The 71864-nt window shown below is 37.0% G+C and overlaps 6 protein-coding genes, 1 long non-coding RNA gene and 1 pseudogene across 10 annotated transcripts in view; 5 read left to right on the top strand and 3 right to left on the bottom strand.

The window, feature by feature from the left end:
- Positions 1-10287, top strand: part of LOC111209109 — a 15627-nt gene extending 5340 nt beyond the window's left edge. Inside the window, exons 2-3 of one of the 3 annotated variants that reach the window (XR_007327578.1) lie at positions 8442-9115; positions 9186-10287. Coding sequence is in view for 1 of the 3 variants with exons in the window: in XM_022708915.2 (XP_022564636.2) it covers positions 5117-6028 (912 nt within the window). In the remaining 2 variants the exon portion in view is untranslated. Of the gene's footprint in view, positions 1-4720; positions 6069-8441 lie in introns of those variants that run through there. The other 2 variants (XR_007327577.1, XM_022708915.2) reach the window with 2 other exon arrangements.
- A 10370-nt stretch (positions 10288-20657) lies between these two features.
- LOC111213069 lies at positions 20658-21543 on the bottom strand. The gene is made up of 5 exons (XM_022714726.2): positions 21523-21543; positions 21215-21317; positions 21030-21100; positions 20853-20904; positions 20658-20758 (listed from the first exon to the last, which is right to left on the bottom strand). Exons 1-5 carry the CDS (start codon positions 21523-21525, stop codon positions 20658-20660), a joined length of 330 nt encoding a protein of 109 aa, XP_022570447.2. The 5' UTR covers positions 21526-21543.
- Positions 21544-32350: 10807 nt separating this feature from the next.
- On the top strand, positions 32351-34733 carry LOC106403043 (cyclin-A3-2). The gene is made up of 7 exons (XM_013843886.3): positions 32351-32955; positions 33210-33442; positions 33535-33687; positions 33787-33820; positions 33914-34063; positions 34141-34275; positions 34361-34733. Exons 1-7 carry the CDS (start codon positions 32641-32643, stop codon positions 34430-34432), a joined length of 1092 nt encoding a protein of 363 aa, XP_013699340.1. The 5' UTR covers positions 32351-32640; the 3' UTR covers positions 34433-34733.
- A 5169-nt stretch (positions 34734-39902) lies between these two features.
- LOC106403959 (cyclin-A3-4-like) lies at positions 39903-41941 on the top strand. Of its 2 annotated transcripts, none has more exons than XM_048765592.1 (7): positions 39903-40417; positions 40524-40756; positions 40851-41006; positions 41093-41126; positions 41215-41364; positions 41441-41575; positions 41676-41941. In XM_048765592.1, the coding sequence occupies exons 1-7, from the start codon at positions 40082-40084 to the stop codon at positions 41748-41750; spliced, it is 1119 nt and encodes a 372-aa protein (XP_048621549.1). In that variant the 5' UTR covers positions 39903-40081; the 3' UTR covers positions 41751-41941. The 2 variants fall into 2 exon arrangements, with proteins under 2 accessions (XP_048621549.1, XP_048621550.1); XM_048765593.1 differs by having other exon boundaries at positions 39905-40417; positions 40854-41006.
- LOC106406611 (metal transporter Nramp2) lies at positions 41921-44315 on the bottom strand. The gene is made up of 4 exons (XM_013847306.3): positions 43530-44315; positions 43216-43352; positions 42488-43140; positions 41921-42350 (listed from the first exon to the last, which is right to left on the bottom strand). The coding sequence occupies exons 1-4, from the start codon at positions 44090-44092 to the stop codon at positions 42120-42122; spliced, it is 1584 nt and encodes a 527-aa protein (XP_013702760.2). The 5' UTR covers positions 44093-44315; the 3' UTR covers positions 41921-42119.
- A 3145-nt stretch (positions 44316-47460) lies between these two features.
- LOC125591101 lies at positions 47461-48320 on the bottom strand (annotated as a pseudogene).
- Positions 48321-48430: 110 nt separating this feature from the next.
- On the top strand, positions 48431-49535 carry LOC111208474. Its single transcript, XR_002660365.2, has 2 exons — positions 48431-48878; positions 49122-49535. It is a non-coding gene; the product is annotated as an uncharacterized LOC111208474 (long non-coding RNA).
- A 10823-nt stretch (positions 49536-60358) lies between these two features.
- Positions 60359-63171, top strand: LOC125591812. The gene is made up of 2 exons (XM_048766674.1): positions 60359-61174; positions 61312-63171. Exons 1-2 carry the CDS (start codon positions 60359-60361, stop codon positions 63169-63171), a joined length of 2676 nt encoding a protein of 891 aa, XP_048622631.1.
- The last annotated feature ends 8693 nt before the right edge of the window (positions 63172-71864 follow it).

Raw genomic sequence — 71864 nt, 5'->3', positions numbered from 1 at the left:
AGATGATAAAGGACAAACAACTATATTATCTGTACATAGCAAAGATACATCTGTATCTACTTATGCACCTAAGCAACTAAATTGGAATGAAATTACTATCTCAGAACAATGGAAAATAAGCGATTCTCAACCACTTAGAAATTTTGAACAAAGAAATATTCAAAAAATAATTGAACAACGAGATGGTAAAATATTATTACAATTTGGATCATATAAAGAACCTATTCCACCTAGAATAAGTTCATACCATTCAAGAAGTTCATTTTCTGAATTTAGACCAACATATTCTGAATTCCAGGCTAGACAATCTAGTGCTGATTCAGAAGTTGAAAGTTCAAAACCCAATCAAGAAAATTTAGTAAAATTCGAAACACCTATTGCGGAACCTGAAAGAAAATCTTATCCAACGTCCCCAACTCCATCCGACTTCCAATCAATAAATGTCATCAATAAAGAATTTAAAATAAATAAAAATTTCCTAAAAGAAGAATTTTATTCAATAACAAATGAAGAAAAACGAAACTGGTATTTTAATAAATATAATAAAGAACAGACAATAGAATTTAGAGAAAAATGGTACGAATTTATACAAGAAAAAGAAATTAATATACCATTCTTTACATGACTAGAATTATATTTAACCAACAAAAAAAATAAATTATCCATTTAAAGAATTTAATACAAATATTAGTCTATTAAAAGTATGGGAAAAAACAGATGGCAATAAAACAAAATCAATTCATCCGCCGTTAACAGATATAAAAATAGAAACTTCTCAAAGGAGAATAATAGCAACCCCTTTCAAAACATGAGCCAATTTAAACAACAATGAGACAGCATCTAAAGCAGAAATAAAAGAAATTTATCAACAAAATAATTATTAGTCCCAAATATTACATACGATAGCAAAACAATTAGACCACATAGATAATAAAATAGAAGTTAAAGAACCACAAAACCCCTTCTCTTCAACATCAAAACCATTCATAACAATCCCGAAAACGGATATTAAATTTCAAAACAATGAAGTATTAAAATCAATAGCTAATAGACTAGACAATCTAGACAAAGAAAAAGGAATTAACATCATTGAAGAAGAAGGAGAAAGTAATCAAGATTCAGAATCTGATATTCAAGAAATAAATAAAATAAGAAATAATTTTAGATCAAAGAAACCTTACTACAAAAAATATACTCCACCTGATTTATTATTTGAAGAAAATCAATATAAAACCAGTAATTATACCGGCGACGGTATAAATACTTGAGACTTAGATGGTTTATTAGAATACGAAACATTAAAACTAGTACAAGAAATGACTATGGCTGCTGCAGTCTACAAAGGTAGAGAATTCACAGATAAGCAAGCCTGTGGATTATTAATAACATGATTTAATGGAGCATTAAGATATTAGTGTGATAATTCACTAAGTGAATACGAAAGACAAGCAATAGTAAATCACAAAGAAACAATTATAAAACAAGAAGATGATTTTTATGAAGAAGTAGAAAAAGAAAACGCTGTAGAAGTATTAATCCGTAGTATAACCATGCACTTTATAGGAAATCCAGCAGAAGAACTAGAAAGCAAAAAACTAATATTAACCAACTTAAGATGTCCAACTTTAGGAGACTTCAAATGATATAAAGACGTATTTTTAGCAAATATATTCTTAAGAAACGACTATAATCAACCATTTTGGAAAGAAAGGTTCGTCATGGGACTACCTTCTTTCTTTGCGGAACGAGTAATCAACAAATTAAAGGATTACGCAGGCGGCAAACAATTCGACTGGAATTCTATAACGTACGGTCAACTATTTGCATTTATCAAAAAAGAAGGATTAACAATTTGCCAAGAGCAAAAAGATAAAAAAAAAGAAAGAAATGAAAAATTCAAAATTAAACAAAATATGGGAGAATTTTGTAAGCAATATGGTTACGAAAAACTAAATCCACCTTCTAGACAAAAACATAGACGTAACAAATCTCATAAATATTTTTCAAAAAGAAAACATTATCACAAAGATAAGCAGTTTAATAAAAGAGAACAATATTATTCAAAAAATAAAAAATATAATAAAAAAATACTAATAAACAAAATATAGTTTGTTGGAATTGTAAAAGACCCGGTCACAGGTCTACCGAATGCAAAATGAAGAAAACAATTAATGAAATTTTCTAAGATCAACAAGATATGCAAGAAAAATTTACTAAATTATTAATATCCGAAACATAAACATCTTCTGACAATGAAAGCATTTACTCAATAAACGAAATCGAAGACTCTAATGATTTATCCTCAGAATCTCAAGAGTACTCCGATAATCTATGCATGTGTAAACAAATAAATGTTATAACTAAAAATGATAAACAAATTTTACTAGAAATCATAGATAAAATATAAGACCCAGAGATCAAAAAAGAATATCTATTAAAATTAAAAGAAATTGTTACAAAAGAAGAAAAATTCACTAACCCTGAGACTTATAATCTAAACAGAATACTTGAAAATATCCAACACAAAGTCTATTTAAACAAATTACTACTGGAGAACTACAAACATAAATTAAACAAATAAAGACCCAAATTAGAGAATTACAAACAATTGTTAATCAACAAGCTTTAAAACAATTAGAATTCGATGCTAAATTAGCACTCATCCAAAGCAACAAACCTTCATCCAGTACACCAAACGAAACTCCATTCCAAGAACCATTAAACGTATCTCAAGAAGATTATATTCAAAATATTGAAAAAATCAACTACCAAAAATGGTATATAAAGATAACTCTGCATGTAGGAAAATATTTTAAAACAAACATAATCGCATTCCTAGACACTGGTGCAGACCAAAATTGTATAAGAGAAGGAATTATACCCTCTAAGTATTGTGAAAAAACCTCCGAACGATTAAGCGGAGCTGGAGGAAACAATCTTATAATAAAATATAAACTACTCTGTGCAAAAGTATGCAATAATGAATATTGTTTTAAAAATCAATTTATATTAGTAAAAAATTTGTCACAAGAAGTAATTTTAGGAACCCCATTTGTTACTCAAATTTACCCATTTGAAGCACGCGAAATAGGAGTAACCACTAAAATAATGGGAACCAAATTAACATTTGAATTCTTAAATCCTATAAAACAAAAAGAAGTCCTAGAACTCCAAGAAAATACTATTCAAAAAACTATAAACTTAATAAAAAGTAAAAAAAGTCACATTCAATATTTACAAGAAGAAATTTCTTATAAAAAAATAGAAGAACAACTCCAAACACCTTATGTTCAAAATAAAATTAAAGAAATCGAGAACAAACTAATAGAGCAAGTATGTTCAGATCTTCCCAACGCTTTTTGGGAAAGAAAACAACATACGGTCGAACTACCCTATATAAAAGATTTTAATGAGAAAAATATCCCAACTAAAGCAAGACCTATTCAAATGAATAAAGAATTACTTGAAACATGTAAACAAGAAATAAATGACTTACTTAAAAAGAAATTAATAAGGCCATCAAAATCACCTTGGAGTTGTGCAGCATTTTACGTAAATAACCAAGCTGAAAAAGAACGTGGAGTACCACGATTAGTAATCAATTATAAACCATTAAATGATGTTTTACAATGGATCAGATATCCAATACCAAATAAAAGAGATCTATTAAATCGATTATATGATGCAAAAATATTCTCAAAATTTGACATGAAAAGCGGATTTTGGCAAATACAAATATCCGAAAATGATAAATACAAAACTGCATTCACAGTACCATTTGGACATTACGAATGGAACGTAATGCCCTTTGGATTAAAAAACGCACCAAGTGAATTTCAACATATTATGAATGACATATTCAATAATTATACTAAATTCACAATTGTCTATATAGACGATGTATTAGTTTATTCAAACTCGATCGAACAACATACTAAACATTTAGAAACATTTTTACATACAGTCAAAAAACACGGGTTAGTAATATCAGCAAAGAAAATATCATTATTCCAAACTAAAATAAGATTTTTAGATCATAATATATATCAAGGAACTATAGTCCCTATTGCAAGATCAATAGAATTCGCAATAGAATTCGCCGATAAATTTCCCGATGAATTAAGAGAAAAAACTCAACTTCAAAGATTCTTAGAATGCCTTAATTATGTATCAGACTTCCTTCCAAATGTTAGAAAAACTATTCAACCATTATATCAAAGATTACAAAAAAAATCCTAAACCTTGGACAGGTAAACATACTAGTTTAGTCAAACAGGTCAAACCAAATGTCAAGACCTTACCCTGTCTATCTATCCCACACCCTGAAGCAAATATGATAGTAGAAACAGACGCTTCAGAAGTAGGTTATGGAGGTATTTTTAAGCAAACACCACCCAATCAGACCAAAGAAGCGATAGTTAGGTTCCATTCCGGAGTATGGATAGGACCCCAAACTAAATACTCTACTGTTAAAAAGGAAGTTTTATCAATCGTAAATTGTATTTCAAAGTTCCAAGATGATTTAATAAATAAAAGGTTTTTACTTCGCGTAGATTGCAAATCAGCGAAAGAGATTTTACAAAAAGATGTCAAAAATTTGGTTTCAAAACAAATTTTTGCAAGATGGCAATCAATTTTATCAGTATTTGATTTCGATATTCAATATATAAAAGGAGAAAATAATTATTTACCTGATTTTTTAACTCGTGAATATTTACAGGGAAAACGTAATCAACAGAATATTCAACGTGGCAGATAAAAAGAAAAGACCAATGACAGCCCTCGACTATATCAAAAACCAACCGCGCCTTCAAGACAAACACCTTACTCAAACTACCAACACCTTCTCAGCCCTTGCGAGTTTCCTCCCTTATCATATGCAAAAGCAGCTAGTCCAAATCCTGGCCAAACCTCTTCGAAACAAGCAACTCCTACTCAAAAGTCCGACTACCATACAAAACCCTATTACCACATCCATACAACCCATTTTCCAAAACCAATAACCCTAAAAGAACTCCAAAACTATATCAATCGCGTCTTCTACGAAACAAGCCTATGGACAACACACAATGTAACCAAAAACCAAACCTTCTACGAGTACATTCTAGTAGACTCTATGTCTGCTTCAATTGTACATCATGAAAACCAAAATAACCCAGACCAAATAGACTACTCAACCTGCAAAATTATCTGTGTTGCATCCTACCGAGACCTCGGCTTCACCAACCTCCATACTCAAAAACCCTTCAATACTCCCGGCTTTTACATACTCGGATACACCTACACAGATTACCAAAACGCCTTTTTCTACACATTCTTCCGTAGACCATTCACCCATTCATGGTTTATCCAATTTCAATTCAACTGTCTCAAACTCATACCAAACTGGTTCTACGAATGGTGGTATTATTTTGGTCCAGTTGACCAAATCTACCCAGAACCTATACTCAAAACATCCTTACCATATTACCAAAAACAAACACCTCAACCATCCATTCCAATCTTATCCAAAATAGCCTTCCACATCGACATGGGAATTCCATGGATTTGCAGTTGGCACTTCCACCTTACTCAACTCCAACCCGACATGCCAATGTCTTTAGTCAAGCAATTCTGCGTCAAATGGTGGGACAAATACGACCAAGAAAGATGCTCAATCACCAGTATGCAAAAATTCTTCACCGACAACAGAAATATAGAAAGATCAATCGTTCAGCTATCAAGATCAATTCCGACTGAAGACCAACGTCAACATTCGAGAAAATTAATCCAACAATATGGCCAACATCCTCAGCAACAACGACCAACCAGTTCTACAGGATCAGGCTCTTTTTCTAAATCAAAAGGCAAAAAAGCTGCCTTACAAGAAATATTTCAAGCACTTCAGAAAATGTCAGACGTTTCTGACTCTGAATCTGACGAATTAAACCAACAAGATGAACCTATGCAAGATTCGGAGGATCCATTCGGAGGCCCTTGTGCTCAGGATCCCAACGATATAAAAAAAAAAGTTAAAAATATTGTATAAACTTCGTAAAAAAAAAAAGTTAAAAGTATTGTATAAACTTCGTTTTAGCAATTACTCTAAGGCACGAATGCAGATGTGTTCCCGGTTGTAAGTCCTGAACAAAGGCGATAAATCCGCTGGTAAGCTACTGCAGTGCCAAAGAAAAAATTGGTAAAATGAAATGTACATTCTAGTAGACTCTTTATATTATTTTAATACTTTATTATTATATAATATCTTTTATAAAAACTGTACTTATTCGTACCCTAAAATAATAAATAGAGTGTATCTAGTTGTATAAAATAAAATAAATACGCAAGAAGCTCTAGAAGCACTGACGCAAGGAGTGACGTAAGCAATGACGCAAGCAGTGACGTAAGCAATGACGCAATAACGATGTCGGCACTATTAGATGGAAGACACGTGTACTCAACCAATGAATCAACGCCACAAATCAAGCTTATCAAGCAAGCATCTTCGCCTATAAATACACAAGCTATGGAGACGAAGGAGGCATCAGAAGTTCTCTGAAGCCCTCTCGCTCTAAAAAATATTCTCACTCTAAAAATCTTTGCTCTCACCCCCTTTGTAATACTCTCTACTTATTGTAAGTTCCCAAAAATTTGTAATCAAAATCTCGATATTAATAAAACAAAAATTTTATTCAGTTTACGCTTTCAAAATACAAAGTCCAGCGAATCTTGTCCTTAGATTCTAGCAACCCGAATCCAGGAAACTCTGACTAACCGTTAATACCATAAAAAGTTAATACGGTTTGACAGCAATATCGGGGAAAACTTTGTACTTTTCTGGTATCAGACTAGATTCGCTGGACTTTGTATTTTGAAAGCGTAAACTGGGGGTTGTGGCCAGATGTTGTTACAAATGACTGTATTGGATATATGGAACAATTTATCGCCGATCAACACTAATTCACGAAGAACCAATGGCCAGGTGAAGATACTTCCGAGCCACTCATTATTCTCCCATTTGTGAATGACAAACATGTTCAGAGTAGGAAAACTCAAAAACCAAAACCCACTGTTCCAAAGAGAAAAATCAAGCTAAAAGGGGTTATCAAGAAAATCTCTTCAAGCAAAAAGTAGAGACGTTTCAATAAACATTTCAACCGAACCACTACGTCTAACTCCTCAAACGCACAACTATTGGAAATGGTTTATGATCTCTCAACCAAAGTAGCTAACCTGGAATTTGGGAAAACCAACTGCGTAAGATGCTTAGAAGGAGAAAAACATCCCACCACCAAGGGCACTCAACCTTTACGAAGCTCCTTCGCCATTAGAAGAAAAGAGGAAGATCTAAGAGTATGATTAACCCGAGGTTCTTAGGATGAGGTTCTTAACGGAAGTTAAGAAACTGTTTTTTAACTTTTAACTAAAAAAAGCTAAGAACCGGTTCTTAAATAAGGACTTTAAGAACCGGTTCTTAGCTTTTTTAGTTAAAAGTTAAGAAACAGTTTATTAACTTCCGCTAAGAACCCCACTCTAAGAACCCCGGGTTAATCATGGTCTAACAATTCGTGTCAAACCGAACCAGCCAACATTAGCACTGATCTCCCACCAACTACTGTAAGCTTTCATTCAATCTTCAACAAACACCTAGTTCTTTAAAAAATGTGTGCTAAGCCATATGAACCGTGGCAGATGCCTTCTCATGTGTAGGAAGATGACCCATCATTCCACTCACCAATCACAAGCCAATACGCCATTCAACATTATAAGTCTCTTGACCACAAGTATCCTAACCATAAATCTGTGGACCACAAATCTCATGAGCACAAATCTCCTGAACATACTACTACCCTCAACACCTCTCCTGGCCACAACTCTCCTGACCACAAATTTGTTGACCAAAACTATCCTCACTACACTTCTCTCATACTTACCTCACCTAACCACCAATCACACATCCTCAAATCACACCTCAGCACTTCTCTAGACCGCACATCAGCAGACCCACAACACCAGAGTACAAAGAACCTGTTAAACCCAAACCAGGCCCTTCAGTACACGCACCCCATTCTAGGCAACCATGCTCTGCTACCTATGACAACAGTGCTCATCCTAACAGCCCCATGCACCACCTACTGTTTCAAGGCGTTGAGATCTTCGAGCCCATTGGTCATGACCCCCCATCAAAGGTTAAACCAATATATGACTCGTCCACCCACCATGTTTCTCCTAAACCAGCCCTCTTCCCTTTCCCTCCACAACCAATTACATCGACACCTCTCCCACAAAAAATAGCGGATTTTCTAAACATGATTAATCAGTCAACGCTTCTCATCAACCACCACATCAAAGCTTAACTTAGCACCCAATATGGAGGTTGGCAACATTAAAGTACTGTAATAGACAAAGGAATTTTCATAGGAGCGTGGAATTCTCTCAGGTTGTTTAATTTTTCTTGGCAGGAACAAGAGGTAGAGTCAGGTTTTGTTGAACTCAGTGACTACTCTTCAGCAGAGGATACTCCAATGTATCGACCATCCGATGAAGAAACCCACTTAGCCTCAAAACTCTTCTGCTGCCATGATATCCCATCACTTCACTCATCACTCCCTTTCCCTAGCCCCAGTGGGACCTTTTCTTTGCTACTCTGTCAACACACAAGCAAGTGTAAGTCTTATTATGTTACAAAAATTCTTTTGAATCGTACATAACCTAATTCATGTCATTACAACAGCTTCCATATCACACCTTCAAAATTCGATTTCTCCAAAAACATTCCTATTTGAACTGGCAGAGCCCAAAAAATGGACAACAACCTATGTAAATTCTCCTCAAGTCTCTAAATCCCTGATGTTTTTCGACTAATAACATGGGTACACCTTTTCTTTCGCAGCACATGTAAATACTCATGCATATGCTAGCTGGAAGGTACAGTCCACTTCCACCAGCATAAACTAGCTTTCACTACATCTTATCTATCATCAAAAATACAAGCGAAATTTAGGAGGTTTAGAGCGTGCAAAGACAAATATCGTTTCCATTGGGATAAGTGTTTGACTGATGTGGTTCTCCAAAAAAATGGATGGAAGACGTCTTTACTGTCAACACTCCTATGATATGGGATGGCTCTCACTGGGTGGGTTTGGCCATCAATCTTGACATGTGTTTGGTATAAATACTAAACCATCTTTCCACGTTGTATGTAGATAGGAAAGTTGAGTGGTTCATGGAGTCAGTCCTCATAACACTCCCATATCTCGTCAAGAAGGTTGCTAAACACCAACAAACTCAGTTATGCGGGCTTGATCCTTTCAGTTGGTATTGTGTTCCGGATATCTACTACAACGAAAGGACTGGCGATTGTGGTCCGATCAGTATCAAGTCCTTCGAGATGAACGCACATGGGGACCTTGCACCCCCACATGTTTGGGTTAACAGACGACCTAGTTGACGACATCCATAAACAATACACCTTGGACGTCTACAAGACAATTGTGCTCCTTGCTTACCATTCACCACCTAGCTACTGATAATCCCAAATCTATCTGATCCTTATGTTTTTTTTTGGTTTTACTTTGTCTAAATTTCACTTTTGTCGACAACAATATCTTGCTATGGAATGTTATCAGGTCTTTTAGCTAAATTTAAAACGCTTAATGTGTATTTTTGGAGTAGTAGTGACTATTTTGTAGCTCACAGTCTACTTTGTTATTTATTCTAGATTTTCATCCACATTCAAAACCTGCAGACAACAAGCACATCCAAAAATTAAACTACGAACATCCACACCCACATTTTTAAGCCATTTTTATATTATTTTTTACATGCTAAATTACTAGAATGTTATGGAAAAGTTGGGATATGACTATAATAACATATATTTTTAAACAATTACTAGAATGTTTGTAGACCCCTAGTAAATTACAATTAAGACCCTTGGTTAGTTTTTTAAATTGCGATTATTTTTAAACAATAAATTCATGTCACTAATTACTATATTTACGTCATTAATAACTGTATTTATTCTGATCAAAAGAGAATGAAGACAATGAATCGTCTTTCTAACTAAACTTCATGTGTTGAAAAAAAACTCCACAAGTTTCATCATTCGCCGCTTAAACTCTAATCTTTTGAGTCGATATTGTTGTTTATCGTCCGAAATTCTCTTCTCCGATAACGTCTTCGCCGAAATCGTCTTCTCCGCAAGCGTTTCTATGAAATTGTCTTCGCTGCAATCGCCCGAAATCATCTTCTATACTGAGTTTTTCGAGTGTGTGGCTGAGTTTTAATTTATGTTGTGGCTGACTTACTTTTCTTTTACGGCTGGTTTATATATGCAGTTGTGGTTGAGTTACTTCCCGCCAATCTCAGAAAACCTAGCTATAAGAAGTTTGCATTCCGGGGAGAAAAGGCAAATACATTCCAAAAAACATCCAATTTGGCAATTGTGGGATGTATTCATTTAAGTTTGTTTGTGATTTGATACCCATATTTGGATAATCTAATTTTTGTTTCCAGATCTGAGTGAAAGAGAAGATTGAACAAGAAGAGAATGGAGGAGACGGAAAAAATTGACGGATTCAGCAGAGACGACACAGAGGAGTTCAATGAAGCTTGGAGACATGGAGTTATCACGAGAATGGTGCAGAAAACTTGTATTTTTGGTTTTCAATGTAAGAAACACAACTCACCCATATATTTTGTATTTGACTTATGCTATGTTTACACAACTCAGCCGTATCGTTTATATATCTCAATCGTGTCGTTTATATAATTCAGCCATACCTCAAATGAAGGACCCTAAGATCGGCTCACTCGAATGGATCAGATTTGGATATGAACTCCGGATGGAGAACTGAATGGATTGAAGGGTCGCACGAAGGTTGCGGAAAGGCCTTCGATATTCCCGACTCCAAATGGTGCTTGATATGACTCACAAGACCACCAAGTGAAGGATCTCTGGTCGTTGCTTGATATGACTCACAAGGCCAACGATTTGAGGAAGTGTTTACTTGGATATGACTCACCAAGAAACAAGACAAGTTCTTAAACGAAGAACAAAGAGTTTAACTCAAAAGCTTTTGACAAAATCAATTTCTGATTTATTAAAATGAAAGAGTTTCATACTTATAGAGTTTTGTAGATCTAGAAATTAAATAGAAAACTAGATCTAGATCTAGATCTAGTCAATACACGGAAATAAAGAGAGAAAGCTAGTCAAAGTGACCGTTCGGCTTCTGTCCAGATGCATCCGAACCGGCTAAGTCCAAAGCGGTAAGGATCAGCACATAGGCGGGACGATCAGCAAGGGCCGCGGGACGTTCTGATCGGACAAGTTACGTTCCAACAAAGCCCAAGTCTTCTGATAGCTTAAGGATCCTTGCCTTAGAGAAATTTCCAAAGGAAAAGTCCATGATCGGATCGAACAAGGTAGAGAGATCATCAGCACGGTCGTTGGTACATGCGGTACGAGCCAATCGAGCCAAAAGAGAGAAGTCTCGATCATTTTGTGAAACCTCATGATCCAAGTCAAGTCTGGCATGATCCAAGTCAAGTCTGGCATGATCCAAGTCAAGTCTGGCATGTTCCTTTTCAAGTCTGGCATGATCAAAGTCAAGTCTGGCATGATCCACGTCAAGTCTGGCTCGACTGTTGGCTTTGGCTTGTCGAGATGGCTGGGAAGGTCGCGTACTGGTTCGGTCAGATTGGTCTTCAGGAGGTGGACTTGGTCGAAGCTTCATTCCGGATGTAAGTGGATCGAGACGGTACACGGCCCGATTGGTCTGTCTGATTTGATCGGAAGGATGAACCTCAACTGGGACGTCTGGAGCGTTCTGATCAGTCTGGTCCATGGACTGGGGCACATCATTCCCTCCTTCTTTAAAAGGATTTGTCCACAAATGTGGATCGTCTACAAGAAAAGGAGAAAGATCAGACACATTAAAACTCGAAGAAATATCATACTTATCTTGTAAGTCAAGCTGATAAGCATTGTCATTGATCTTCCTAAGAATCTGGAAAGGACCATCAACCCGAGGCATAAGTTTCGACTTTCTTTCTTCTGGAAACCGTTCTTTCCTCAAGTGAACCCAAACAAGATCACCCTCTTTAAAGATCACCTCCTTTCTCTTCTTGTTGGCATATCTTTTGTATCCTTCGGTTTTGGCTTCAATGTTTGAACGAACCTGCTCATGTAGCTTCTTGATAGTGTTTGCTTTCCTCTTGCCATCTGTGCTAACTCTTTCACTTAAAGGCAAAGGCAAAAGATCAAGTGGAGATAAAGGATTAAAGCCATAAACGACTTCAAAAGGTGAGAACTTAGTAGCAGAATGCAGAGCATGGTTATAAGCAAACTCAACATGAGGCAAACATTCTTCCCAATGCTTGAGGTTTTTCTTAACCAATGATCTAAGCAAAGCGGACAAAGTTCTATTCACTACTTCAGTTTGGCCATCAGTTTGTGGGTGACAAGTTGTAGAGAACATCAATCTGGTTCCTAATTTAGACCACAAAGTTTTCCAAAAATAGGTAACGAACTTAGCATCACGATCAGAGACAATGGTCTTAGGCATTCCATGCAATCTAACAATTTCCCTAAAGAACAATTCAGCAACTTGCACAGCATCATCAGTTTTATGACATGGAATGAAGTGAGCCATTTTCGAAAACCTATCCACAACCACAAAGATGGAGTCTCGGCCAGTTTTAGTCCTAGGCAAACCAAGAACAAAATCCATAGAAATATATACCCAAGGATGAGAAGGAATGGGTAGAGCCGAATACAAACCGTGATTAGATGTCTTGGTTTTGGATTTCTTGCAGATCACACATCGGCTACAAATCCTCTCAACGTCCTTCATCAAGCTTGGCCAGTAGAAGTGATCAAAAACTGTCTTGTATGTCTTCTTGACTCCAAAGTGTCCCATAAGACCTCCTCCATGAGATTCCCTGAGAAACAACTCCCTCAAAGAACATTGGGGCACACACAAGCGGTTATCAAAGAACAAAAATCCAGAATTTTGATAGTATTTTCCATAAGCCACTTTGGAACATTTCTGAAATATTTCTTTGAAATCCGGATCAGTCACATACAAATATTTGATAAATTCAAAACCAAGTAGTTTAGTTTCAAGGGCTGAGAGAAGAGTATACCTTCGGGACAAAGCATCAGCCACAACATTTTCCTTACCTTGCTTGTACTTGATAACATAAGGAAATGTCTCAATGAACTCAACCCAACGTGCGTGTCTCTTGTTCAGCTTCTGTTGACGCTTAAGATGTCTCAAGGACTGGTGGTCCGTGTGGATAACAAACTCCTTAGGCCAAAGATAGTGTTGCCACGTTTGGAGAGCTCTCACCAAAGCATATAGCTCCTGGTCATAGGTGGGGTAGTTGAGTGTGGCGCCTCCAAGCTTCTCACTGAAGTAAGCAATGGGTTTCCTATCCTGCATCAAGACAGCACCAATCCCAACTCCGGAAGCATCACATTCAATCTCAAAAGTTTTAGAAAAATCAGGAAGTACAAGTAAAGGAGCATGAGTCAACTTCACTTTTAACATCTGAAAAGCTTTTTCTTGGGCTTGTTCCCATTTGAAACCGACGTTCTTCTTGATCACTTCAGTCAGCGGAGCAGCAATGGAACTGAAGTCCGGAACAAACCGTCTATAGAAACCGGCCAGACCATGAAAGCTTCTTACCTCGCCCACGGTCGAAGGACTCGGCCAGTCTCGGATAGCTTTGATTTTCTCCTCGTCCACTCTAAGTCCATCAGCACCTACAACAAAACCTAAGAACACCACGTGATCTGTTCCAAAAGAGCATTTACCAAGATTGGCAAAGAGTTTTTCTTTTCTAAGAACTTCAAGAACAGATTTTAGATGCATCTTATGATCTTCAAGGTTTTTGCTATAGACAAGAATGTCATCGAAGTAGACAACAACAAAATGACCTATGAATGATCTCAAGACATGATTCATCAAACGCATGAAAGTGCTAGGTGCATTAGTAAGACCAAATGGCATAACAAGCCATTCATACAATCCTAACTTGGTTTTAAATGCGGTTTTCCACTCATCACCTTCCTTCATCCTAATCTGGTGATAGCCACTTTTCAAATCAATTTTAGAAAAGACACATGATCCATGCAACTCATCAAGCATGTCGTCTAGCCTAGGGATGGGATGCCTATACTTTACCGTGATGTTGTTGATGGCATGGCAGTCCACACACATGCGCCAAGAACCATCCTTTTTGGGCACGAGAAGGACAGGAACGGCACAAGGACTGAGGCTTTCCCGGATGTAGCCTTTCTCAAGAAAGTCACCAATCTGTTTCTGAAGTTCCTTGGTCTCCACCGGATTGGTACGGTAAGCTGGCCGGTTTGGTAGAGACGCGCCAGGAACAAGGTCGATCTGATGCTCAATGCCTCGTACTGGTGGCAATCCCTTAGGATTCTCATCTGGAAAAACATCAGAATACTTCTGCAAAACATCTAAAAGTTCACTCGGAATCTCCGGTGCAAGATCAGAAGAAGCCATAAGAGATTCTTTGTACACAAGTAAAAGAAATGGCTTTTGAGAGTAAAGAGATCTCTTGACCTGACTTTGTTTGATATAGAAATTGGAGTTCCGTTGGGATGATTCAGGTTCATCTGGCTTGGGTTCCTTGTCACGGTTCCTCTTGAGCTGGATCTGATCTTGATGAACCTCCAACGGTGTCAAAGGAACAAGCGTGATCTTCTTCCCTTTATGATCAAAGGAGTGTCAGTTGGTGAAGCCATCATGCACGGCTCTCTTATCAAATTGCCATGGCCGGCCCAAGAGAATATGGCATGTGTCCATAGGAAGAACGTTGCAAACGACCTCGTCCTCATATCGGCCAATGGTAATAGGGACAGTGACTTGCTCTTTCACATACTGTTCTCCAGCCTCGTTTAGCCATTCCAACCTGAAAGGACGAGAGAGAGGCCGAGTAACAAGTCCTAGTTTCCTGAAAAGAGTGTCACTAGCAACATTAGTACAACTCCCTCCATCAATAATCAAAGAGCAAACCTTTTCAGAAACTAAACATCGAGAATGAAAGAGATTCTCCATTTGTTCCTTTTCATTGTTTTTGGGTTTTCTTCTTGTGACAATTAGAGGACCATGAGCTGGATAGTCGAAGCAAGGCTCCTCATCATAGATCGGGTCGGACTCATCATCAAAGGCTGGGACGGAACCATCGACCAAGCGGCCGTCCGTTTCATCGAAAATAGACTCGACCATGCTTTCCTAGCAACGAGTAGTGGCCCGTGATGCGGATATCCAAAGGACTCATCCTCTTCATCAAAGATCGGACCAAGATCTTCTTTGTTCTCCTGCTCATCCTCAGATTCAACTTCTCCATTCTCCATGAGAATCATCACTCGTTGGTTGGGACAGTTTTTGGCAAAGTGTCCTAGACCTTGACATTTGAAGCACCTAATGTCTCTTGCTCGGCCAGAAGCATCAACTGCCTTTCCTTTGTCATCACGAGCAAGGGCATCAGTTTTAAAAGCATTATGTCTTGTGGAAGAAGACTTACCATTGTCTTGGTAGCTTGGCTTAGGAGCAAAAGCCGGTTTGGCAGAGTAGGTCGGTTTAGAGGTAATGGCCGACTTTGAGAAACTCTTCCTCTTAACTTGTTGCTCAATCAAGATGGCCTTGTGTAGCATATGTTCCACACTACCATACTCTTGAAGCTCCATGCGGTCTTGGATGTCTTGGTTAAGGCCAGAGAGGAACCTAGCCATAGTTGCATCCATGGGCTCGTCTACATCAGCCTTGATCATCAAAGTTTCCATCTCCTGGTGGTAGTCTTCCACGGACTTAGTGCCTTGAAGCAAGCGTCTGAGTTTCTGGTGGAGGTCTCGGTGATAATGAGCAGGAACAAATCGTCTCCTCATCAGCATGGAAAACTCATCCCATGTCTGAATCGGTCTCTCACCTGTTCTCCTCCTGTGAGTCACAACTTGATCATACCAATTAATAGCATAGCCAGAGAATTCAGTAACAGCTAGTCTAACTTTCATAAGTTCAGAAAAGTTTTGATAATCAAAGACATGTTCAATTTTTCTTTCCCATTCAAGAAAAACATCAGGATCATTTTTACCCTCAAAAGGTGGAATTTTTAGTTTCAGTCCACTTAAGCTATCATTAGTACGTTCATTTCTAGCAAAAGGATTGACATCACCTGGATCTCGGGTTCTAGGACCTCTTCTTGGACGGTATGCTGATCTGGCCTCGTCCTCTTGATCGTCCTCCTCTCGGATCTCATCGTCGGACCGAGTGTTCCTACGCGGACGGTCTCTTCTTTCTCCGGCTCTAGAAGGAGCTTGGCTGGCCTGAATCTCATCAAGCCTCTGGTGGATCTGATCTAAACCTGCGTTCAACATGTTAGACATAGAATCATTCAAGGCACGCATTTGAAGGTTAGACAATCCAGCAACTGAGTTTTCGGGACGGTTCCGTTCATCATCACTACTCATGGTTCCTGAAATTTCTTAAACACAAAACGTTAGATAAAATCCTCACTCTCTCAAGTGTTTGATCCTCACCCACACACGTGTTTCTCTCAGAATTTTGATGGTCACACAACAAGTTTTCACTCAAAGTTCTAAGAAGAACAAATCAAAGAAACTCAATGGAGAAAATCCAAGCAAACACAAGGAAATTTTAAAAGAGAGAAAGATAAGAGATTTTTGGTTTTGGGAATCCGTTTTAACCACCTCAAAGGCTGGATTTCTCCTCAGCCAGCAGGCTTTCTCTTCCGCCACCAATCCCCAAATGAAAAACTTTTCGATTTTTTTTTTTTTTTTGATTGATCTTTTTTTTTTTTAAATTAGATTGAGGATGGTAATGAGGGGCCCGGGTTCAAGATAGATAGATGAAGAGTGTTTATGAAGAAATGGAAGATGAGAAAGATGAAATATTTAGAAGATACCAAACGAGTGGCTCTGATACCATTTGAAGGACCCTAAGATCGTCTCACTCGAATGGATCAGATTTGGATATGAACTCCGGATGGAGAACTGAATGGATTGAAGGGTCGCACGAAGGTTGCGGAAAGGCCTTCGATATTCCCGACTCCAAATGGTGCTTGATATGACTCACAAGACCACCAAGTGAAGGATCTCTGGTCGTTGCTTGATATGACTCACAAGGCCAACGATTTGAGGAAGTGTTTACTTGGATATGACTCACCAAGAAACAAGACAAGTTCTTAAACGAAGAACAAAGAGTTTAACTCAAAAGCTTTTGACAAAATCGATTTCTGATTTATTAAAATGAAAGAGTTTCATACTTATAGAGTTTTGTAGATCTAGAAATTAAATAGAAAACTAGATCTAGATCTAGATCTAGTCAATACACGGAAATAAAGAGAGAAAGCTAGTCAAAGTGACCGTTCGGCTTCTGTCCAGATGCATCCGAACCGGCTAAGTCCAAAGCGGTAAGGATCAGCACATAGGCGGGACGATCAGCAAGGGCCGCGGGACGTTCTGATCGGACAAGTTGCGTTCCAACAAAGCCCAAGTCTTCTGATAGCTTAAGGATCCTTGCCTTAGAGAAATTTCCAAAGGAAAAGTCCATGATCGGATCGAACAAGGTAGAGAGATCACCAGCACGGTCGCTGGTACATGCGGTACGAGCCAATCGAGCCAAAAGAGAGAAGTCTCGATCATTTTGTGAAACCTAATGATCCAAGTCAAGTCTGGCATGATCCAAGTCAAGTCTGGCATGTTCCTTGTCAAGTCTGGCATGATCAAAGTCAAGTCTGGCATGATCAAAGTCAAGTCTGGCATGATCCACGTCAAGTCTGGCTCGACTGTTGGCTTTGGCTTGTCGAGATGGCTGGGAAGGTCGCGTACTGGTTCGGTCAGATTGGTCTTCAGGACGTGGACTTGGTCGAAGCTTCATCCCGGATGTAAGTGGATCGAGACGGTACACGGCCCGATTGGTCCGTCTGATCTGATCGGAAGGATGAACCTCAACTGGGACGTCTGGAGCGTTCTGATCAGTCTGGTCCATGGACTGGGGCACATCATCAAACATACCCTAAAATCAGAAAATGTTAATATAACTCAGCCGTCTCGTTTAGATAACTCAGTCGTATCGTTTATATAACTCAGCCATACCTCAAACATACCCTAAAATCGGAAAACTGAATTCAAGTACTTTAAACACTTATATTGAAGATCATCTTATCAATATCAAGTGAATATAAATCAATTTAATGTGTATCGTTTCTTGAATTTTCAAGTTGAGACTTTAACTTGATCTTGAGATATATATTCTCTTACAATCACTTATACAATTCTTACTTACAAGACTTCAACTTTAATATTTTCTTAAATCTAAACATCAAATCCTAAACTATAGAAATATAAAGTTATAAAAATTATAAAGTTTATCTTTTGACATTAAATCTGATATTTATTATTATTTAAACTTTAAGGTTTAGGTTTATAGTTTAGAGTTAAACTCAAATTTTAATCATTTTTAAAAAATATTAATCTTTAATTTTTAAATTCTATTTTAAATTTTGATTTAAACATGTAACTATATTCTTTAAATAAAAGCAATTTTAAAACAAATCGAAAAGAACTAAAATTACAGTTTACATTGCTTTTTTCATGACCATTGATTGATTTTAATCTAAATGTTCAAAATTATCTTTTTGTCTATCCGCACCCTTTTTTCTTATTGTTTAATTTTTTTTTATCAAGGATCACAATTTATGGTCATTGATTAAATGAAATCTAAAGGCCAATAATCATTCTCTCATTTTCTTACAGCTGGCGGGACTTAGCCTCTTCATCTCTCTCTCTTTAAATCTTTCTTCTTCTGCAAAACGACGAATCTGATGAGAGAGGGAGCAGCACGATGTTGAATCACCATACATGACAATGGAGGAGAGAAAGCTTCTACTCTAACTGACCACGATTGAAGACGACAACCACTGCAATAGATATGTCTCATATTTTTGAGTTTTTAGATCTATGTTGTTTATGCGACTGATTTATTTCTTGATTCCTAATCTATAGACTATCTTTCTAGTTTCTCTTTTGGTTTCTAAATTCAATTTAAGTTTGGATGATGAATCTTGAGCCTGTTAGAAGCTTTTTTGGTCAACTTGGTTATGACAAAGCCGTATTGTAACCATAATTCAGCTGTAATTTGATTATAACTCCGCCGTAATGTATGCATAACTCAGCCGTAAAGTATGCATAACTCAACTGTAACGTATCTGAATGGTCTAAGTCAGTCGTAACGTTCCTATAAGTCAGCCGTCAAGTGTAGTTTGTTTCGCGACATTTAGTATTTTGGGCGGGAACATTGTTATAACAAACCTGTATTGTAACCATAACTCAGCATTTGATTATAGTAACCATAACTCAACCGTAATTTGATTATAACTCAGCCGTAACGTATGACCATTAAATCTAATATGTTTATCTTTTGAACATTAAATTTAATATTTTTTTATTATTTTAAAGTTTAAGATAGGTTTAGAGTTTAGAGTTAAACTCAGCCGTAGCGTATGAATAACTCAGCCGTAAAGTATGCATAACTCAGCTGTAATGTATTTAAATGATATAAGTCAGTCGTAACGTTTCTATAAGTCAGTCGCCAAATGTAATTTGTTTCACGATATTTCATATTTTGGACGGAAACATTGTATTCTGACTTATAGGAATGTTACAACTGACTTATAGGAACGTTACGACTGACTTCGGAAACATTGTGTTCTGACTTATAGGAACGTTACGGCTGACTTATGCATAACTCAGTCGTAACGTATATGAATGGTATAAGTCAGCCGTAACGTTTTTATAAGCCAGACGTAACTTTCCTACAAGATAAACAACAATTTACCTTCAACTCTGAATACAATATTAAAACTATAGAACTATAAAGTTATAAAAATTATAAAGTTTATATTTTGAACATTAGATCTAATACTTTATATTATTTAAAGTTTAAAGTTTAGGTTTAGATTTTAGGTTTATAGTTTAGAGGTAAACTCAGTCGTAACATATGCATAATTCAACCATAACGTATGTGTTGGAGACTCATTGTATGAACTAAAGTTATCATATTCACATGATGCACCATCTGAGTCATCAAACATATAAAATCAGCTTTCAAATTCATCATCTTCTTCGTTTTCTCCCCTTTTCTTACTTTTTTTGTTCAATTCTCTCATTTTCTTACAATTTACGGGACTTAGCTTCCACTACAAGAAAACGTCTCATATATAGCATGAGGAAAACGCTATTGCAAGATAGCGCAGCGTTACGGCGAACGGTTTATCTTCCCCCGCAATCTTTTCTCGGGCACTTTAGATAGCGTTTAGCTTGTGCTATGTTAAAATATTAGTTTGATGGCGTTTTATTAATTGTGGAATTGTATAACTTCTAATAGCAAATAATAATTGTTATTATATCATTATAAAAAAATAATAATAATAAAAAAATTATTAAAATTTTTATATATCGAAATTGGTTACATATTTATGACCGGTATATCAAACTAAACCAATTTTTTCAAAAATATTAAACCTACACCTAAAATTTTATACCTAAAGTTCTATCTTCTAGCGCCGCACCACACCACGACCAACGCCGTCACAACGAGTACTCCAACTTCACCGTCTTCCAATCACACACGAGCTTGGACCTTTTCCACTCTAAACCTAATGTCTAACGATCCCCTGCTTTTGCTACCTCCTCCTTCATCAAGCTTATCTGCTTCTTGTCCACCTTCATGTAACAAGAAAAAAAATCAAATTCAAAACACAGAGAGAGAGATCAAACACTCTTTTAGATTTAAAAACAGGTCTCAAAGAGAATATACCTTCAAAGTCTTTTTCCATGTCTTCCAACATCTTCTGTCTCTTAGCACACAGCTGAAACAAGAGTTACATAAGAACATGAAGATACAAAATATTTTTAATCAGCATCCTTGCCATTAAGTAGAAACATCAACTAGCATCCAGATCAACGAAACAAATGACAAAAGGTTAATACTTACAAGACCTTTGGATGTAAAGTTGGACCAACAACAAGAGCATTCTGTCACACCCTTTTGGGTACTCTTAGAACCTGCAGAACTCATTGAGCAATTTTTAATAAAAATTCAAATAAGAGAATAAACTAGTTTTGTTCATCTTTCATCAACATAAGCAAAACAGGTGATATGAACACAATACCTGATACCTGGGAATGCAAGAGCATTTGAGGTTCCTGTCTGCTCATTGCTACGGCCAGGTTGACGTGGTGGATGACTCACAGAATCCACACCTCCAAAAGCAACTTTCATCTGCACAAGAAAACATCTGAGAATCAATCCTAAGTTTCTTGGAAGCCTTGCACAAACTAGAAACCCAACACAAAGAAATACACTTGAACAACATTTTGAAGCTCTAACAATAGTCCCCTCCCACAACTAAAGATCTGTGGGATTGTACATCACCAATGACTGAATCACTGTTCTAAAAAAAATTAAAACATCGTTTGGTCTAAACCATATATGTGGCTCGTTCCAAGCCTCTTTGTAGGAAGTAGATTGCATCCAAGATGGGTTTGGGATGTGGATTTCATCTGTTCTTTCACTACAAGAAAACATGACCTTAACGACTACAGTATTAGTAGCTATTTGGTCGTAATATGGGCTTTACGACCAATTAACTTCGAAAACCGATTGGTCGTTACAAGCTGGTCGTAATAATTATTAGAGGCACATTGGTTGTAATATTACGACTAAATGAATTAGTCGTAAATCAGACGTACATGTACGACTCATACAATTGGTCGTAAGTTAACCGTAAAAGCATTAGTCGTAAAAGTGACACACATTTACGTCTCATATATTAGATGTACATTGGTCGTAAATTTACGACCAATTTACCTCTTATGTCGATGTTTATTCGTCGTAATGTAACGACCACCTTACATCGAGGTTAGATGTTCATTGGTCGTAATTTGACCAACTTTATTTATTTATTTTCGAATTTTTTATTTATTTACGAATTTTATATATTAATTAAAATCAAATATTTAAATTTAGTTTGATTTAAAAATTTAAAATTTGATAAAATTAAAATAAAATATCTAACATCCGGAAACATAATAATATCCATAACATAAAACATTCAAAATACAAATTAATTAAAACCGAAAAAACCAAGTGTTAAGGTATATTTCGTCGAAGAGGTCGAAACTATGCTCATCCGGACGTCGTTCTAAATCCGCCTGCTCTTCCGGAGTGCGCTCAGGGATAAAGGTCGGACATATAGACTGCCACCTAGAGGCAAGAGCCGGGTTGACGTTTGGGTTTGTCTCTATCATCATATCCAACATATTTGCCATAACCGTAAATTTTTCCCTGTGATCGGCTATGACTTCTTTGGCAGCTGTCAAATCCCTACGGAGAGAAAATTCTTCTTCCATTCTTGCAGCGTGTTCAGCTCTCGCCCTCGGGACATCGTTCACAGACCCGATCCCGACAATACATCCCCTTTTCTTCTGGGCAACCTTCAATTAATAAATAGATATTAATTAGTACATATGTAAAACTAAGTTAAAGAATAAAAATGTAAATAAACATATATTTAAAAGATCGAATTTTTTACCTGCTCAAAAAATTTGTCTTGTTCGACGGTGGACAGCTGGACCGGTGCACCTTCCAGATTTTGTTGCGACAACTGAGTCTGGACCTCCTGGATCCGAGCCTCAACAGTGTTGTAGATCCTCTCTGCTCGAGGATGCGAAAAGGTGCCATCAGAATGCTGGTGTGTCGTCTTGTAAAGTCGGGCCAGAGATGGTGGTTCTCCTTCTTGGGCAGCCTGTATAAAAAAAATTAAATTAAACTCACGCATTCAATAAATACTTAATTAATATATATTTAATAAAAATTAAGAAATATCGAAGACTTACAATTTGTAGTGCCCTCCCAGCGTGTGGAATCTGTCTGGAAGTATGAGGTACTGGCACGTTACCGTCATCATCGCGGGTCAACCGAGCCGTAGAGCAAGTGATAGACCTTTGAACTGACTTGGGCAAATTCCAATAAGCCTTCAAGTCCTTCCAAACGTCATTGCTGAGGTAGACTTCTTTTGCGTCGTCCCCCAAAACCCTCCACTTCTCCTTCCAATCACCAACAATGTTCTTTAGGCGAGCCATCGCCTTTTTGTAGAACTCTGCCTTCACCGTTTCGCTGACAGCAATGGACCAATTCCATTTTTGCTACAAAAAATCATTAATAAAAAAAATTGAATTAAAAAATTATTATTTTTTAAATAAACAATAAAAAAATTATATTTAAAACTAACCGCAAAGCACTTGAACCAAGTCCTCCGAACGTGGTCAGGTGTAAGAGACCAGTTCGGATGCGCTTCCCGGAAGTTTGCCCTGATGATATCTCCAACGCTCTGTCCCACACAATTGTCCGTCAAAAACCTACAAAATTTGAAAGAATACATATATTTAGACCAATACGTATAATTAGTATATTTAAATGCAATTAAAACTTTAATATATTAAAAAATACCAGTAAGTGTTGGGTGGTCGATCTGGATTGATGATCGGTAAACCTTCTCGTCCCGGCATCTGGAGAAGGTCTTCCACTGTATATCTTGCATATGGTGCATTCGGTGGCACCATCAAATCTGGATGAACAACTGCAGGAGCCGGAGCAGCTGCAGGAGCCGGAGCAGCTTCGGGAGCAGTGGATTGCTGCTGAGGATGGTGTGGAGGATGATGCTGCTCATACCGAGGCTGCTGTGGAGCCTCATCGTACTGGGGAAAGAATTGAGCAGGGTCATCAAACTGCGGATAGTAAGCTTCAGGGTCATATACCTGTGGAGGCACATACGGAGCAGTAGGAACTTGGCTCTCAGGGACATTCTCTTGGCCGGATACAGTGCCGGAAGTAGAAGCTGATGGATCCAGCTGTGGGAGAAAAGTACTCGCATAAGAGTTTTTAGGCGCAAGATTCCTAAGTCTCTGCCTACCACCAGCTATAGCAATATCGTCACTCTCGAAAAAAAACCCAACAAAATAGATGGTTATAAACAATTCAATTTTTTTATATAAAAATAATCTAAATCTATTCTAATTCGATCATAATCTAACTCCATCCTAATCTACTTCCATCCTAAACTAATTCCAAACCTAATCTAATCACCTAACTAACCACCTAAAACTAAAAATAAATAAATAAATAACCTAGAGAGAGATGGGAAGTCGTTGTTAGAGAGAAGGGAATGAGCAACCAAATTGCTTCGCGAGGTCTGTGTATATATAGAGTTTTGGTGTTAGTCGTAAATGAGTTGTAAATTTACGACCAATGAGAGACTAGCAGTCGTAAAGTAGTCGTAACTTTACGACTAATGGGGGACCAAGTGCTATTACGACTAATTAGGAACTAATTAAGTTTTCCATTTACGACCAATGAGAGACTAGCAATCGTAAAAGAGACGTAAATTTACCACCAATGTGGGACGAAGGAAATTTACGACCAACTAGGGACGAAGTACTTAACGACCAATTAGCTTTGTCTCATTTTAGGTTAGTCGTAAATGAGTCGTATATTACGACTAATTAGCTTCGATTCATTTTCGATTAGTCGTAACTGAGTCGTATTTTACGACTAATTAGCTTCGACGTATTTTATATTAGTCGTAACTTAGTCGTACCTAACTACTAACTAGCCTCGATAAATTTGAGATTATTCGTAACTGAGTCGTATCTTACGACTAATTAGCTTCGGTTTTTGTTTATACCCTAAAACTGAAACCCCAAACCCCAAACAACAAACATCATAAGTTTTATACACTTCGAAACCCCAAACCACAAACATCATAATTGAGCAAACATGATCGGATAAGTTATATATATATATTATTTGTAATACAAAGAGTTTAATAATACAATAGAACACAAACACTGTAACATAATCAAACTCGATCACTCATCATCAGAAACATCATCCACTTCACCATTTTCTTCAAATTCATCTTCGTGGGCTTCGTCTATTGCATCGTCTGGAAGTTCTTCATATCCCTGGTTGTATGGATCAACAAGTAAGATATCATTTGTAGCTTGCTCAGGTACTTCTACTTCATTTACGACATCTTCTTGTAAAGGCGGTTGTTGATCAGTCAATACTCGGCCCCGAGGTGTAACTTTTAGAGCGGCTAATCAAAATATTTCAGATTGTCTGATCCTCAGATATGGAATAAGACAAACTTGGTCTGCTTGAGATGCCAATATGTAGGGTTCAAATTTGTTGTACCTCCATGTAGCATTTATATCAACAACTCCAAACTTGCTATACCGAACACCTCTATTGACGGTGGGGTCAAACCAGTCACATTTGAAGAGAATGCATTTCAGCTTCACCAGGTCGGGGAACTCCACTTCGATGATCTCTTGTAAGATTCCATAGAAATCAGTTTCACCATTCACACATACTCCATAGTTCATTGTTGCTTGCCGACTTCCATATTCGTAAGTGTGAAAAGTGTAGCCTCGTGTGAAATACATAGATGTTGTGGTCACCTTAGCGACCGGACCTTGTATCATTTCGTGAAACCACTGAGGATAGAATGGATCATCATAATCAACCTGGATCATCAACATATATATATAAATATAACTTCATTAATTATATAATAATATATAACTTTAATTAATTATAATGTGATGTATACCTGCGTTTTCAACCACTTCACAAAATGTTGGTCTTTCCTTTTGTTGACATCCATACATTATGAACAGGTCCACGAAGCAATGCCTCGTACGGAAGGTGGACAACTAAATATTCAATGACATCAAAAAATGACGGAGGAAATTTTTTCTCCAAGTTGCACATCAAGATCGGGATATTCTCATCAAGTTGTCTGATGACATCTACAGTTAAGGTGCGTGCGCTAAGATCTCTGAAAAAAATTTCCGATGTCTACAAATGTACAAGTAGGGGTGGGCGTTCGGGTATCCATTCGGGTTCGGTTCGGGTTTATTCGGGTTTCGGGTTTTCGGGGTTAAAGATTTTAGCTCCATTCGGGTATTTCTAAATTTCGGTTCGGGTTCGGTTCGGATCTTTGCGGGTTTGGTTCGGGTTCGGATAACCCATTTAAATGATTTTTAAAATTTTAAAATTCAATATATAGTTTCAATTTCTCAAAATCTGTAAATAAAATACTATATAACATATAAACTTGAATAACATATGTCAAAGTACCTAAACTTAACATATAAATTGGTTTGTTTGAATATTTTGATAGACAATCAGTAGACATTTCAACTATTTTTGGTTTTTGAGTATATTTTATACTATTTTAGAAATTTACTTTTGAATATTTGTATATATTTTCAAGTATTTTAGACAACTTAAAAGTATCTTATATATTTTGAATGTTTTTAATATACATTGAATCTAAAAATAATTAATATATTTAGATATATAAATCTATTTCGGATACATTCGGGTACCCGAAATACTTCGGTTCGGGTCGGGTTCGGTTTCGGTTCTCTGGATACCAAAATTTTGAACCCGTTCGGATATTTAATCAATTTCGGTTCGGATTCGGTACTACTTTTTCGGATCGGGTTCGGTTCGGTTCTTCGGATTCGGATTTTTTGCCCAGCCCTATGTACAAGCCAACGTAAGATACTTTTTATAAGTTTTTTCCAACAAGAAGTAATAATAACTTTATTTGTTACCTGCAAGTGCCTCGTGAACATTTTTTGGAAGCAACTCCGCAAATGCAAATGGTAGAAGTCGTTGCATAAACACATGACAGTCATGACTCTTCATCCCTGAAAACTTCTGTCCCTGCTGATCAACACATCTTGATAGATTTGAAACATATCCATCAGAAAAATTCACATCTGATGCCACCCACTTGAACAACGCTGCTTTTGCTTCTGCTGACAATCTGAAAATGGGAACCGGAATTTTCCCATCGTTTCTAATATGCAGCTCAATCCTAGAACATAATGCAGGCAAATCCAACCTTGAGTTCTTGTTATCTTTTGTTTTCCTGGGGACGTTCAATAATGTATTGATGATGTTGTCAAAGAAGTTCTTCTCTATATGCATCACATCAAGATTGTGGCGTAGAAGTAGATTTTTACAATATGGAAGTTCCCAAAATATACTCTTCTTAATTGTGCCAATTATGTTGTGTCACGTAACCAACAGACATATTTGCAGTAGTATGTCAATTACCCTCTTTCTTGCTTGTGTCTTGTCCACCATAGTAATCAATATCCTTCTCGATTTCCTCTCCAGATAAATATGGTGGAGCGGTGTCTCGTACAACCCTTTTTGACCGAAACAATTTCTTGTTCCTTCGGTACAGATGGTTAATGGGAAGAAATCTCCGATAACAATCAAACCAGAACGTCTTCCTACCATTCTTCAGCTGAAATGCGTCTGTGCTTCCCATACAATAAGCACAAGATAGCCTCCCATGCGTCGTCCAACCTGACAACATCCCGTATGCAGGAAAGTCACTAATGGTCCACAAAAGAACTGCTCGCATTGTAAAGTTTGTTCTCGTTGAACAATCATATGTCTGCACGCCTGTTGACCATAATTCCTTCAATTCTTCTATCAAAGGCTGTAGAAAAACATGAAGGGACCTCTTCGGATGTTTTGGCCCAGGTATCAATATACTCATGAAAAGCAATTCTTTTTCCATACACATCTCTGGTGGAAGGTTGTATGGCGTCAAGAAGACTGGTCAAAGCGAATATTGTCTTCCAGACATTCCAAATGGACTAAAGCCATCTGTGCAGAGCCCAAGATAAACGTTGCGGGGGTTGCTTGCAAAATTAGGGTACATCGAATTCAAGTGTTTCCACGCTTTTGCATCAGAGGGATGATTGATCTCGCCTTCTTTCTGAGTATGTTGTGCATGCCATCTCATCGCTGCTGCCGTCTTTTCTGATTGATATAATCTCTTCAGTCTATCCTTAATAGGTAAGTACCACATCCGCTGGTACGGCACCCTATTCCGCCCACGTACTTGCGGTTTATATCGTGGCTTCTTGCAAAATTTACACTCTAACAATTCTGCATTTTCTCCCCAGTATATATCATATAGTTGTCTATACACACATCAATCATCTCCGAAGGTAAGCCAAGGCTATGAACCAGTTTCTGAATCTCATAATAAGATTCAGCACACATATTATCTTCAGGCAAATACTCTTTAAACAACTGAGCCCATGCATCCATACAAACTCCAGGTAAGTTTTTGATCAGTTTTGATATTCATCATCCTAGCTGCCAATGATAATTTAGAAAGACCTTCTCTACAACCTTCATAAATTGGCTCATTAGCTGATGCTAGCATTTCATAAAATCTTTTTGCATCCAAGTTAGGCCCCTCTACATTTTCTACCTCCTCTTTTACTGATCTCGTTTCACGAAATGCATCTGTAACCATATCATTCATCCTATCATGATCTACCATATGATCCTCTTGAAGGTTACAACTTTCAGAAGGCAAATGTGGTTCATCTCTGTTACGAACATTTTCAACCTGATTACTACTACTAGCTTCATTCCTATTATCACCTTCTCTGTGGTTAAACCAGATATAGTAATGTGGAGTAAATCCTCTATTTACTATATGTTTCCAAACCGTTTCACTAGCAGCAAACATTGTATTGTTGCATTTACGACAGGGACAGAACATTTTACCCGTTTCCAGTGTGAGAGACGTCTGTCCAGCCTGGTACATGAACACCTCTGCTCCGTTGAGAAATTCTTCTGTTACTCTTCCCCTTGAATCTTTATGCGCATACATCCAACTCCGAAGCTCATAGATATTTCTAGGCATTTTTTTTTACTCTTTTTCATTTTTTTTGTGCATCTTAAGAATGAGGGAGAAGATCATATTTATAGGGAAATTTCGATTTTGGTAGGTAACAATGTTACAACGAATTTACGTTTGATAATAACTTAACCACCAATGTGCAACTATGTTTCTCATAAATTGGTCGTTAATCAGATGGTAGATCTTCGATGTCATTTGTTCGCAAATTTACGGCTACATTACGACTACCTGAAAGTGTAGTCGTAAATGCGAAGTTAATTTACGACCAATTTACGACTAACCCGATTAGTAGCAAAATTACGTCTAAGTTACGACGAACTTTACTGTTGTCGTAACTTAGACGTAAAATTGAAGTTAATTTACGACTACACATTTGTAGTCGTAAATCGTAGTCGTTACTCCCACGTTCTCTTGTAGTGTTTGAAGAGGAAGCACCAGACCTACATAAAGATACAAACTTTAAGGACTTTGTTTTTCAGATCTGTTGTTTAGTGAAATTGAATAGAGAGAGAGAGAGAGAGAACCTAAGGAGCAGACATGAGAGGAGATTGAGAGTGAGACGAGTGTTGGTTTCGGATTCGGCTGCAGAGGAGAGAGGGGCGTTCTCAGGAGGAGTACAGATTACGGAAGAAAAAAGTGACGAGGAGTAGAGACAGGTCGACGGCGACGAACTCAGACGGTGACAAAGGCGACGAACTCAGGCCGGTCTCAGTCTTCTTCCCTTGCAATCTCTCATCTCTCTCTGTGTTATCTCACTTCTCTCTGTCGTCGTGTTTCGGAAGTCAAAAGAAGAGGACAAATTAAAACACAATCTCCACCTTTGGATTAAAAACAATTAAGAGTAGAGATTGCAATCCTTGTGTATTACTTTCAACCAATAGAAAATTTTCTTTTTTTATATGTAAATATTTAAAGAATAAAATGAGAGGGAAAATGAAATGAGGGTAAGAGGGAAAATCAATCATTTTTCGCCTCAGTAAAGATAGCGTTGTAATGTACAACTAGAGATTGATCCGCACGCCTGTGCGGGTGTTAATTTTTACGGTTTTATAAATTTTTATTCGTTATTTTATAATTAGTGTTATATATTTAAGATGTGTCGTCGTATAACTAATTGTATTCAAAAGATTTAGACTGAATCGAGTAATAAGATTATTTTTGGTACAAATATAGGAACCCCTTTCAGATATATTGGTTATTTAGATATTTTTATGTTTCTACACATCAGAATCAAAATCATTCAGACCCGGGAGGACCCAACTCAAACCTCATACATAAATGTATAATATCCACGTGGCGCCTAATTTCAAAATCCAAAAAAATTAATCCCGAAAGAAACAACTTGTACCTCAATGAGTATCCGAATGTCCATACTTAACTTATTCTGTAAATAAATTAAAAAGAAATATATTTCTATATATTTGGCAAAAATAAGAAAAACAGAAAGAATTTTTTATTTATTAAAATAGTTATATGAAGTGAAACATTAAGTGATAATAAATGTAATACTTTTTAATTATTTTGATTTAAATTATTATTTTGTTCACATAAAATATGCCTTTGAATTATGTGTTTGGCTATGTAATTTTTCACCAATCGGAACTAAGACAAAAGAAAGTTTTAGTAAAACAAATTAAACCAAACTATTAACCATATGGAAAAATCAGTTATCTTACATTTTTTTATAATTGCACAAAGTTAATATTGATTAACTAATAAATAAAAAATCTGCATTATTACTTTAACGGTATATTATAATTAATGATTTGATGTATTGTTACGATAAATATAATTAATGATGTGATGTATTGTTAAAGTAATATAATTAATGAAATTACTAAAATAACACTATACTTATATTTTTATACATTAATATTTTTTTTTCATAATTAGTGATTTATATTTTAGATATGTCGTAATTTAACTAATTATATTCAAAAGACCTGGATTGAATCGGATAATATGATTATTTTTGGTACAAATATCCAAACCTTATATTTTCGTACATTAATATTTGTCTTTCATAATATGTACATTGGTTATTTAGATATTTTTAGGGTCATATACATCAGAACCGAACTCATCCAGACTCAAAAGGACCCAACTCAAAACCTACACATAAATTTATAATATTCAAAGAGAGAGTAATTTAAAAAAAAAACAATACCCGAAAAGAACAACTCGTACCTAAGTGAATATCTAGTGCTCATGCCTAACTGATTTTATAAACTAATAAAAAAAACTTTTTTTATGTGTTTTGCTAAATTAAGTGAAATAGAAAGAGTTTTTTTTTTATTTAGTAAGACAATTATATAGAGTGAAAAATTAAGTGACAATAAATGTAATTTATTTTTATTATTTTGATTTAAGTTATGATTTTATTCACAAAACATGTCTTTGAATTATGTTTTTGGCTACGTAATTTTCCACCGATTGAAATTAAAAAAAAATGTTCTAGTAAAACAAACTAAACTCAGTTATTTTAATTTTTGATTTTATAATTGACACAAAATTAATATTGATTAACTACTAAATAAAAATATACACTATTATTATTATGGTAATATAATTAATGAAGTGAAATATTGTTAAGGTAATATAATTAATAAATTTGTTAATATGAGTGAAATATGAAAATAAAATTAATGTAATACTATTATCCTCGTTTCCAAATAATTCTCCTTATATTACTATTCATGTTTCCAAACAGTACTAAATTGTACTTCGGTTTTAATAATATATATGGTATTATATATGCGGATTTTTATAGCATCGAAGTAAAAAAACGCTATCTTAAATTATGAGTTATGTCAAAGATAGCATTCTCGACTAGAACGCTATCTTCTTATTCTGTCTTTACCCCCTCCCCTTGTAATGTTCTTCATTTCTCTCTTTGAGTCTTTCTTCTTTTCTAAGACGACGAATCCAATGAGAGAGGAAGCAACAGGATGTCGAACCACCATACATGACATTGGAGGAGAGGAAGCTTCTTCTTTAACCGATCATCATCGAAATCGACGACGGCTGCTGTAGATCTGTCTCAGATTTTTAATTTTTTCAAATCTATGTTTTTTAGACCGAAGTTTGTAGCGCTTTACGGCTGAGTTTATTAACACATGTCAGCGCATTCATATGTGGCGCCAGTCTTTTGCTTACGTGGCATTAAAAAGTAATGATATTCTTGTAAATAGGTTTTTTCTCACAATTTAATAAAAAATACGCTGGGTATTAAAAAATGGTAGTAATAAAAAAAAGTTTTGTATGGTTCTCGTAATAGGTACTAAAATGTATAATGTTTGGATAAACTTCCGCTTGAATACCAGTGTTCTAAAAAAAAGATTTTACATATACAAATCAGCAAAATGTACTACAAATTATCGAGGAAAAAAATATTATAAAAATATGATATGAAAATAATTTATAGAAAATTAGAAGGGTGTTTGAGTAAATAATTCTAAATGTTATTCGTCGAAAAAGAGAAGGTGAAATTCGCATGACTCAACAACAATCGTACGGGTAAAACAAATTCAGACAGATATCCGATGAAAAATTCGCCCGCCAAACAATTTTCAGATTAGATATTCGATTCCTTCCTCCAAAGTTTTTTGACTCTTGAAAATAAAACTCAAAATCGCACACAGAGCGCGAGAAGCTTTGTTTTCAACTCGAAAATGGCGCTTTTACTCTTCCCTTTTTCTTCCCCTTCTCACCCTCACTTCTTCCTCACCACCACCAAATCTCTCTCTCTCTCTTACTTTCCCTTTCTCTCGGAATCTCTTCAACCCCTCAATCATGACTGAGAAGGAGATCTGTGTGAGGATGACGAGAGCGGCGGTGAAGAGAAAGTCTACGGCCACGGAGGATGAACGTGTCACCAAGAAGAGAGTGGTTCTCGGCGAGCTTCCGAATCTCTCCAACATCTCCGTCTTGTCCAGTTTCAATCAGATCCCGAAGCCCGCAAAGAGTCTTGGAGCTCTATTGAGAAAGACGGCTCCGGTGGCTTTGGCTGCCGTGGAATTTGGATCTGACATTGATGCTCGATCCGATGATCCCAAGATGTGCGGACCTTATGTCTCCGACATCTACGAGTATCTCCGTCAAATGGAGGTAACGATCTCAAATTTAAAGGTTTTGGGTTTTGTCCGAAGACTTTCAGTTTATCTATATGTTCTTTAAAATGTGGACAATTCAGAAAAATTGATGATTGTTATTAGTTTAAATGTGGGTTTGATCTTTAAGTTTCTGAGATTTATGATAACAATCTGATTTGGTTTTGACAAATTAGGGTTCTGATGATTATTATTATTATTGGATATGTTATATGTGAAGCTGAAAGATTATTGCTTTTGGTTGAAACTCAGGTGAAGCCAAAGCAAAGACCTTTACCTGATTACATGGAAAAGGTTCAGAAAGATGTAACGCCAACCATGAGAGGTGTTTTGGTTGATTGGTTAGTCGAAGTTGCTGACGAGTACAAACTCCTGTCTGAGACACTCCATCTCACTGTCTCTTACATCGATAGATTCTTGTCCTTAAAGACCGTCAACAAGAAGAGGCTTCAGCTCTTGGGAGTTTCTGCTATGCTTATTGCCTCGTAAGCATCTTTCAGATCTCTATTTTGCTAGTCATTTGTGTTTTTGAATGAAGCTTATGAAACTTATTCTTTTGGTTGTTGGAAATTATTAGGAAGTATGAAGAGATAAGTCCTCCCAAAGTAGAAGATTTCTGTTACATCACTGATAATACATTTTCGAAACAAGATGTGGTGAAGATGGAAGCAGATATACTTCTTGCCCTTCAGTTTGAACTGGGAAGACCCACAATCAATTCTTTTATAAGGTTAGATTTGTGATGAAACAATGTCTTTTGCTGATAGAGTAATTTACTGGTTTGCATGGTTCATTGTCCTCATTCTGTTTTTCCATTTTTAATGTGCAGACGATTCACAAGGGTTGCACAAGAAGATTTCAATGTAAGCTCAGACTGATCTACATTTATATAAGATAAGGAATCTTAAAAGAGTATCAAAATGCTAAATATTATTTTTTATATGCCTTTATTTCAGGTGCCACACTTGCAGCTAGAACCACTCTCTTGCTACTTATCAGAATTGAGTATATTAGATTACAAAGCTGTGAAGTTTTTGCCATCTATGTTGGCTGCTTCTGCTGTTTTCCTTGCTCGATTCATCATCCGTCCAAAACAACATCCTTGGGTAAGCATTTTGTTCTCATTCTCTTACATGTAAATTTTATTGAATGAGACACTAATAATCTAATTGATGTAAAACAGAATCAGATGTTGGAAGAATACACAAAGTACAAAGCGGCTGATCTACAAGAGTGTGTGGGAATCATACATGACTTGTATCTGAGGAGAAGAGGAGGTGCTTTACAAGCTGTTAGAGATAAATACAAGCACCACAAGGTAAATTTAACATTACAATTGAGATCAGTGCCATCATTTGAATTAAGCATGTGCTGATACTTAAATTTTGCTCCTCTGGTTACAGTTCCAGTGCGTTGCGACCATGCCTGTATCACCTGTCCTACCGGTTACCTTCTGGGAGGACGTTACCATTTGACCTGAACCAGTCTTTCTTTGGAAGAACAGAGAACTGGAAGAGGAAATATGTCACACATTGCTCGAGACACGATCCTCGAAAGTAAACAAAGACTCGGGTGAGCTTGAATTGAAAGAGGAATATTAGGACAGATGAAGACTGATCTTGAGAGGCATCATGGTGAACTTAGGGCATACATTGATGTAATTTTCCGTGTCTGTATATTTTCTTTCTCTGCCGTTGAAGTTGTTTGACAAATGAAAAGATTAAGAATTTATCTACTGCAATGTATCACAAGTAAATGGGTTTTATTTACATACTATCTCTCTCTCTATACAGATGCGTACAATTTACTTCTTTTACGGTTATGGTAGATTATTCAGTTTAAACCCGTGGCCGCACCAAATTTGATAGCTTCAATATTTGGGGGGGGGGGGGGGGGGAATAGTTACATGATCTTCCTTCTTCTATCTCATCGAAATAAATACGAGTTCCATTGATATGAATGTTAACAACTATTTGTAGTGATTTGATGGCTAGCCATTTGATAGCTAACTTTTCTAGTGTTTTTTAGACTCGGTGAGGCTCAAACCTCATTGCTTGTTATGTAGATTCCCACGATGCTAGAGTGTGGAACTCAATCTGCAAAGCTTATCAGATGAATAGGTGTGAACTTGGCATTGTGGTTAGAGAAAGCTGCTCTTATCCTAGATGCCAATGTGGATTCTATGCTGGACATCAATTTTTTTTTCTTCTTTTTGTGCACCGGACCTCAATTTTAACACATGACAAAATTGGAGTTTATCTGGATGACAAGTGTTTGTACTAAAGTTTATAACTTAAAAAAACCCATGATGGATATAGCGAAATTAATAGAGAAATTTTAATAACCTTGAAAACTGTAAAAAAGTGTGAATCTATAAATCTATATTTCAATACTATTAAACCAGAATCTGTCAGTAGGATTTTCCTCTTATTATTATTATTTTTTTTTACAAAGTCATGCTACTCATTACTTTTAGGAAATTATTATTAATCAAAATTAACCAGCAAATAAATCTATTAAGGAATATTCCAAAATATTATCAAACTTATTCAGACCATTTATGTTACATAACATTACGTGCATTAATAATATATGCCACTCATTAAAATTAGGAAATCATTATTAATTAAAATCAGCCAGCAAATAAATATATTTAAAGAATATTTCTAAATGTTATCAAACTTATTCAGACCATTTATGTTACATAACATTAAATGTATTAATAATATATGATACATTTTATGTTTCTTTTTAACGTTAATGATACGTGCATTACGAATATTAACTATATAATTAAATTCTAACAAAAAATTACGAAATATATATCACCAAACAATATACGATTTTTCATTATTTACATGTGCATTTCCGATACATACATGTCAAAATTCGGTTTTAATATATACAAAATAAGTTACTACGGTTCAAAATTTTCAAAAATTTAGATAATATTATGAAATTTAAAACAATAAATTATACTAGAATAATTTTTATCTGATATTTTTTAAAAATCAAATGTAATTCTTTAATATAAATATTTTTAATATATGCGCTTACAAAACTATAATTTTACATAAATCTTAATTAATAAATCTTAATTATTTTAAATTAATATTAAAAACTTAAAATAATGTTGATTTTTTGAAAACCAACCTACGATTTTAGACATTTTTACAATTATTGTTTTTTCAGGTTATTTCATCGAATATACAAAATATTTATTAAGTGACAACGGATTGAACAAACAGTTTTTTTTTATGTTATTAACTAACAAACGGGTTAATAATTTTATAAATAAAAATGATTCCGTGCTTTGAAAGCGCGGATCAAAATCTAGTAAATTATTAAAGTAAAGAATAAATATAATTAAATAATGCAATATATTAAATTAACAGATCTATCTGCACTATTATTTGCAAAGTGATTTTCACAATAGAGCTCTTACGTTAAAAGTTAGAGCAATTAAAGTCTATGTTACCCTTAATGAAATTTTTATATATAACTTTCATGTATATATTTAACATGACAAATATTAAAACTAACAGGTAAGTCGTCTGGCGATTAGAAGACTTCAACTCCTGCTAAATATATTTTAGTTTCCCGCTAAAAATATTGAAGCCTTATGGGCGAATTACAAGTAAGTCGTTTAGAAATTCTTCTATTAGAAAACTTATTTGAAAGTCTTCTAAATCAAAAATGTTTAATCTTATTAAAATTTTTGTCTCCATATATAAAGAAAAATTTACACATTCTCTCTCCTCATCTTAAATAACTGCAACAAAAATGTTATTTTCCTCATTCTAAAATTCTCCAACCTCTCTCTAATCTCTTTGAATTTATAAACATCAAACTTTATATCAATTTATTGTTTTTGTCTCATGTCTTTCTCATTAGTTTATCTTGTTTTGCAGGTTTTTCATCACATGGTTCTCATCTTCCACTCATTTAAAGCTAGATCTATTAATTTTAGATATGTATTTTTGTGTGTTCTATAAAGGTAGATATATCTAATCTTCCACTCATTTTTATGTTTTTAAGTCATTTGAACATTTATTGATATGCAAGTTTTTCAGATATGGGTTTGATATACATGTTTTTCAGATCTGGAGCAGACTTCCTCCAAACCCACTCTAATCTCTTTGATTTGAAAACACCAAACTTTATATGCATTTTTCATTTTTGTCTCATGTCTTTCGCATTAATCTATCTTTTTGTTGCAGGTTTTTAACCAGATGGTTCTCATCTTCCACTTGGATATGTACGTTGTGTGTTCTATAAAAGTATATCTATATAATCTTCCACTCATTTTCTCTGTTTTTAAGCCATTTGAACGTTTTTGATATGCATATAGGTTTTTCGGATCTGGGTTTGATATACATGTTTTTCAGATTTGGAGCAGACTTTGGAAGACTTTTTGGAAGTTTTCTAAAATATAATGCGATAGAAGACTTCTAGGAAGTCTTTCTGGAAGTGTTCTAGCACATTATAGTTTAGAAAACTTCTGAGAAGACTTCCCATAAGAGTCTTCTAAAATATAATGTGCTAGAAGACTTATGACGGAATCTTCTTCCATATCAAGTGGAGTCCAAGCTAGTCTTTGTAGAGAAATGATCTATAATAGTTTTGTTTGTGGTCTGTTTTGTGATTTGCATGTGTACTCCTTTAGTTGTGATTTGCATGTGTACTTTTTTAGTTGTGATTTTTTTTTTTATAAATTTGAAGAGTTATCAATAATTTTTTTTTTGGTAAATATGTTCATATTCCACAATATTATCTTGCCAAAATTACTTGATATAATTGAAGTTATTGATTCAACTTCAATAGCAAAACACAATAACACAAAAAATTAATCAAATTTATTACAACTAAGGGAGAAGAATTCTCAAGAAAACTTAGTCAATTTCACAAAAGATAAACCATTACATAAGTTCAAAGATATAACAATTTCATTAGAAGTCTTCTCGGAAGACTTAAATTTAAAACGAGAAATTGAAATATAAGTGGCAAATTTAAGCAGGAAACTCAAAGTTTTAAGTGAAAATTGAAATTTCAAATTTCTTGAAAGTTAAAAAGTATATCTTATGATCTAAGAAGACACATTAAATCATGTTACTTGATATTCTTGAAGTTACTTAACACTTTTGAAAATTGAATAAACATATCTTAAAGTTACTTAACAAATTTACAATAACTAACGTAGAAAGACTTCCATGGAAGTCTTCTGGAAGCATTAATACACATGAATGTCGGTAAACTCATAATTAAAACCAATTAAGTTATGAATTTCATTCAGGAGCTCAAATATCGACTAATATACATGAATTAACAAAAAAAATATTTAAAAAACTTTATAGTTTTAGAGAACATGAAAGTTTATTAAACATTGACGCATACGACTTACATGGAGGTCGTCTGGTACACTTCTAGGAAGTCGTCTATTTGGGTTAGTTTTGCAATTGATTTTTAACGTAGACGACTTACATGGAAGTCGTCCATCTTTGTTTGTTAAAAAAAACTCGAGACGACTTCCATGTAAGTCGTCCAGGGTAAACGGGTTAGTTTTGCATTTGATCGGATTGTGTCATAAATTTGACTTTTCCTGGACGTCCACTAGAAAACTAAAAAAATCAATATTTTGTTATACCTAGACGACTTCCATGTAAGTCGTCTCAGGTTAGTTTTGCAATTGAAAAATAAAACAAAAAAAAAAAAAATTCTAGATGACTTACACGGAAGTCGTCCGTCCGACGACTTACATGGAAGTCGTTCAAGATAAGCAAGGTTTAACCAGAATCTCAGAATAAAATGATGGACAAATTTCGTGTAAGTCATCTAACCGACGACTTCCGTGTAAGTCGTCTAGAAAAAAAAATTGTTTTATTTTTCAATTGCAAAATTAATCTGAGACGACTTACATGGAAGTCGTATAGATATAATTTTTTTAAAAAAATTTATTACTGGATGACTTATGGGTAAGTCTTCCAGGAAAAGTGAAAATTCTGACACAATCCAGTCAAATGCAAAACTAACCCGTTACCCTAGACGACTTACATGGAAATCGTCTCGAATTTTTTTTTTTAACAAACAAAGATGGACATCTTCCATGTAAGTTGTTTCTAAAAATACATTTAAAAGCCAATTGCAAAACTAACTTCTGCATTGATAAGAAGACTTCCATGTAAGTCATACGTCTACATCCATAAGACTTACCCGGAAGTCGTCTGGGCGAACAAATCTGAAAAGAAAAACTGATTTCATAGTTTCAACCAGTGAGATAACTTGTTTAGCACATATAAGTCTTCTCCAAGCACCCAGAATCTCAAACAAAAGTGATCCACCAAGAATCGTAAGCTTCAATGGCTCTATGAACCATAAAAAATTTAAAATCAAAATCTTGGTTTTTTTTATGAATATGGAGAGAAAGTGAAAGAGATGTTGTTTTTAATTCATAAGAATTGAGAAAGAAGAAGTGCAAATCGATTTGAGGTGCATTAAGAGCTTCAAATTAGTTTTTCATAGTGGTTGGTGTATTGATGGCAATGACGATCTTGTAAATACTTGAAGATGATGAGGTTGAGAGAGTAAAAATGTCATTTTCGGAAAAAAAAAATTTAATGGCATTTTTGAGAATAATCTGAACTTGTGGGGGTAAATAGAGCAAATGAAATGTCAGAAAAAAACATAGTTTAGTTTTGTGGTCGACTTTTTTGAGTTTTGAGTTAATTTTGCAAAAAAAATCCTTTAATATATTTATTTTTATAGAATTCGAAAATAAAAATACACTAAAATGAAATATAATTTTTATAAATTAAATACAGTGAATATTAATAATAAATAGGTAATCTATAAAAGATTAGAAGGGTAAAAAGGGAGAAAACAGCCGCCAAATAAACGGGGGATAAAAATCTACGAAGCCCCAAATTTTTTTTTGGAAGGTCAAAAATCCGTAAAAGTTTCGAAAGCATTACAGAAGAAAAGCGCCATTGACCTAAAAAAAAAAAAAAATCCCCAAAACCCACACACACACACAAAAAAATGGCGCTTCTTTTACACTTTCCATCTCTTATACATTTTCTATATTCAATCCAATCTCTCTCTCTCTCTCTTACCCACTGAGAACCCCCATGGCGGAGAATCAGAACTCCACGAGGATGACTAGGGCGGCGGCGAAGCGAAAGGCCTCCACGGCGGACGAAAACCCAGTTAGCAAGAAGAGAGTCGTTCTCGGAGAGCTTCCGAATAACTCCAATGTCGCTGCTCCGCTCATACCCCTCCAAGAAAGAGAGACCCAGAAGCCTAAATCAACTCTCGTCGCCGCCAAGAAGCAGACGAAGAACCTTCCGATACCTCCTGCAGCAGCAGTTCTTCCACAGACCGTAGATTTCGAATCCGGATCTAGCGATCCTCAGATGTGTGGTCCTTATGTCGCTGACATCTGTGCGTATCTCCGCGAAATGGAGGTAAACAATCAACATTGCCCCATGTGGTTTTGATCTTTGTGATTTGGTTACTGTTTGTTATGTAATGCTGAAAGACTAATGCTTTTGTTTGTTTGGTGAGATTCAGGGGAAGCTGAAGCAAAGACCTTTACATGATTACATTGAAAAGGTCCAGAGTGATTTGACGCCTAGCATGAGAGGGGTTTTGATGGACTGGTTAGTGGAGGTCGCCGAGGAATATAATCTCGTTTCCGACACGCTCTATCTCACTGTCTCTTATGTTGATCGATTCTTGTCCGAAAAGCCTATTAACAGGCAGAGGCTTCAGCTTGTGGGTGTTTCTGCAATGCTTATTGCGTCGTAAGCATCTTCTTAATCTCACTCTCTTATTATTATTATTTTTTTGGTTATTGTTCTAGTGTGAAAGCTTCTTATATGGTGCTTTGTAAAAAAGTAGGAAATACGAAGAGATAAGTCCTCCTAAAGTGGAAGATTTTGTTTACATTACTGATAATACGTTTACAAGACAAGATGTGGTGTCCATGGAGGCTGATATACTTCTTGCTCTACAGTTTGAATTAGGATGTCCAACCATCAAAACATTCTTAAGGTAACGGTTTGTTGTTTGTACTTAAAAGGTTGTTGTCTGTCCACACTTTGATTGTTTTTACCCTTTTCTATGTTGGGTTTGTGCAGACGGTTCACAAGGGTTGCTCAAGAGGATTTCAATGTATGCTCAAACCCGCGAGCATTTGCATCTTACACAGTATCAATTGTTAACTCTTGGGTGTTTTTTTCTTTTCACGTCCTCTCTGCAGGAGTCACTGTTGCAGATAGAGTGCCTCTGTTGCTATCTCTCAGAGTTGAGTCTGTTGGATTACAGCTGTGTGAAGTTTTTGCCTTCTATGTTGGCTGCTTCTGCTGTCTTTCTTGCTCGATTCATCATCCGTCCCAAACAACATCCTTGGGTTAGCAACTATGACTCTTTCTTTTATAGAGATTTGTGTCATTGTAATCTAAATCTCTTTTGGTGATGTAAAACAGAACCAAATGCTAGAAGAGTACACAAAGTACAAGGCGTCTGATCTGCAACAACCTGTGGGAATCATACATGACTTGTATCTAAGCAGACGAGGGAACAGTTTAGAAGCTGTTAGGAACAAATACAAGCAGCATAAGGTAAAAAAAATCAACGTTACAATGATATATAACATTGACTTGATGATATGTTACAACAACATTTCTAGATGGTTAATATCTGATTCTCTTGGTGTTACAGTTCAAGTGCGTTGCTACCATGCCTGTTTCACCTGAGCTTCCCCAAGCTTTCTTTGAAGATGTTACAATCAGATAAAAGGCTTGCTTAAAGGAGCTTTAATTGTTTGTATATGTCATTAGAGTTGCAACTTAGTATTGAAGATTTTTTTCAACAATAGAAATTTTAATTTTGCTTGGCCATTCATTTCAATGGCTATGAGCTTTGATTGATCTGTCTTCTACTCTTTTTTTTTGTGATTTTATCAATGTAAAAGCCTCTTTAGATCATATTGGAGCATCACTTTACTTGCACATCCTTAAAAAAAAAAAAAAAGGTACAACAAAGATGGTTGTGTTGTCACATTCGCAAAAAGCTATGCTAAATAAATCTTTACTCCCCCCAAGTTTGTTTACCGTATCTTCAAAATGTGTCGAACCGCCAGAGAGCAGTTATTTTTTTGTGCAGCTAGCTATCTGAGACTGTCACTCTTTTGGGAAGTTCAATGGAGGAGGAAGACCAAGGAGAAGGAAAAAAGTTGCTGTGTGAGATGAGGTAGACTATAAATGCAACATAAGCAGTTGTCCAGACGCAGACCGTAACACCAAACATAAAACCGTTCACTTCTGATACAAAGAAATCCAACAGAAGATACCCATTGATGATCATTACAAGTGCAGCCACCGTCCACGCTATTCTCTGCAACATAAATCAATAAAATCCAATCAACTCATAATCTCTAGCTTCATGGCATAATGAAAGACCTATTGTAACCAATTAAGACTCATACCAAGTGAAAACTCAGAGCTTTTATAGTAAAAGACATTGAAATTAACCTGGAGAACAGGGCCAATCTTGAAGTCTCCCATAACTTCTTCTTTGGATACCAACGTTAGAAGAGGGAGAAGAGCAAAAGGAATCTGTACAGACTGAAGCACATTGAGCCATTCATTCAAAACATCCAAGGAAGCTTCGGAAGTGTTGAACACGATTGCCACAATCATGGTCGGCACAATAGCACAGCTTCTTGTTATCACTGCCCTCATCCATTTCTTAAGCCGAAGGTTCAGAAACCCTCCCATTATAAACTGTCCAGCATATGTACCAGTAATCGTACTGCTTTGTCCTGCTGCTAACAACCCGATTCCCCAGATATATAGAATCGGGAGAAGCCCACCACCAAACTTCTCTTGAAGATACTGACCAGCATTAACTAAGCCAATGTTATTAGCTTTCTCGGTTCCGTAAAACCCTTTTGCAAAGACGGTGGTTACAAACAAGTTAATCATGAAGGAGATGAAAAGTGCGACCGAAGACTCGATCAAATAGTAGTTCAGCGCCTCTTGAACCCTTGATTTCCTCTTTGGGTCGATTTGCCTCGACTGTACAAGAGCCGAATGCAAAAACACGTTGTGAGGCATTATGACACAGCCAACAACACCTACTGCTTGCCTAATGGTCTTTGAGCTAAGCCTTGGAAGTAAAATACCTACAAAAGATCTGATCTTTTTTAGCAATCAAAGGCAAAATCAGAGAGAAGTAAAATGATCATTCTGTTTGTTACCTATCATAAGTTCTTTTCCACTTGGCTTGGTTTCACCAAACATCCAAGCAAAAGACAAACCCATAGTTGCAATCAAAACTGCAAACATAGCTTCTAGCTTCCTCACACCATAATTCTCTAGAAACAAAAATAAAAAACTGTTTGCATACAACTCATTAGCCCCAAGTTTTCAAGAAAAACAAAAGCAACAGTTCTTGATTTCAAATCGAATCATTTTTTTTTTTTTTTGCTAATTGAATAGCTACAGATTCAGATCATCTAAGCCAAGTTTTCAAGAATAGAGCAAAGAAGGGAAAGCAAATTCAAAGACTCACCAATCCGAGGCCGTAATGACAACACCGGCCCAAAGCGGCAAGACGCCACGGCTGAGAATCTGAATCGCAATCGCACTGCCGATAACCTCTTGAATATCAGCTCCGATCAGAGCAATCTCCGCCATGGACCAAAGCACATACCTCGCCCAAGTCGGATACTCGTCGCGGCAGAGCTCAGCCAGATGTCGACCGGTGGCGACACCGACTCTAGCGGAGAGCATCTGGATCAGTAGCCCCATGGCGGTGGCCCACATCAAGAGCCAAAGCAGAGAATAGCCAGCGATGGCACCAGCTTGCAGATCTCCTTCTAGATTCCCCGGATCTAAGAACGCTATGCTCATCAGGAAGCCTGGACCGGTGAACAACCATAGTTTCCGCCACGAGAAAGGAGGTGCCGCGGCGGAGGGATCGTCGGCGGATTCGAAATCGACGATCACGATCTTATCTCTGGCATCGAAGGCGACCTCTGATTCTTCGTCGTCGGAATTGGAGGGGAGAGAATGGGGAGGAAGAAGGCGGTCGGCTTCTTCAACTTTCTCGTCCACCTTGACGTCATTTTCCATCGAGAAGGGGAATATTCCGTGAGGTTAGGATCGGAATATTTTTCCCGGCGAGGTGAAATGGAAGAGATAAGTGGAGGTGACGTCGTCGGAGCCGAGTGATGAATTGGGAGCGGAGGGAGGGATAAAACAATACAGGTTCCTTGCAGCACTGAGGCATTGCTTTACTTTTTCATTTGGTTATGTCACCCTTTTTAAATTTTTTTAAAAGCACTATCCTTTTTCCTATCTTTTCCTTTCCATACCCAAATTATATTGTTAGTATTGCTCTAGCGAACCGATTGATTAGGTGGATGACTATTATGACAATCAGAGATCGCAATTATGGATCTCGAACGCGGGCCTGGCCCGAAAAGGACTGTCGCGGGACGGTATTGGGACGAGTTTTTCTAGGTCCACAAATTTGTGGGCCTCGCGGGACGGATCTTTGCGGGACTGGACCTTTTGAGGGATGGGCCGAAACGGGTCATGCGGGATTATATTGACCCGCATTTTTTTTCTTTCCATTTCTTATTTTACCTAAAAACGAGAAAGAAAGTGAGAAAAAGCGATTCTTATGACTTTTCTCCCAGAAAACATAAGGAGTTCCGGCGATGATGATTCGAGCTCCGGTGATGATGATTCGAGCTCCGGCGACTCCGACTCCAGCTTCAGCAATGACGATTCGAGTTCTTGTGGTGTTTTGATTTGGTTTTCTTTTTTTATTATACACAACTATGAATTGCTTTATTACAATGTGATATTTCTTGTTTAATTTGATTGGTTTTGTTTTCAATACTGTGAAGTGGTGTTTTTTCTTAAATTAAAAAAAAATTGGTTACAATAGTGTTGTTTAGGAGAAAAGTTTGTATATTACGTCACTTGTATAATTTGGCAAAGTGATTCACAATTTTTTTTGTAATCCAAATAATTAAAAAAAGAGATTGTTTGATGAAGACATATAACACTTTAGCCAAATTATTACAAAGACAACAACTCAATCAGATTCAAACTTAACAAAAGCTTATGCTGATAACAAAAGAAGACTTTTAACTCAAAAACGCAAGCACAAACAGAGCTTTGTGGCATTGATTTTGATAAGGCTTTAGTGAAACTTTAATGAGCTCTCTTCAACTCTCTTACACAACTCTTCTACTTGAACATTCATGAAAGAAGATGTAGCAGGCGGTTTGATAAGGGGGCGTCCTGCGGGACGGCCCGCGAAGGCCTATATATTCTGCGGTACAAGTTTGGGCCGGCATTTTGAAGACCGCAGTCCGCGCGGGACAGGTCCGCTGTGACCCGCTCGACGACTAACCCGCCACGGTACGGAACGGAACGGGATGGGTAAACCTGTTTGACATCTCTAATGACAATAACTGATTGATTAGGTGGACAACTATTATGAAACATAAATTATGTTGTAGTCATCAGTTTATTTACATTTCGCCAATTACATTACCATTTATTTAGAGTTAAATATATGAATAATAAACCATAAAAATAATAAATATTTTTGGTTTAGTTCAGTTCACACATTTTAATTTTATAACAAGTTTATATTTGTATTTCGTTCTAATAATTTTGCTATTTCACAATCTGCTATTTTATTTTCTATTTTTTACTTTGATAATTTAATATTTCATGATTTAACTATTTTATTGTTTTACTATTTAGTTGAGATATTAGTTTTTTTTTTGTCATCTGTCCATCTAAACCGTTGAGATGTTAGTTAAACCATGCATATCATTTGTATTCAAACATAACATGTACAATATAATCTATGTTTTTTTTTGTCACCACAATACAATCCATGTTCATATTTTTATTTTCATATAAAAAGAAAAATAGATCTGTGATTTAACCATAATTTTATTATTGTTATAAATTTTTCTATCCTCTTAAGTATTGGGAAGCGAGCTAGTCCATAATTTTCTTTTTAAGTAATGGGAAGTGTCCATAATTTTTTTCTAACCATAATTTTTTTTTGGTCACCACAATACAATCTATGTTCATAGTTTTATTTTCATATAAAAAGAAAAATAGATCTGTGATTTAACCATAATTTTATTATTGTTATAAATTTTCTATCCTCTTAAGTAATGGGATGCGGGCTGGTCCATGCGTTCCTCGAAGAGATTATGGCAGATCATGAAAGCATCTCTCTTTTGTCTCTCCTGACTGAACTCGTTGTCGGCCTTTCTTTGCAACCGTCCATCGATAGCGCTTCTAGTTTCACTCGAAACATAGGGAGGGAGGAGAAGACTAGAAGAAACCTTGGGGATTTCTAGATACTTCCTCCAATAAACGCGCCCCCTACTTCAGAATCCAAAGGTCAACTTTGGATTGGCCAAAACATATAAAGATCGGCGTAGTCACTCGTAAATGTAGACAAATTGAAAATATAATGTAGACAAAATTTAAAATATTTTTTTTGTTAATTACTGATCTTCAATATTATAAACTATACTTGAATATTGTACATGAAATCAGAAATAACTCTTGTACATATCCATAAAGTAGTGAACTCTCTCTCTCTCTCTCTCTAAACAAGGGGCAGACAATCTACCAATTTCTAGAGTTTTGATGGTTAGACGCTAAACAACTTTTCATTAAGCCAAAGAAATTAATTTTTGAGGGGACAAAACATGATAACGAGTTTTTATAATAAGCTTGAGAGTAGAATTTTGTTGAAAATAACAATTTCAACGAACTAACTATATTGGCTCCTTTAGGTGGCAACTTCTTTAACATGTAAAAACATCATTTGGAAACAATTTACTCATTAAACAGACATATAACGAAATAAAGATTCTTTCTATATAACTATATGCTTTTTCTGATTTAGATAGTAAATGCACAAGTCAATATAAAGGTTGACATATTCCAAGACAAGTCTTGAGTGTTCACAAGTGAATTCTTATAGTGCGTATTTTTCACTATATTTCACGAAGAAGGTAGTTTTGGAGTTTTCACACATTTTAATAATAAACTTACAACACTGAAAAGAATCATACTTTAATATATAATGTACATTAAAGAAATCAATATATGTAGTAGCTATCTTAATTAATATGAGTAAAATGGATACATAAGCAATAAAGTTACATTGAAAATACAAAAATGCCTTTTTATGAAACAAAAAATAAATAGAAGAAATAAAGGAAACTTGTACAGCTTATAAGAAAATTATGAATAGACTTGTTTAGGATTTTTCGTAAAATGAAACTCATGTCTTAAATCGATCCTTCTAATATGTTGTTCTTTATATGAATAGACCCATGTACTTTTTCATATATCGAATTGTACGGTTTAGTTTGTAGTATAATTTAAATATGTTTATTAGTTAAGATTAGTTAAGAATCTTCACAGGCATGAACCACATGGTTAATTTAGAAGTAAATGCTGGAAGTTTTTTTACTTCTAAAATTCTGTTTATATAGTCGTATTTTTGGAGGATAACATCGTAGAATTTAGCTAAAATGTTAAAATACATTGAAAATAAAAATGACATAGCTATTACTTCTATTTATGTGAAACTCTATTTTGTGGTAGGAGGAGCTGCGCTAGAAAATCTTGAACATTGTTCTTTGAGAGGAAAAAGTGGATTGAATGGAAGTTTCGGTAAGAAACTGGCTTCTGCTTCCAAAAATGCTTTGCAACAAGAGGGACCTATATGTCATAATTGTCCTGTGAGTATGGATGTGTAAATCTCTATAATGCATCCTGGAATATCCATCACTGAAGACCTACATTTTGCCACATCAGGTAATCCGGAAATACCGGGACTTGGTTGGAATGAGAGTGGAAAAGGAAATGGGATGGGAAACTGGGGTAGTTGAGCATTGGCAGAGACTACAACACACACAACCACCATTGAGAAAAAAAAATGTTTAATAGACATTATGAGATAAGGAAAAAAAAGAATATAGATTTCTTCAAATATATGAGTCTTTATCGAGTTTGTGTTTTGATTGCTGATAGTACAATCCCATATCTATTTATATTTAATGGAAAGAAGGTTAAGAAACGTTTTTGGACTTTTATAATAAATTTAATTACCAGTTTTAAAACGTAAAACAAAACTGAAACCGATGAGACAAACAACATTAATAACAAATAACTGGTGACTCTTAAGTCATGAGAAAACTGATCAGACTAGTTTATAGTCCTACCGTTTTGTTATGCTTCAAAACTATAGTTTTCAAATCATCTCACGTCTAAGCTAAATATCTCTCTCTCTCTCTCTCTCTCTCTCTCTCTCTCTCTCTCTCTCTCTCTCTCTCTCTCTCTCTCTCTCTCTCTCTCTCTCTCTCTCTCTCTCTCTCTCTCTCTCTCACACACACACACACACACACACACAAAACTTACAATTATGATTATGAATTAAAATATATTAGTTGTGGACAATACAACATTGATAAGATATTTTGGACATCATGGTATGCATAAGGTTTGAGAAAATTATGTTCAGAGACACATTTCAAGAATTCAGTTACATCTTAAGGCACTTGTCACATGAGACATTCTTTCTGTCTGTGTAAAGTCTTTATTAACCCTAAACCCAAAAGCTTCCGTTTCAGTTTTCTGAAACTCATTCTCTGTCCTTTACTAGTTAGTTTTGTGAAACTCATTCTCTCTCCTTTACTAGTTAACTCTCTTTGTTTCTCTCCTAAAATGTCTTCAACAATAATCAGTGAACACATCAAAACTGGACGAGCTAAAAACCAAACAAACCAAAGATGATTCGTGGCTGTACCATATGCTCTTTCCAATTTCCTAATCCAAATGCTCATGTAGCTCCACGAAGGTCTTTCCTTCTCCTTTTATATTCCTCCAATGAAACCAAAAAGGACTTGTTCAGTAATGTTTACTAGCAAAAAAAAAGAGATTTGAAAGAATTAGTGAAACAGAAATCAGTATTGGTGGTTGATGTGAGAATTTACGACTCACTAATTTGTTTCACTGAGTCGTCTACTGAGTTGCTGTTGATGACACTTATTTGTTCAACCAAATTGTTTACCCGAGTATTCTTTGTATTATGGTTTCTCAGATTGCTTCAGTTGAAGATTAAGAAACTAGAGGAAGAGAGCAACAGTGGCGAGAAGCCAGATCTGTAAAAAGAGAGAGAAAGAGAGATCGGAGAACAACATCGGTTTTTATTTGCGGTTTATACGAAAAAGTCTAGCCAAGATAACATGTTGGTGAAGCTGAAGGTTTATAAGAAACTGGAGTCCATCCTGCCTCACTCGCCAAGTTGATTACGAAGCTGAAGGTTTTAAGACCAACAATGGTGGAGTTTTATCTTTTTGCATTGTTGGTCCCTTATCTTTTGATTATTTACGCTTTAACCTCAAAATTCTTAAATATGCAGAATGGTCTTCTTAATGTATGAACCCATATTCTTTATGTATCCACAACATATATGACCATATTTCTCTTCCAAAAAAATACATAATTCACTTCACATGGTTTCTCCAACAAAAATTTATGTTTTTATATATTCAAATTGCTAAAATGTAAAACTATTTAGTCATTTTAGGAATGTACACAATCAGAATGTTCTTATCCACAACTCCTTTGTCCACGTTTTAGTCCGTACTATTTTATGTATACGTTTAAAATAAAAATATCAAAGTTGATAACAAACAATAGAGAATAAAGAACATAATTTATTATATCAAGCAATTTTTTTATATATAAATTTAAATTTAAAATAAAGAAAAACAAAATATAAAGAGGTAGAATAAATGATAATAATAAAGATAAAACTATGTCTTTTTCATTTGATTTGTTTTCCGTTACATAAAACATTATAGTATATAATAACTATATAAAATATTAATACCCAAGTGCTATAACTAGTTACTTATTGTTCTCATTTCTTCTTAACGGAACGTCTATACTCTGTTTCAAGAACAAGGGTAAATATGTCAAAAATCTCATTGATTAAAGCACAAAGTGTCTCTTAAGTGAAATGTGTCTTTATTTGTAAGAAAAACCATAAATGTACTCCTATGTGTAATGCACTCATAAAGTTTTGTGAACATTGTGTTGTAACTAGAAACAAAATTTTATCAAATTTTAAGGAAAAAAAAAACTAGAGACTTAATTTAATGGACTAACCAGGAAGTTAATTTTGATTAGGGTGATGAATTAACGATGTAGAACAAGATATGAAACCAATGTTATAAGACCATCCACAGTGAACATGTTAAATTATTAATTCAACTATTGAACAAAGTGCAGTTAGGGTGTTGGTTTTGGGAATAAAACACGTGGATTCATAGAAGTTGAAAGTATTCAACTGGTTAATTTTTTTCTAGGGCAGCTTTGACACTTGTCAAATTTTAATTAGAAAAAATGTTGGACACGTGTATAACACTCATGATTTATTTAGATAGAGACACGTGTCTGATTTTCAGTGGCTTTCCGGATTTTTTTTTCAAAAACATCACCCAATAATTTGAACTCATTTATTTTATACTAAAACATTTAAAAGATATTATACAAAAACATGTTATTTTTCTTATAATCTATAAATGGAGACCAATTTCATTTAATTTGGGTATAGAAAATAAAACGTCATTTTCACTATAATCAACTATTTTGGTGTTATAACATTCAAAAAATATTATATAAAAACTCATGATTTGTTATGATCTATAAATAGAGATCAATTTCATTTCATTTGGGTATAAAAAATAAAACGTCATTTTTCACTCTAATAAACTATTTTGGTGTTTTAATCTTCTTTTTGATAAATGGATACAAATAATAATTCTTTTAATATCTAAAACTCTTCTAATTTTATTTGTAATTACCCAAATCCCAAAAATTATCAATTTCAAAACTAAATTTCCAATTAACCAAAAATATATCAAATTATGGTTTTTCACCAAATTTCTTCATGTCTTTATTTTTCCAAACTATCTTCCATATTATATATCGATGATGATTTATCTTTCTCAAACAACTTATTTTTTTTCTATTTGTAATAATATTGTAGCAGCTGATTTTTCTAAATTATCCATGCAAATACCTCTTGGTGGAATGAGTGATTCTAATGATTTCATTTGTTTTAATAATATGTTTTTTTAAATATATGAATATCCAACTTGAAAAAAAAATGTTAATTTTTTTGCCACTTTAATTATTTATGTTAATTACAATAAAAAAATTTATTAATAAATAGTTAGTATATTGTAAAAGATAAAAATATGAATTAAAAAATAGTGGATAAGGTGTTGAATTTATTAAACAAAAATATGGTTGCTGTTATAAAAATAAAATGGTTGTTGAATGATTGTGTGGAAGAGAGAGAGAGAAGATGATGTGAGTGTTAAAAAGATAAAAATAGGGTGTTGAATCTTGTAAACCATTGTTAATGGTCTAAAACTACTCGCAATGAGTGTTGAAAAACTTAAAAATATGACGTGGATTCAACATATTGGAAGAGCCAACAGTAGGGCCCACAAAGTTATCTTGATCACTATGAGCCACACATAAATAAAAAAAGTTATCGAAAATGAATCTTTAGTTTTGTTTAAAAATAAAATGAGTGAATTGGTACACATGTTATTATATTAGTAGTTGTTTAGATTTTATAGATTTTTATTTCACTATAGTTTTTAAGATCAATTATTTTATATCAAATAATATTTTTTTCAAAATAAATTATATCAAAATTCATAACTTTTTATACTCTATAGATAGAGACTTGGTTTATTTGATTTGAACACCAGAAAAGAATTGTTTTCACTATAGTATTGCAGTTTTTTTGTGTGTTAATTAGAACATAGTTGAATTTTAATAATATTAGTTGTAGTATTGATATTCAAAAATTAATGAAGAATATAAATAAAAATTAGTAAAAACTTTGATACTTTAATTATTTAAGTTAATTATAATCAAATTATTAATATAGTTATTAAATTATAAACAATAAAAACAATAAAAATTTACGAATTAAAAATTATTGGGGTAGGGTGTTGAATTTTATTAAACAAAACCATTGTATGGTTAAAAATGAAATTGATGTTGAATAATTTGGTGGAAAAGCAAGAAGATGATATAGATTGTTAAAAAATAAAAAAAATGAGGGTGGTAAATTTACCCACCATTGTAGATAGTCTAACATTATCCACAATGATTTCAACATTTAATACACTCAACATTATCTCATCTCTCTTCCACATCATCGTTTCTATCTTCTACCTAATAATTCAATACCCACTCATTTATTTATATTTCACAATGGTTTGTTGAAAGATACCCTACAACTTTTTTCTTTCATAATTTTACGTTCCTATATGTTTCTTTTTCTTATTATATAATACTCCCATCATTTCGATTTACTTGTCGTTTTAGGTTTGATTTTTGTCACAAATTAAGCGTCTTTTTCGTTTTTCAATATGATTTATACAAGACAATAAATATTCTAACCTCAATATAAAATAACAAAATGTTTTAAGTTAACTAATTATACTTCAAAAAATCTTCGTTTAACATCATCTCAACCGCTATTTTCTACAATGAAATATTTTTCTTATCTTTTCCAATGTGGTCAACATGTATGTTAAAGTTGCGCAGACTGTTTACATTCTAAAGGTAACAAGCCTATTTAATTTTTTTCAGTAATTATTTTTTACAGAAAATGGCATTGATTCTTCTGTTATCGTACGATTGTTTAAATCAAAAGAATGCTTTTTATTTGTTGAGTGTAAAAAGTTTTGAACAGAATTAGCCATTGATGCTTTTGTTATCGCATGATTGTTTTATATACTGGTTGTCAAAAGTTTTGAATTTTTTACATGCCTCCACTATTTTTTGTTTGTGTGTATAATTAAACGTAAAAATTTTAGTTTTCTTCTAAATATATTGATGTTAACAAGAGTACGTAGTCAATTTAATTAATTCATTAAACTAATAGTTAAAGAAAATTTGGTGAAGAATGCTAAGAGCCAAATATTAGACAGAAAAATTATTTCTTACAACTAATTTAAAATATTAAATAGATAACTAAATTACAATACATAAGATTTAAAAAAATGTTATACATATTAAAGTATTTATAATTCACTAAAGAAAATAATTATGTACCATAATATTTAATAAAATATTAATATAAGAGAAAACTGAAAAATAAATAATTAAAAAACCAATTAAACATTAGATTAAAATACATGCATGTATTATAATACATATATGAACGAATAAAAAAATCTATTTACTATTTCATTATTTAAAATATTAATTAACTATAAAAATATAAATTAATTATAAAAAAAATATTAATTATAAAAAAATATTTTAATATCAATAACATGCATAAATTCATAAAACTAATATATATGTATATATATATATATATATATATATAATATTTAAAATTATATAGATGATTGAAATGCGTGCATATGTTATAATATATTTGTAAATAAAAGGTTAATTTTTACTGAGTATTATTGAATAGAAATTTAACTTATTTTGAAAAAATCAGAAGTTCCATAATTTATTGAAGAAACAATTGGTACTTGATTGGAGCGGGAGGAGGGAGTTGGTTTCTTGCAAGGCTCTCGCAACAGGAAGAGGCAGTTGTCATTTGAAAGGAAAAGCCCATTGAAAGAAGAAAATGAAGAGTGTGTAGTATTTTTATAGTCAAAGAGAGGAAAAAAAACAAAGATAGACATACATTGGTGCCCAGAGTCGACAACCCACTCTTTTACCATTTCATGTAGGAGCGATTTTTATAAAACAGTTTATTCTTCATGCAATTACTTTTATATTTTATTATTATTAATGATTCTGCGTTTTTAAGTTTGAATGAAAATTAAATGTAAAGTCCGATGCATGTTATTTTTTTCTTCTTTTGTTATGCCCCACATTCAATGCTTAAAGCATGTTGAGTGATTGAAGGATAATATTTTCTCAATAAAAGCCAAAAGTCACATATTACATTATTAAAAGAAAAAGTGGCAAACAAACATTATTAAAGCATATGGTGACATGGTACAGACAAGCATGAAGTGACATGATATAGACATCCATTTGGGACTACAATTAATTTCCAAATAATTTGTGGCCCAACTGTTGGGACATTTCTCTGCTCTTGTCATTGAGATGTACATTTTCACTTAACTTCAACTACATCTTTATATTCGTAGTCCGAATCTTTTATTTCATCAATTTGTTTGCTTCTTATTTCCTTTGGGTTGCCTCTTTTCACCTTTGGTTTCAATTTTTTTGCAAGATGACTAATTTTTTCAAGCGTTCCAACTATTGCCCTTTGATTTGTTTGAATTCAATGAAATTTTCATTGACCACTTCCAAGGCTGGGCTCTTACCTTTCTTTTTTTTTTATCTTTTTTTCTTTTTATATGTATCCATCCCCATTGGACGAGCACTAAATTTTAAAGATCTGGAGTCTCGAGCATCACTTTCATGGGCTCTCTTAGATCCACTGCTTCCAAAGCCAGTATTTCCTCATACTTTACTACCTTAACGTGGTTGATCACGGACAGCAATCCATTATGACATTAAATAAAATGCTCATTCTTATCACTCTAATATAGCTTATGCACTTTCGCCAATGTATCATTTTTTGACCAATACCTTGCTGCATACACTTAGCGTTGTCATATGCACCAATTCATTTCTCCAATATTTTAAAACTGATAGTTGTTGGGTTTGGATAGTTAAAAGGACGATTAGTAGAATTTTGGGTGTTAAAATGTTATTTTTGAAATTCATTTCACTGAAAAAGGGGAAATATATAAACAAGAGTTTATTGTAGTCTACTGGAAAAATATAGTAGAAATATATAAGTTTTTTTGTGTCAAAATTAAATGAAACAAGTCTCTATTTATAAAATATGAAACATGATAATTTTGGTGTAAGAAGATATTTTTTTAAAATTATTTAATGAAATAATTTTTCTCAAATAATTCAGAGGAAAAACAAATCAGAAATCTCTATAGCCAATAATTTCATGAAAGGTGGTCATTGATGGCTCCACTCTGGCTCCACTTTACCGATTCAACATTGTTGAATTCTTTCAAATTTATTTAATATAAGTAGGATTCAACTTTTTTTCAATAGACCATTGCCTTTTCAACTATTGATTTTTTATTTATTCAATAGCTCATTGTAGATAGTCTAAAATTGAAGTTTGAGTGAGAGTGGGCAAAACAAAATGGACAAGTGAGCATGGACAAAAAAAAGTGGAAAGTGATTTTGAACATGTGTGTACATCATATTGTGGATAAGTGAATCTGCATATAATCTTATATTTTATTTATATTGTGGGTTATATTACAAAACAATTTGGTTTTGCATATAATGAAAAAATAGTCTATATGGATGAATTGTTATGGATGATATATGTAATAATATTAAATGATGAGACTGTTCTTTACAAATTCGTTGTGCAATGCTTTTGTCTTTGTAATGCTATTTTGAATGTATCCTTCCTCATCTACCAAACCTTATGCACATTATCTCATCGACTAAATCGTTCAGTATACCATGTAGTTCACATTCATGTGGAAGACACACCTGATACTTTTTTTATTTTCTAATCAAGAAAGACCAGTCCAAAAATGGTGTCTATGACTTTATCAAGATAATCTCTCGGAAGAAGACATCTCATAAGAAGCCACTAATGAAGATGTTAGATCTCGTGGATATGACCATGATTATTAAAACCATTTCTAGTTGATGCTTACACTAATTCTAACAATTTTTATGCACACAAAAATTGGTTGATATGTTACATGCATATATAATAAACTAGTATTAGTTTACCGAAAAATATTTGGTTTTCACTTGTTCAAACCGTTTTTCCCCCCGTAACTATCTTTTACTAAAAATAATAGTTTACATGCATCTAGAGCTTTCCTTCTTTTAATAACTGGGCATGATTGATCATCAAAATGTTCAAATTGACACAATTTTCAAATGAAAACTATATTAAGATTGAAAAGGATTGTTAACCAGATAAAATCTTTTAAGTACAATTAAACTTAATATTAGTTGTACTTAGAAAGTTTTATCCAGCTAACAACCTTTTCAATATTATGTTGTTGTGATTTCTCAGAGTGTTAATTTATGTTTCCTTGTACGGATAGACTTTTTACATCCAACAATCCATATACAACAAGCTTTCTAAAAAATGGTTAATCACTAGTGCAATCACATAACTATACTTTAAGAAATATCTTTTAATAAAATAACGTATCCATCAACAGGTCAAGTAACTGGTAATTATAAATCAAAAAAATGTAAAATATCTAGAGAAGTTGGAGTACAACGACATTAACTTATGGAGGATCTAGAAAAGTCAGAGTACAGATAGTTTGACGTACATATTTACTATGATTCGTATTTAAGCTTCTCAAAATAAGTCAATGTTTCTATATATTAGGTTGAGTATGCTTTTTGTATCCTTTTATAAGATTATATAACTATAATTTGTTCTAATATCAAGTGAAATGAAATAAAATATCATCTTCAAATATGGTTTTTTTCATCGACATAAACAGACTCATGAAGACTCTGCAAACCAAGCTGGTAATTCTGGATCCATATGAACGACGAACGATGGCTGTTTCCTGGCATTGTTTATGAGACTGTTCGCCTTGGTATTATGTGTTCTAGGTATATGAATGAGCTCTGAATGGTTGAAACATCATTTTAGGAACTTGATATCTTCCAAATAACTTGCAAAGACTGGCTATTTTTCTGGTTCCGAAACCATTTTCACCAATTGAGAACAATCCGTTGCAAAACTGACATGATACTGCCTTAAATTCCTCTTACATTCCATTGCCCAAATGTGCGCCTCTATTTCCGAATGAAGGGGTGAAAGACTGGCCCTGGTATTGCTTGCTCCCATCAGTTCATGAAAGCCTTCAAGCATGCTATACTAACCGTGTCCCGAATGACTTTCATGTTCTTTCCATGATCCATCCGTAAAACATCATCTTCTCGGTATGGAAGGTAAAATTGAGTCCTCTACATCCCTAGATTGGACGACCCTCTGAGTAAGAGTATCTTGAGCCTCTGCCCAAAGTAATGATTTTGTCTCTGCCAATTTGAGAGTATCCCTTAGATCAATATCCAAATTACTAAAAACTTTGTTGTTTCGTCCTCTCCAAATGTACGATAAAACCTAAGCAAGTTTATGGTTTTCCATATGCGGAGAAACTCTCCAAAACAATTCATATTTGTTAAGAATGATTGAACCGGAAAAATATATTGATTCGATGGGATCTATGAAAGTGCCCAAACTTGCACCGCTGGAAGACATTTAAAAAAACACATGATTTATTGTTTCTTCAATTGCTTTGTCTGACACAATGACATAATGTATATCACATTGAATCCGTCTTGCTCTCAAGTTTTTCTTAACCGCTATATATACGTTCTGATACTAGTTGCCAAAGGAAGTGTTTTATTTTTGGGGAACAACGTACTTTCCAACAAAAAGCATTCAGTGCATCGACTGTGGGTCCATACACTGGCAGCGCTTTTTCTCTGTCGGGATAAAATCGTTCCACTTGATATCCATATTTCACAGTGTATTTCCCATTATTGGTAAAATGACATCCATCTCTGTCTGCTATATGAGTCAAGCTCAATGGTATACTTTCAATAATATTCACATCCTAGGGATCTACCAAAGACCGAATTGTCTGAGTATTCCATGTTCGTAAAGTTACGTTGATGAAAGAATCCACTGAAGTCAGAGTAAAGGTTATGTTGATTTCTATTTAAATAGAGTATATCGTTAAATCAGTATTTCATGTCAACTTGATATTAACTTACAAGTTATACTTAATGTTTTCAACAAATTAACCTAATCATCATTTTTATATGTAATTTGAACTAAAAATGTAAGTGATATCCTTTTATAAAATTACACAACCTTCAATTATTCAAAACACATACCTGATAAAAATAAGATCGTTATATATAAAAATCTAAAATATAATGACTTAAATCTAAAATATAATGACTTCATTTTTTTTTAACAAATAGAGCCAATTCGGCCCGATGAGTTAATTCAAACTCAACCAAACAATTTATAATATCATTACTATCATTAAACCTTTTGGCTTTCACAGCCAGCTCCTCTCTCTCCTTTAACTGCTTCCAGTCTTTATCAAATGGACACAAATTTGATTTTATAAGTACTAAGATCACATGAAGTGCGAAAGAAAATTACTTAGAGAATAGAAAAAAATATCGAAATGAGCAGAAAAATAGGATGACTACGTACATATTAAGGATAACATCTTCATCTTTTCCTTACGTAGTGATTATAACTTTTATAATTCTGTCGAACAAAAGCACCTGAAAAAAAGGGAAAATTAGATCCCCTAGACATTATTTTAGAAGTGATTTATCACATGTTCTCTCTACAATGATTTTCTACAATCATTTTCACAAAAAAATGTGACATGACTACTAAAGTTGATGACATGGCTTATGCATAAATATGATATGGACAATTACAATTAATGTTGATTTATAGTTTTTGGTAAACTTTTTAGAATGTGGTAATAATTCATACATTACATTTAACGTTGATTTATATTTTTGGTAAAAATTTTAGAATATGGTAATAATTCATACATTACATTTAATGTTTATTTATATTTTTGGTAAACTTTATTGAATAAAGTAATAATTCATACATCATCATCAACATAAATGTATTCAAATATGACACTAAAATTTCAAAATATTATTTAATTTACTTTTTGGAATTATATAATTTTTATTACTAAAATTTTCTACAATTTTCAAAAAACTTATAATTTTTTAATCCTAGTATAATTAGTTTCTTTTATATACCCATAAATTTTATAAATACTGTTTAGTTTTAATTTTTGATAATGATATAATTTTATATCAATTTTTTTTATTAATTTTATAGTTGATTTAATATATTTAACCAAAAGAAATAGATTGAAAAATATATCTAAGGTTAAAATTTTAAACATATACATATATATATATATATATATATATATATTCTTAAATATAATTTTAAATAAACAAAACAGTATTTTTATCTTAATTTTATGTTTAATTAAATTAAATTTATATTAAAATATTGGTAAAAAAATAATAAAATCTACAATGTTAAAAAAATTTATTTTTAAATATGATTTAAATTTTTAGAAATTATTACTGCATGTTGGGGTCAAAAACGGTTATTTCGAAATCAACGGCTATGATTATTTCTTATTCACGGATTTCTCGCAAAACATTCACTGAAAGAAAGATCGGAAGTGAACGAACGAGCGAATCCCGCACAAAAGCCACTCGCCGGAGAGCTGAACCGTCACGCGGGTCAGCTCACCGGCGAGCTCAACCATCGCGCCGGTCAGCTCGCCGGCAAGCTGAACCGTCGCGTGGTTGTGCTCGCCGGCGAGTTCGGCCGTCACGCGAGTCGGCTCACCCGGCGAGCTCGACCTGATCCCGGCCTGTCTGACTTACTTCGACTCCCGTATCTTCCGTATAGCTGTGATATCCGACCTTCAGGACCATATACTTCCCGTTTCGTTTTGATTAAAGTTATTCTCGAAGTTTTATGACCAAAACCGAGAAATCGTATAAACGCCAAAAGGCCTAAGAACGGTCCGCAAGGATCCAGACTGGTCTAGAGGCCCCTCTACGCTCTCGGAAGGGATTCGAGCTCATAAAAGTTATGACGGTTTGTCCTGACTCGCAGAAATACGATAAATGCTAAGTTTCCAAAGATAAATGTAAAGATTCGAGGATAACTATCAAGATCGACGAAAAATGGAATATTTCCGAAAGAGATAGACTTGGGCCCGAAGGCGAAGGATGGGCCACCGACCTAGAGCGACTATATAAGGAGAGCAGGAGCAGAAGAAAAAGGGATCCGAGAATTTAGACTTAGAGAACTCCTGCTAGCTTAGAGAACTTAGGGCTTAGGTGGTTAGACTAGCACGGCAAGGCTTAGGACGTCTTGGCCGCCTCTTGTCATGTTGTTCCGATAGTTAGCATATCTCTACTCCTCTCGGAGAAATCTTGTATTCATATTATTCAATAAAACGCCTCTGAGCGAATATCTATCTTTTTATCGTTCTAAAGTGATTACGCAGAGAATTTGGACCTTCAAGGAAAAACGGGTTCACTCGGTTTTCCTCCATTATAATTTATTATAATCGACGGTGTGAATTTCGGTTACCACAGTTTGGCGCTAGAAGGAGGGGGGGGGGTTTGACGAATTCTCTAAACGATAAAAGACATAGGATGTCCGCTCCAGCAGCTAACAATGTCGTTTCTTTCAAGGACCGGGCAACGGCCGATCAGGCCAAACCCCACAACGATCTCCTTGTCATCGAGCTGACGATCCAGGACATCGACACCGGATGCTTGGCCAATATTATCTACAAAAGCACCCTCGAAAGAATGGATATCGATCTGTGCGCCGTTACGAAAAGACCCAGCCCGATATTCGGACTCTCGGGAAATGCTACTATGACTCTCGGCTCGATCGACCTCGTTGTTAAAGCCGGGAGCGTCACCAAAGTCACAGAATTCTTAGTCATCGACCGCCCAACATCGTACGACACGATCGTCGGTACTCCATGGCTGAATTCCATGCGAGCGATCCCTTCGACATTCCATATGTGCCTTAAGTTTCCAACCCCTCGTGGAGTCAAAACCATACAAGGAGACCGCAGGATGTCGCAAGTATGTTTCGCCGCCGAGTTAAAAAGAAAGAACTTGGCGATCGAAACTTCCCATAAAAAGAAAAGAAAGCTGACTCTCCATGAGAACGCCCCGGAACGAGACTCGGAAGTCTTCTGGCAATCTCAAAGGGCCGAAGCCCTAGAAGGGAAGCGCGAACCGACTTGCGAACCGGTAATTTCGATCTGCCTCGACGAATCCTCCCCGGAACGATGCGTCGAGATTGGAGCCAACCTCCGCGAGCCACTAAAGACGGAGCTCATCGCCTGTCTCAAAAAGAACCTCAATGCGTTCGCTTGGGCCGCAAAAGATATGCCAGGGATCGATATCGGCATAACGTGTCATGAGTTTAACATCGATCCGACCTACAGACCCGTAAAAAAAAAAGGCAGAAGCTAGGACCGGAGCGTGCCACCGCGGTAAATGAGGAAGTCGAAAGACTCCTGAAGGTCGGATCAATAACAGAAGTTAGGTATCCAGACTGGCTCGCTAACCCGGTTGTGGTCAAAAAGAAAAACGGCAAATGGCGAGTATGCGTCGATTTCACCGATCTCAACAAGGCCTGTCCAAAAGATTGCTTCCCACTCCCGCACATCGACCGACTGGTCGAAGCAACAGCAGGGAACAAACTCTTATCATTTATGGATGCCTTCTCCGGGTACAATCAGATCATGATGAATCCCGACGATCGTGAGAAAACTGCGTTCATCACCGATCGGGGAACATATTGCTACAAAGTAATGCCTTTCGGTCTCAAGAATGCAGGCGCCACTTACCAGCGACTTGTCAATCGAATTTTCTCCGAACAGCTCGGCAAGACTATGGAGGTATACATCGATGACATGCTCGTAAAGTCTCTTGACGAGCACGACCACGTCTCCCATTTGGAGGAGTGCTTTGCAAAACTTAACGCCCGCAACATGAAACTGAACCCTGCAAAGTGTAGATTCGCGGTGGCATCTGGAGAATTTCTCGGGTACCTAGTCACGTGTCGTGGGATCGAAGCCAATCCTAAGCAGATAAACGCGTTAATAGAGATGGTCTCGCCAAGGACGAAACGGGAAGTCCAAAGGCTAACCGGAAGAGTCGCGGCCTTGAACCGTTTCATCTCGCGCTCGACGGATAAGTGTCTTCCTTTCTACGACATGCTGAAAGGGAATAAGAAGTTCGGATGGTCAGAGGAATATGAGAAAGCTTTCCAACAGCAAAAACATTACCTAGCCACTCCTCACGTCCTCGCAAAACCAGTGGAGGGAGAACCCTTGTTCCTGTACATCGCAGTCTCCACGACAGCGGTAAGCGGCGTTTTGATTAGAGAGGAGCGCGGTGAGAAAAAACCAATCTTCTACATAAGCAAAACGTTACTGGACGCCGAGACCCGGTATCCCCTAATGGAGAAACTAGCATTCGCAGTTGTGACATCGGCAAGGAAACTCCGGCCATACTTTCAATCGCATACCATAATTATCCTCACCACCTTCCCCCTGCGAACGATCTTGCACAGTCCGAGTCAGTCAGGACGACTCGCAAAATGGGCAATCGAACTAAGCGAGTACGACGTGGAGTACCGCCCAATAACCTGCGCAAAATCTCAAGTACTAGCGGACTTCTTGGTAGAAATGCCCACGGGGGATATGACAAACACGGAACCAGACTCAACCTGGATTCTTCACGTCGACGGATCATCGTCCAAACAAGGATCCGGGATCGGAATCCGGCTTACGTCTCCGACCGGCGAAGTCTTGGAACAGTCGTTCCGATTGGAATTCCATGCGTCGAACAATGAGGTCGAATATGAAGCACGCGTTGCAGGATTACGATTAGCCCATGGGCTTAAGATCCGCAACATTCACGCTTACTGTGACTCTCAGTTAGTCGCAAATCAGTACATCGGCGAATACGAAGCGAGGGACGAAAGAATGGATGCATATCTAAAACACATCCAAGAGCTCTCCCGAGACTTCAACCACTTCACCCTCACTAGGATTCCTCGCTCGGAAAACACTCAGGCGGATGCCTTGGCCGCACTCGCATCAAGTTCGGATTCTGGACTAAGACGAGTAATCCCTGTCGAGTTCATCAAACACCCAAGCATCGGACCACCAGTGGTCGCCAATCTGATTCGAGCACAAATCAAAAATGCGGAGGATGTCGAAGACCCACCAGAAGAAAACGTGGATCAGTCGGAATACGGCTGCGACAGCCCATGGCTAGAGCCAATCCGAGCATACATAATCAACGGAACACTTCCCACTGAGAAATGGGCGGCTCACAAAATCATGACCCAGGCCGCGCGATATGTAACGGTAGAAGGAGAAATCTACAAATGGAGATTCTCTGGCCCACTCATGACCTGCGCCGAAGGCGAATAAGCAAGAAGAGTAATGGAGGAGGTTCATTTCGGATCATGTGGGAACCACTCCAGCGGAAGATCTCTCGCCCTAAAAATAAAACGCCATGGTTATTACTGGCCAACTATGATCAAAGACTGCGAGAAGTTCACACGGAAGTGCGAAAAATGCCAAAGGCACGCGCCGACAATCCATCAACCCACGGAAGTCCTCTCGTCCATCTCGTCTCCGTATCCCTTCATGCGATGGTCCATGGATATCGTGGGGCCATTACACAACTCGAAGCAGAAACGCTTCCTCCTGGTCCTCACGGATTTCTTCTCAAAGTGGGTAGAGGCAGATTCCTACGCAAGTATCAAAGACGTACAAGTCGAGAACTTCGTACGGAAGAACATCATCACCAGACACGGGGTCATTTACGAAATCGTGACAGACAACGGATCTCAGTTCATATCTATCCGAATCGAAGCATTCTGCGAGAAGTGAAAGATACGACTGACCAAGTCGACTCCCAGATATACGCAGTGCAATGGCCAGGCAGAGACCATCAACAAAACCGTCCCCGACGGGTTAAAAAAGCGCTTAGAAGCCAAAAAGGGGCGATGGGCAGAAGAGCTCGAAGGAGTTCTTTGGTCGCATCGTACGACCCCGAGACGGGCTACGGGTGAAACCCCATTCGCCCTCATTTACGGAATGGAATGCATGATCTCCGCGTAAGTAGAATTTCCCAAAGTACGGAGAAGATTCCTCCCCGAACGAGAAGATCTTAACAGCGCAATGCTGCTAGACGAACTCGATCTTATTAACGAGCGGCGAGATCAAGCTCTCATAAGAATCCAAAATTACCAGCACGCCGCCACAAAATACTACAACTCAAACGTTCGCCATCGCAGGTTCAAAGAAGGCGACCTGGTCCTTCGCAAAGTCTTCCAAAACACTGCGTAACGCAGGAAAACTGGGAAGGTCCATACAAGGTCATAAAGGTAGTCCGACTAGGATCATACCAAATCGCAAACATGCAGGACGTCAAGATCCAAAGAACCTGGAACGTGATGCATCTTAAGAAATACTACCACTAATCGTAAAGTGGATCCAAAGAACTACGAGATGGCTTGATCCCCGAAAAAAGGGTACGTAGGCAGCTCGCCCAGCGAGTTCAGCTATCCCCCCCATCTTAAAAAAGGGGGGAATGGGTACGTATACTCGTATACTCCCACAACTTTCAAAAAGTCGATCTTTTCGAAACTTTTTACAAAAAAAAAAAAATGCGACGCTACAATCGCTAAGCCCACTATCCGACAAACGGCTAGAACGGCGGTCCAGAACTCGCCCAGAACACCTAAATCAGTTATCACGCTATAACCAACAAACCCACGAATGCTCATAAAAAAAAAAGCATCCTTGGTAAAAAGCCCGCAAGAAAAACGCGGCTCAAAACAAAAAAGATTAACTTCTGGCACTGTGAGACGTCGCAACACGCTTGAAGTTACGGTCTTTCCAACACTTATGGAAACAACACTCTTGTTTCCAAAATCAACATACCTCTAACGATGAAATGCCTTTAAAATGGCATCGCTTCTTTGTTGCTGATCACAACAAACGAACCCTAACGTCCTAAACAGACACTAGCCGCCCTCGAAAGGATAGGCTCTCTTTCAGCCGACAAGGATACCATAGCGCGCTATACAAGAAAATCCAAAATTTTGGCCAGCACCTCCAAACGGCCTTTGGAAGTAGCTCGATTCATGCCAAGACAAGTCATATAAGCCGATAACACTTCGCGGACTTTATATCGGTATGAATCAGGTAGAAATCGCAAACAGGCAAAACGAAAGCCGACTTGTCATCGCATAGCCTTAGTCCGAAAGTAAACCTAGGTCTTGCCCTAAACCCAGTCTTGCTGGATCCTGACATCTCAAAAGCATAATATCGACATCCCAATATGAGATCCCAAAACTTGTCTCTTCACTTAAGTCTATACGTTTTCACGAGTCCTCGCACAAAGCAAAAGCTGTGCGCTCAACAGACTATGGATACGGTGCTCGTCCGGGGGCAAGGAACGAGACGACAACTCACTCCTTCGCCCTCTAACTTCGAAAAACCGGGAGTTCTCTCGATTTATAATAAGCCGAAAAGGTTTTATAGATTGAGCCAAACATTATACAAAAAGCCCTAACAAGGGCAGGGATTCAAAGCCACCAACGGCCAGTCCCGAAACATGCAAACTGTGGCCTCACAAACAGGCCAAAACAGAAAATAAAAAAATCCCCGAAAGGATCATTACCCTAAGCACTCCTCAGAGCACTACCTTCATCCTCAACCTCACAGCCATTGCCTCCCTCGGCCGATTCGTCGTTTCCTCTCCCGCTCGCAACATCTCCACCTTCTTTAGCCACGGGGCCTTGCCCCTCGGTCTCTCCCGAACATGGCGTGAGGGTGCATTCAAACTGCAGCTGAGAGAGGATCGAGTCAAAGTCCCCGTCGGAAGCCTTCAATTCCTCCTTGCGAGATAACAACCTGGTTTCTTCGGAATCCAGAGTCGGAACCATGTCGCCTTTAAGCAGGTGGATCTCGTTCATGCTTCCCTCGACGCTCGCCAGAGCCAGGTCCTTCTCATGGACTGCCATGAGGGAATCAAACAGAACAGCCATCCTCGTCAGGCGAGCGTGAAAATCATCCCTCGAAACAACAGTCCTCGACTCTTCTCGGTTCTGAATTTCACGCAGGAGACGACGGACTTTGGAAGCCTTGCTCTTCTTCTCTTTCTTCAGCTTGAACAATGCACTCGCTGACTTTCCGAGGTCCCGCTCGAGATCGCTGACCCAAACCTCCAGCTGAGAGAGCTCAGCAGCACGAGCAGCTTCAGTAGATTTCAACGCGACCTCGGCTTGCTTCAATGCCTCTTGCGATTCAGCCAGGCCCCTTGTCGAACGCTCTATCTCTGATCCACAGTCGCTGAGCATCCCGTCAATCAGGGATACAAACTAAACATGAAATAAGGGTCAAGATAATCATAGAACAAGGTGGCTTATGCTGAGAATAGTCAAAACAAACCTTGGCACGATGTTGCGACAAAGGTCCCGAGGGCTCCCCTTCCGCGCCAGCGGTACATCTCCTCTTCTTGACGGTCTCGGTCACAGCGCCAATCCTCTTGCGACTTTTGGTCAAAGGAGCAGCATTGGACGCGGGAAGCCCTAGGACGATCTCTTTCCTATCCAAAGGTTGAGGCATCAACTCCGTCGCCTTCTCCTCCTTAGGAGCTGGGACTGGTGTGGTCGAAGAACCCGAAGGTTGAGCCGAGACCTCCAAAACTTAAACAGGAACCATGGCCGATTCTGCGAGGGGCGTGGCATCACCAGGGGACTTGTTTCCTCCAGCCGAGGTCGACATCGCAGGCAAAGAAACGATAGCTGGCACCTCAAGCTGAATCCGACCCCTTCCTTCTCGGCACTGCGTCTGGACAGTCTCTCTTTGAAAGAAAGAAACCCGGCGATGAAGGTTGGAGTAGCCCCGTGCATGGACGGAGTTGGAATTGCCGAGTTGGCCTCACCCATCTCGACGTCGGAGCTTTTCTTTTCACTTGGGGAGGAAGACATTCTTGATAGGTAGTTTGAAGAAAAGAGAATGTAAGAGAAAGAGATGTCTGAAGAATGAGGAGTGGTGAATTGCTACTTATAAGGATATGAGGGTGACGTGGATTTCCGCAATAAATATTCTTAGCCAAAGATTTCGATTTCTAATTCATATCACTCGCCCGCAAAATCATCTCCAAGTCTTACGGGCTGTGGGGCTAACTGTTGGGGTCAAAAACGGTTAATTCGAAATCAACGGCTATGCTTATTTCTTATTCACGGATTTCTCGCAAAACATTCACTGAAAGAAAGATCGGAAGTGAACGAACGAGCGAATCCCACACAAAAGCCACCCGCCGGAGAGCTGAACCGTCACGCGGGTCAGCTCACCGGCGAGCTCAACCATCACGTCGGACAGCTCGCCGGCGAGCTGAACCGACGTGTGGTTATACTCGCCCGGCGAGCTCAACCGTCACGCCGGTCAGCTCGCCGGCAAGCTGAACCGACGTGTGGTTGCACTCGCCCGGTGAGCTCAACCATTGTGCCGGTCAGCTCGCCGGCGAGCTGAACCGTCGCGTGACTGTGCTCGCCGGCGAGTTCGGCCGTCACGCAAGTCGGCTCGCCCGGCTAGCTCGACCTGATCTCGACCTGTCCGACTTACTTCGACTCTCGTATCTTCCGTATAGCTGTGATATCCGACCTTAGGGACCATATACTTCCCGTTTCGTTTTGATTAAAGTTATTCTCGAAGTTTTATGACCAAAACCGAGTAATCGTATAAACGCCAAAAGGCCTAAGAACGGTCCGCAAGGATCCAGAATGGTCTAGAGGCCCATCTACGCTCTCAGAAGGGATTCGAGCCCATAAAAGTTATGACGGTTTGTCCTGACTCGCAGAAATACGATAAATGCTAAGTTTCCAAAGATAAATGTAAAGATTCGAGGATAACTATCAAGATCGACAAAAAATGGAATATTCCCAAAAGAGATAGACTTGGGCCCGAAGGCGAAGGATGGGCCACCGACATAGAGCAACTATATAAGGAGAGCAGGAGCAGAAGAAAAAGGGATCCGAGAATTTAGACTTGGAGAACTCCTGTTAGCTTAGAGAACTTAGGGCTTAGGTGGTTAGACTAGCACGGCAAGGCTTAGGACGTCTTGGCCGCCTCTTGTCCTGTTGTTCCGATAGTTAGCATATCTCTACTCCTCTCGGAGAAATCTTGTATTCATATTATTCAATAAAACGCCTCTGAGCGATTATCTATCTTTTTATCGTTCTAAAGTGATTACGCAGAGAATTCAGACCTTCAAGAAAAAACGGGTTCACTCGGTTTTCCTCCATTATTATTTATTATAATCGACGGTTTGAATTTCGGTTCCCACAGTTTGGCGCTAGAAGAAGGGGGGGGGGAGGGGTTTGACGAATTCTCTAACTCAAAAATCACTAAACGATAAAAGACACAGGATGTCCGCTCCAGGAGCTAACGATGTCGTTTCTTTCAAGGACCGGGCAACGGCCGATCAGGACAAACCCCACAACGATCTCCTTGTCATTGAGCTGACGATCCAGGACATCGACGTAGCGAGAGTGTTGGTTGACACCGGATGCTCGGCCAATATTATCTACAAAAGCACCCTCGAAAGAATGGAGATCAATCTTGCGCCATTACGAAAAGACCCAGCCCGATATTCGGACTCTCGGGAAATGCTACTATGACTCTCGGCTCGATCGACCTCGTTGTTAAAGCCGGGAGCGTCACCAAAGTCACGGAATTCTTAGTCATCGACCGCCCAACATCGTACAACGCGATCGTCGGTACTCCATGGCTGAATTCCATGCGAGCGATCCCTTCGACATTCCATCTGTGCCTTAAGTTTCCAACCCCTCGTGGAGTCGAAACCATACAAGGAGACCGCAGGATGTCGCAAGTATGTTTCGCCGCCGAGTTAAAAAGAAAGAACTTGGCGATCGAAACTTCCCATAAAAAGAAAAGAAAGCTGACTCTTGATGAGAATGTCCCGGAACGAGACTCGGAAGTCTTCTGGCAATCTCAAAGGGCCAAAACCCTAGAAGGGAAGCACGAACCGACTTGCGAACCGGTAATTTCGATCTGCCTCAACGAATCCTCTCCGGAACAATGCGTCGAGATTGGAGCCAACCTCCGCGAGCTACTAAAGACAGAGCTCATCGCCTGTCTCAAAAAGAACCTCAATGCGTTCGCTTCGGCCGCGGAAGATATGCCAGGGATCGATATCGGCATAACGTGTCATGAGCTTAACATCGATCCGACCTACAGACCCGTCAAACAAAAAATGCGGAAGCTAGGACCGGAGCGTGCCACCGCGGTAAATGAGGAAGTCGAAAGACTCCTGAAGGTCGGATCAATAACAGAAGTTAGGTATCCAGACTGGCTCGCTAACCCGGTCGTGGTCAAAAAGAAAAACGGCAAATGGCGAGTATGCGTCGATTTCACCAATCTCAACAAGGCATGTCCAAAAGATTGCTTCCCACTCCCGCACATCGACCGACTGGTCGAAGCAACAGCAGGGAACAAACTCTTATCATTTATGGATGCCTTCTCCGGGTACAATCAGATCATGATGAATTCCGACGATCGTGAGAAAACTGCGTTCATCACCGATTGGGGAACATATTGCTACAAAGTAATGCCTTTCGGTCTCAAGAATGCAGGCACCACTTACCAGCGACTTGTCAATCGAATTTTCTCCGAACAGCTCGGCAAGACTATGGAGGTATACATCGATGACATGCTCGTAGAGTCTCTTGATGAGCACGACCACGTCTCCCATTTGGAGGAGTGCTTTGCAAAACTTAACGCCCGCAACATAAAACTGAACCCTGCAAAGTGTAGATTCGCAGTGGCATCAGGAGAATTTCTTGGGTACCTAGTCACGTGTCGTGGGATCGAAGCCAATCCTAAGCAGATAAACGCGTTAATAGAGATGGTCTCGCCAAGGACGAAACGGGAAGTCCAATGGCTAACCAGAAGAGTCGCGGCCTTGAACCGTTTCATCTCGCGCTCGACGGATAAGTGTCTTCCTTTCTACGACACGCTGAAAGGGAATAAGAAGTTCGAATGGTCGGAGGAATGTGAGAAAGCTTTTCAACAGCTAAAACATTACTTAGCCACTCCTCCCGTCCTCGCAAAACCAGTGGAGGGAGAACCCTTTTTCCTGTACATCGCAGTCTCCACGACAGTGGTACGCGGCATTTTGATTAGAGAGGAGCGCGGTGAGCAAAAACCAATCTTTTACATAAGCAAAACGTTACTGGACGCTGAGACCCGGTATCCCCTGATGGAGAAACTAGCATTTTCAGTTGTGACATCGGCAAGGAAACTCCGGCCGTACTTTCAATCGCATACCATAATAATCATCACCACCTTCCCCCTGCGAACGATCTTGCACAGTCCGAGTCAGTCAGGACGACTCGCAAAATGGGCAATCGAACTAAGCGAGTACGACGTGGAGTACCGCCCAAGAACCTGCGCAAAATCTCAAGTACTAGCGAACTTCTTGGTAGAATTGCCCACGGGGGATATGACAAACACGGAGACGGACTCAACCTGGATTCTTCACGTCGACGGATCATCGTCCAAACAAGGATCCGGGATCAGAATCCGGCTCACGTCTCCGACCGGCAAAGTCTTGGAACAGTTGTTCCGATTGGAATTCCATGCGTCGAACAACAAGGCCGAATATGAAGCACTCGTCGCAGGATTACGATTAGCCCATGGGCTTAAGATCCGCAACATTTACGCTTACTGTGACTCTCAGTTAGTCGCAAATCAGTACAGCGGAGAATACGAAGCGAGGGACGAAAGAATGGATGCATATTTAAAACTCATCCAAGACCTCTCCCGAGACTTCAACCACCTCGCCCTCGCTAGGATTCCTCACTCGGAAAACACTCAGGCGGATGCCTTGGCCGCACTCGCATCAAGTTTGGATTCTGGACTAAGACGAGTAATCCCCGTCGAGTTCATCAAACACCCAGGCATCGGACCACCAGTGGTCGCCAATCTGATTAGAGCACAAATCGAAAATGCGGAGGAAGTCGAAGACCCACCAGAAGAAAACGTGGATCAGTCGGAATACGGCTGCGACAGCCCATGGCTAGAGCCAATCCGAGCATACATAATCAACGGAACGCTTCCCACTGAGAAATGGGCGGCTCGTAAAATCAAGACCCAGGCCGCGCGATATGTAACGGTAGAAGGAGAAATCTACAAATGGAGATTCTCCGGCCCACTCAAGACCTGCGCCGAAGGCGAAAAAGCAAGAAGAGTAATGGAGGAGGTTCATTCCGGATCATGTGGGAACCACTCCGGCGGAAGATCTCTCACCGTAAAAATAAAACGCCATGGTTATTACTGGCCAACTATGATCAAAGACTGCGAGAAGTTCGCACGGAAGTGCGAAAAATGCCAAAGGCACGCGCCGACAATCCATCAACCCGCGGAAGTCCTCTTGTCCATCTCGTCTCCGTTGAGGTCAAAAACGGTTATTTCGAAATCAACGGCTATGATTATTTCTTATTCACGGTTTCTCGCAAAACATTCACGGATTTCTTCTCAAAGTGGGTAGAGGCAGATTCCTACGCAAGTATCAAAGACGTACAAGTCGAGAACTTCGTATGGAAGAACATCATCACCAGACACGGGGTCCCTTACGAAATCGTGACAGACAACGGATCTCAGTTCATCTCTACCCGATTCGAAGCATTCTGCGAGAAGTGGAAGATACGACTGACCAAGTCGACTCCCAGATATCCGCAGTGCAATGGCCAGGCAGAGACCATCAACAAAACCGTCCTCGACGGGTTAAAAAAGCGCTTAGAAGCCAAAAAGGGGCGATGGGCAGAAGAGCTCGAAGGAGTTCTTTGGTCGCATCGTACGACCCCGAGACGGGCTATGGGTGAAACCCCATTCGCCCTCGTTTACGGAACGGAATGTATGATCTCCGCGGAAGTAGAATTTCCTGGAGTACGGAGAAGATTCCTCCCCGAACGAGAAGATCTTAACATCGCAATGCTGCTGGACGAATTCGATCTTATTAACGAGCGGCGAGATCAAGCTCTCATACGAATCCAAAATTACCAGCACGCCACCGCAAAATACTA

Source organism: Brassica napus, chromosome C8 (genome assembly GCF_020379485.1).
Source record: "Brassica napus cultivar Da-Ae chromosome C8, Da-Ae, whole genome shotgun sequence".
NCBI classification, from domain to species: Eukaryota; Viridiplantae; Streptophyta; class Magnoliopsida; order Brassicales; family Brassicaceae; genus Brassica; species Brassica napus.
The sequence above is the reverse complement of the archived record's forward strand: the minus strand, read 5'-3'. Positions and strand labels throughout refer to the sequence as shown.

Bases quoted from the DNA above. Each gene is read 5' to 3' on its own strand.
- LOC111213069 (XM_022714726.2), bottom strand. The intron at 21,101-21,214 runs GTATCAGGTATT...TGAGTTCTGCAG, and splicing joins AAATGCTCTTGCATTCCCAG to GTTCTAAGAGTACCCAAAAG. The intron at 20,905-21,029 runs GTAAGTATTAAC...CTCTTGTTTCAG, and splicing joins ACTTTACATCCAAAGGTCTT to CTGTGTGCTAAGAGACAGAA.
- LOC106403043 (XM_013843886.3), top strand. From the start codon at position 32,641: ATGACTGAGAAGGAGATCTGTGTGAGGATGACGAGAGCGGCGGTGAAG. The intron at 33,688-33,786 runs GTTAGATTTGTG...TTTAATGTGCAG, and splicing joins ACAATCAATTCTTTTATAAG to ACGATTCACAAGGGTTGCAC. The intron at 34,064-34,140 runs GTAAGCATTTTG...GATGTAAAACAG, and splicing joins GTCCAAAACAACATCCTTGG to AATCAGATGTTGGAAGAATA.
- LOC106403959 (XM_048765592.1), top strand. From the start codon at position 40,082: ATGGCGGAGAATCAGAACTCCACGAGGATGACTAGGGCGGCGGCGAAG. The intron at 40,418-40,523 runs GTAAACAATCAA...GGTGAGATTCAG, and splicing joins CGTATCTCCGCGAAATGGAG to GGGAAGCTGAAGCAAAGACC. The intron at 40,757-40,850 runs GTAAGCATCTTC...TTTGTAAAAAAG, and splicing joins TCTGCAATGCTTATTGCGTC to TAGGAAATACGAAGAGATAA.
- LOC106406611 (XM_013847306.3), bottom strand. From the start codon at position 44,092: ATGGAAAATGACGTCAAGGTGGACGAGAAAGTTGAAGAAGCCGACCGC. The intron at 43,353-43,529 runs GTGAGTCTTTGA...GTATGCAAACAG, and splicing joins GTCATTACGGCCTCGGATTG to TTTTTTATTTTTGTTTCTAG. The intron at 43,141-43,215 runs GTAACAAACAGA...GATCTTTTGTAG, and splicing joins TGGAAAAGAACTTATGATAG to GTATTTTACTTCCAAGGCTT.
- LOC125591812 (XM_048766674.1), top strand. From the start codon at position 60,359: ATGTCCGCTCCAGCAGCTAACAATGTCGTTTCTTTCAAGGACCGGGCA. The intron at 61,175-61,311 runs GTAAAAAAAAAA...GTGGTCAAAAAG, and splicing joins TCGATCCGACCTACAGACCC to AAAAACGGCAAATGGCGAGT.